The sequence below is a fragment of the Arvicola amphibius genome, chromosome 4 (genome assembly GCF_903992535.2).
Source record: "Arvicola amphibius chromosome 4, mArvAmp1.2, whole genome shotgun sequence".
Lineage (NCBI taxonomy): Eukaryota > Metazoa > Chordata > Mammalia > Rodentia > Cricetidae > Arvicola > Arvicola amphibius.
Genome location: NC_052050.1, coordinates 24,522,579 through 24,590,447, shown reverse-complemented (window position 1 = coordinate 24,590,447; position 67,869 = coordinate 24,522,579). Strand labels below are relative to the sequence as shown.

The following is a 67,869-nucleotide window of genomic DNA, read 5'->3' as shown; positions in this document are numbered from 1 at the left end:
ATGGTTCTGGCGGCATTGGGGCCAGCCCAACTTCAGGAGGAGCTGAGTCCTAAGGGCGGGGTCACTTAGAGGAAAGGCCTTTCTGTGCCCTGACCTAAACTTTCACATTCTTATTCCTTGCTAGCATTCCCAGGCTCGAACTGATTTGTCTCCACCCAGAGGCACGCCCCCCTTTTCCTCCTAGGGGCCCGGAAGAAGCGCTTTGCTAGGAAGAAACTGGGTTAGGGAAAGTAAGCAGGTCTCCTTCTTTACTACGTCTCATCTTTGCCTCCTTTAGGTCCCACCTGAGGTGCCCTTGACCGTCCCTGCCCTCACCCCACCCCGGATCCCGGCAATGCTAACCGCTGTTTGTGGCTCTCTGGGCAGCCAGCACACCGACGCGCCTCACGCATCACCTCCGCGCCTCGACCTGCAGCCTCTCCAGACGTACCAGGGTCACACGAGCCCTGAGGTCGGGGACTACCCCTCCCCGCTGCAGCCTGCAGAGCTGCAGAGCCTCCCGCTGGGCCCGGAGGTAGACTTCTCTCAGGGCTATGAGTTGCCAGGGGCCTCCTCGCGGGTAACCTGCGAGGACCTGGAAAGTGACAGTCCCTTGGCTCCGGGACCCTTTTCCAAGCTCCTGCAGCCGGACATGTCACATCATTACGAATCGTGGTTCCGGCCGACTCACCCAGGCACGGAGGATGGCTCGTGGTGGGACCTACATCCCGGCACTAGCTGGATGGACCTCCCCCATACTCAAGGAGCGCTGACCTCACCTGGCCACCCGGGGGCGCTTCAGCCAGGTTTGGGAGGATACGTCGGAGACCACCAGCTCTGTGCTCCGCCGCCCCATCCGCACCCGCACCACCTCCTCCCGGCCGCAGGTGGGCAGCACCTCCTAGGGCCACCCGACGGGGCTAAGGCCTTGGAAGCGGCGGCGCCAGAGTCCCAAGGGCTGGATTCCAGTCTGGATGCGGCGGCCCGACCCAAAGGCTCCCGGCGGTCTGTGCCCCGCAGCTCTGGGCAGACCGTGTGTCGCTGCCCCAACTGCCTGGAGGCGGAGCGACTCGGGGCTCCGTGCGGGCCCGATGGGGGCAAGAAGAAGCATTTGCACAACTGCCACATCCCAGGCTGCGGGAAAGCCTACGCCAAGACGTCGCATCTGAAGGCGCACCTGCGGTGGCACAGCGGCGACCGTCCCTTCGTGTGCAACTGGCTTTTCTGTGGCAAGCGCTTCACGCGCTCCGACGAGCTGCAGCGCCACCTTCAGACCCACACCGGGACCAAGAAGTTCCCCTGTGCGGTCTGCAGCCGAGTCTTCATGCGCAGCGATCACCTGGCCAAGCACATGAAAACCCACGAGGGCGCCAAAGAGGAGGCTGCGGCGGCGGCCCAGGGCGAGGCCAAGGCGGGCGGCACGGTGGAGCCACCCGGGAGCAAAGGCAAACGGGAGGCCGAAGGCAGCTCGGCGCCCTCCAACTGAGCCCCCGAGGATGTCACATCCCTGCCGATCTTTTTAAGGGGGTGGCCTGAGGAAGAGGGGAAGGTGGTTATTTATTGATGGTGAGGGGACAGGGAGAGGGGCGCTAGGGTTTTTTGTTTTGTTTTGTTTTTTAGTTTCTGGGGCTAGAAGGGAGGCTATTTGAGTGTTTAGGCTGCCAGGAGCTAACGTGCCCCTCGCTTCTTTTCTTTCTCACGATTTCACCCTCCCCTGAGTTGCTGAAGGGTTAGGATGGAGCACTCCTACCGTGTGGAGGGATCGGCTAGTAGAAATGGCACGTCCCGGGAGCTGAAGGGAAGAGAGACTGGCTTGGGGCGTTGGGGGTAGCTGTCTGGACACGTCTTTAGCTCCTGGGAACCCGGACATAAAAGCACCTCGGAGCCGCCCTAAGGCCTAGGTCCCTTTCATCCCCCTGCTAGCCCTTCTCCCTCTAAAATTTCCAGAGAGAGAGCAGAGATGAGGTAGGGGAGCCTGGGGTGGTTCCTCTTAAGGGGCTGTCTATCTAACTTGGAGTCTTGTTCCGATAGAACAAACCCCCTTCAATGAATTCCTTATAAACCCTTCTGATTCAGTCTACCAGAGTCAGGGAAGGCACAGCTTCGTAGCCAGAGCTGTGAGCTGGAGGTCAGAGTTACATGGCGAAAGGGATCCAGCGGGGGAGGTCCTCTTACAAAATTGGAAGAAGTTTGACATGGGGGAGGGGGGCGGGGAATGGAAGAACTAACCGCTTCTTTTTCTAACTCTAATTCAATCCTTAACTCTTAGACCTTTTAAAAAGAACTCAAATTCAGTAGTTCGCATTCTCCATCCAATACCCTAGGTAGTTTTCTAAAGTCAGCCACCAGCACCAACTCCAGAGTTGGCATGGACTCCCCTACCCCACCCCACCCTCAGGTCCCCATCCTTAGCTTTCTCGGTGGGGATGGAAGGGAGGGGGTCCTTTGACTGTTTGGGGTTGTCCTAGCAGAGGGATTACAGTGGAGGACCCTGCCCCTGTCTGGACTCCCCCGTCCCTCTCTTCCCTCTCTTTAGCTTTAGTTTGACCCTTTCATGTCCCCTCCACTATTATAGAGTCCTCCCCTCCCCCTGTGGGAATTCTCCTTCCATATGAAGAGTTCTCCCCTAGAAGGGACTCTAGGAAGCTGTTTCTTTGTCCCTTTCTTAGATGCTAGAGATACATTAGGGTTTTGATCACAGGGTGGGGAGGCTAGATTTCTGCCTGGCAGACCACAGGACCCTGGGGCTGGAGGCACACTCAGGTTTGAGGCCGAGGCCTTGAGTCCCTCCGACCTCTCTCTTGCTTTCTTCTCTCCACCCAGAACCCTCTGCAGGGAATAGTTGTGTGTTGATTTTTAAGTTATAAGCAATGGGTATTTTATTTAATAATTTTAGGGTGTGAGTGTGTATGTGTGTGTTGTCTGTACCTGTATGTATGTATGTGTTTCTCTACTGAGCCTGGGGTCTCCTGAGACCCCATCTTGTAAACCCCGTCCAAGGTCTGGGGCCTAGACCCACAGTATCTCTTCCTCCATTAGGGATGCTGGAGCCCAGTCCAAGGACTGGGAACTGTATGGGAAGTAGGGGCTGGGATCTGGGTAGGAATATGTGTTTGTGTAGAAAGAGCTCCTCCTTAAAAGGGACAGGGTGACTCCCTGTGGGATGTAGGGGCCTGAGGTAGTTTAAGAATAAGGTTCTTTCTGTGTTCTCCTTCTTTTCCTCATCTCCTGCTAACCTAAGCCAGAGGTCCCCTTTCTTACAAAGAGGACTGAGAGCAAGAGGAAAGCTGGCCATGCCTGCAGGTTGCCTGGCTAGGTAGGCACAGAGGGGGAGAAAGAAGGGCACCGTGGGTGTTGGATGCTCTCTCCTCCACCCATCGAAACCAGCCACCCTCTCCCTGTGCTACCAAGACAACCTTTTCCAGTGACCATTCTTAGGGGAACTCCTACATGGGTGTGGGGGGCATGCATGGTCCCCCTTATAGACTCTCTGAACCCTAAGATCTGCAGGCGGGGCTTTGGATAGTTTTTGTCTGCCCTGCTCTTTATCAGCCTAGGTTTCTCAGCTGCCTGCCCTTCTAGGCAGCCCCCCTAGAGGAAAATGTAGGATTTTTTTTTCTTTTACTGCTGTGAACCCACTTGGGGGGTCGGGAGGAGGAGGCAGAAACAGCCTGTGTTTTTTATGCAACAATAAAGTCATCAACCAACCAACCATATTCTTGCTTTGTCTGTCTTCCAGCTCAGCCTCCTTTCTTTTCTTTTTTTTTTAAACTCTGTCCCTCCACAGGAAGGACTGGGCAGGGGGGGTCCTTGGGCAAGCATCACCTCTATTCAATTGGCTGGGTCAGAGCTTGGATCTGATCCTATCCCGAAGGGGCTAAGGAGAGAAAGGCTGCTTCCGGATCCATAGTCTCTGGTACTCATCTGTGGAGAGGAGCACTTTCAGGATGTTTCCGTATTCTGCTTATAACTCGTTCCTCCCCGAGGTCCCGTCCCTTCCCAGTCATAGCTGGCCGCCCGACTCTCCCCACCCCCATGGGAGCATGCGCGTTGGCCGGTCCCTCTGGCTGTGAGTGAGATGGGGTGACTGACAGCGATTTCTTCACCCAGGGTGATCCCTATCAGAGACAAGGCGATGAAAGGCAGCCAGGATATCTGATGGGCATCTGCCCAGCTGGAAAGTATGAGGGAAAAGGTTGCTGCTACTACTACTCAACCCAAGAAACCTGCCGGGGTTACGCAACCGCAGTGTGCACAGGCGCACCCTCACGGGACTCGCTGTCTTCAGGGAGACTAGAGGTGCCCACTCATAGCTGGTGTCCAATTCAGAGTGAAAGCCTCATGATTGCAGAGACCCGGTGTTTGGAATAGGATAGGGGAACCAGCTTTTGTTTTGGCTTCCTGCCTCCGTAAGACAAGGTTGGTCATTGCGCCCTGTCACCTTCCCTACATACCTTTTGTTTATATTTTTTTTCTCCAAATGTATTGTTTTTCCTCATGGGATTCCCAGCCCCTACAACCCGTAACCCAATTTCTCTAGTCAAATCTGGTTCTCAGATTGGCCCATCCTATCACATGTCTAAGAGATCTGGGGGCCTCAGAGTTGAAGGGGACCCTGAAAGAGGACATCAGGATAATTTAGGGGCTGTGGAGAAAGCTGGACTGGTTGGGGGTGGGCACCTGCTTTCTTCTGTTACAGGATTTAACAACTCAGAGCCTTGTTTACCTGTGACCTCCTGCTTGAGGCACTCCTGCGGGGCATCTCTTTTTGTCTTCCTGGTTCTGGGTGAATTAGACCCCAGAAACCTGGTGAGTCCCCTCTTTTTCCCCCATATCTGCCCCCAGGGACAGGAGGGCAGCCGTAGGGCTGGCTGGGCTTGTCTGGGCAGGGCCAGGGCCCTCCCTCCTCCCCTTGCAACTCCTCCAGCTGACCTGCATTCTTAGCAGGGGCCTTTGGTGGGGCTCTGATGCATGCTTGATCCTCTGCAATGCTGCCTGGCTGGCCTGGGCCCCCTGAAGGAACCCAGGGTCACCTATGACCCCCTCAGAAGTGGCACCCTATCGGGGTTGGAGTGGAGAGGCTGAAAGGGAGGGAAATCATCCCGTCTGGATTGAGCCTCTGGACGACCTCTCTGAGTCTTCTTCTAACCAGAGAAGTGGCTAGTGAATGAAGTCAAAAGTAGAAACGTGACAGGAGGCGGCCCTGGAACGCAGCCTGGGGTTGCTTGAAGTCCGCAGCTTCCACCTCCTCCTGCTCTTCCGGCTGCCTCCTTCTTTTTCGGCCCGTCTCGCCCCTCAGCGGACAACTGGGGAAATGCAGAAGAGGAACCCATCTTCTCTGCAGGGCGCCTCGAATGCATGTGGGCAAGTACAGCCTTAAGCAACTTCGCACCCTTCCTCCAAGACGCGCGGAAGCAGCTTTTACACCCCCCCCAATCCTTTACTTCCTGATGGATAATACCAGCAATGTAAATTTAAAAAGAATCTTAGGAGCAAAACCAAAGAACTATTAGAACTAACCAAATAAAAAAGTCACAGAATACAGTCAACAGAATAATAAGAAATATTTCTTTTTCAAAAAAATAATTAATGTGGCTTTTAATCCTAGCACTTGACCAGGCAGATCTCTGAGTTCAAGGCTAGTCTGGTCTCCAAGTTCCAAGACAGCCAGGACAACACAGAGAAACCCTGCCTCGGAAAAAAAAAGCAAATAATAATTTAATGTGTGTGAATGTTTTGCCTGCATATATGAATGTACACCACATGAAGACAGTACCCTTAGAGACTAGAAGAGGGCGCCAAAACCCTGAAACTGGAGCTACAGATAAATGTGGTAGCTGAAGATTAGGAAAAACCTCAGCAGCATCCTCATTTGAATTCCAAAGATGTATTCCTAGAGAGGCGGAATGGGCAACCAAGAGCCATAAGGATCGAGCCGGGTGGTGGTGGCGCACGCCTTTAATCCTAGCACTCAGGAAGCAGAGGCAGGTGGATCTCTGTGGGTTTGAGGCCAGCCTGGTCTACAAAAGCTAGTTCCAGGACAGGCTCCAAAACTACAGAGAAACCTTGTCTCAAGAAGAGAAAGAGAGAGAGAGAGAGAGAGAGAGAGAGAGAGAGAGAGAGAGAGAGAGAGAGAGAGAGAGAGAGAGAGAGAGAGAGAGAGAGAGAGAGAGAGACATAAGGATAGTTTAAGTTAACTGTATTGTTTATTTTATTTTTCTAATAATTTTTTTTTTTTTTTTTTTTTTTTTTGGTTTTTCGAGACAGGGTTTCTCTGTGGCTTTGGAGCCTGTCCTGGAACTAGCTCTTGTAGACCAGGCTGGTCTCGAACTCACAGAGATCCGCCTGCCTCTGCCTCCCGAGTGCTGGGATTAAAGGCGTGCGCCACCACCACCCGGCTTAAAATTTTCTTTTTATTTAGTAATTAAGTATATGGTATGTAGACTTCACGGCAGGTGCCCACTAAAGCCAGAAGAGGGTGTTGGATCCCCTGGAGCTGGAGTGCTCTTAACTAACGAGCTGTCTCTTCAGCTCTTGAGAGATGTTTCTAGTCAGGCAGTGGCGGCTGTTAAGAATAAGAGCAGCTCCGCTGGCACAAGAAATCCAATTAGGTCAAATCAAAACACCCATTGTTTTATTAAGAATGATGCTCTCAGGTGGCCAAACACATGGGGAGACAGGACAGCAAGGAGCCCATGCAGACCCGAAAACCATGTGTTCCTCCTCTAGGGGGGGCCCTTAAAATACCCTGTGGGACTGGTGGGGGTGTCAGGACCTTGCATGCTGGGATTTGGAGTCCAGAGCAAAGCCAACTCCCAGGTCAGGGGCTGGGGCTACACCCCCAATTTAACAGTGGCACACGCCTTTAATCCCAGCATTTAGGAGGCAGAGGCAGGTGGATCTCAGAGTTCCAGGCCAGCCTGGTCTACAGAGTGAGTTTGTGACATCCAGGGCTTGAAAAACCAAAGTGGAGGAGATTTCTATATACTAACGCCAAAATATTCAAAAAGGGAAATCAGAAAACAATGCCTTTTACAATACACACACACAGAGGACATACTAAGGGATCAGAGAAAGGGAATATCTGTACACTGACAAACAAATTTATTTTGACTCAGAGACTCCTGCCCAGGATAAATTCCCTCTGTAACTAAGGAAACCCATGAACTTCTGATCCTCCTGCCACCCAGAACTGCAGGTGTTTCTGCCACACCCAGTTTATGCAATGCCTAGGGTTGAGTCCAGGGCTCTTGCATGCTAGGCGAGTACTCTACCAGCCCCAGTTTCAGCCCCAGATACCGAAAAATTGATGAAAGAGCCGGGCGGTGGTGGTGCATGCCTTTAATCCCAGCACTTGGGAGGCAGAGGCAGGAGGATCTTTGTGAGTTCGAGACCAGCTTGGTCTACAAGAGCTAGTTCCAGGACAGGCTCCAAAGCTACAGAGAAACCCTGTCTCAAAAAACAAACAAACAAATTGATTAAAGTAAGCACACACACCACACACACCTATGTTTATGTATTGCAAGAATTAAGATTGTTGGGGCTGGAGAGATGGCTCAGTGGTTAAGAGCACTGCCTGCTCTTCCAAAGGTCCTGAGTTCAATTCCCAGCAACCACATGGTGGCTCACAACCATCTGTAATGGGGTCTGGTGCCCTCTTCTGGCCTGCAGGCATACACACAGAGAGAATATTGTATACATAATAAATAAATAAATAAATATTAAAAAAGAATTAAGATTGTTGAAATATTACAGACTCCATTTAACCCCTAGAAGTAATTCCTTGAGGTCTTACAAGCATAAATGTATGAGATGCATTTTCTTGTTGGTGGTGTATTTTTCTTCTTTCCTTCCTTCTTTCTTTTTTCCTTTCTTTTTCTTTTTAATTTTTTTTCGAGACAGGGTTCTCTGTAGCTTTGGAGCCTGTCCTTGAACTAGTTCTTGTAGACCAGGCTGGCCTCAAACTCACAGAGATCCTCCTGCCTCTGCCTCCCAAGTGCTGGAATTAAAGGCATGTACCACCACCACCCGGCTGAGGTGCATTTTCTTTGGTGCTGTATACAGAGATGATTCATAGAGGAAAAATGAGCTGAAAACCCAAAATATTTAAGGTCTGAATCCAGCTTCACACCACTGTGTGTCCCTCTTAGCCCAAATTTCTCCTTTGCTATCTCATTTTCACTGCCTGTAGAAGGTAGAAGTATCATGGTTATTTTTGGAATAGAATTTTCTAAATTTCCTTCCAAGTGTTCTGCACTTATGGGGCCGGCCGCACAGAACTTGGGTTTTTGGAGACAGGAAGGTTTTATGTATGTGACATGACACACACAGGACACATGAGGGCAGGGAGATGGCTCAGCCAGGAAGGGTTCAGACAATGAAGCATCTGCCCTGCAAGCACTAGGGCCTGGGTTCCATCCTGGGTGCCACATGTGCTCACAATCCCATTCCTGGGGAGGTGGAGATGGCAGAGCCCTGGGCTTGCCAGCCAGACAGTGTAGCAGAATCAAAGCTTCAGGTTTAATCAGAGGTCCTGCCTCAGAAAATAAGATGGAGAGCAACCGAGGAAAACACCCATGTTGACCTCTAGTGTGCACAAGCATGCACACACATGTGCATGTACACTGCACATGTGGACACACACAATCTCTCAAAGTCGAACAGTAAAATACATTAAAGACAACAGCAACAAGGTGGGCCGCTTCTGAGACAGGACATCTAAAACTGAAAAGAACTGAGTACGTTCTGAACTTGAGTTTGGTTCCCACCACTCATGCCAGGTGGCTCACAACCCCCTGTAATTCCAGTTTCAAGAGAGGGAACACTCTTTTCTGGCTTCCTCAGGCACATGCCTTCCCGTTCACATAATACACACACATAATTACAAAACTAAAAATGCTGTGTGTATGGATGTTTGTCCGTATGTGTGTCTGTGCACATGTGTCTGATGTCCATGCAGGCCAGAAGGCGTCGGATTCCTTGAAAGTGGAATTACAGACAGCTATGAACCACTGTGTGGGTGCTGGAAATCAAACCCAGGGCCTCTGCAAGAGCAGTCAGTGCCCTTAAGTGCTGAGTTATCTCTCTAGCCTCTAAAAATAATTTTTTAAAAAATTGGTAAAATGAATGCTGCAGTAACTTAAGATATTCCTATGCATCCTGTCTTGTCCTGTGCAATTTTACTGGTATTGAATCTTGGGAATTCAAGACAGGATGCAGGCAGCTAAAGTTCCCCCTACATCTTCAGAATCCCCAGCAGCATCGGCTATTTTATGAATACTCTCTTTTCACTCAGCCTTCTTTTCTCCTTCAGCTCCAACTCCTAATAGTGACTGATAAGCCTGAACGGAAGTCCAGGACACCCAGGCAGGATTCGGAAGGCCACTTAGTTCCAAGAAGTAGTGCTAGCTAGCGCGCACCCTCGTGGGAAACGTTGGGATTGCAGGTGTTCTCCTTTGGCCCCTCCTCCGGGGACAAAGGCCTTCAGGTCACCTGGGAACTTGGGTCCAGAGGAGCTGTTTTGACCTGCGGAGGCGGTGGTTCCCGGAACCGAGTCTGAGGGTCTTGAAAGCAGAACCGGTAAGAGGTGGAGGTACTGAAGACTTGGAAGGGGTTGTACGGAAGAGGAGCGCTAATGTGGGCATGCGCAGGAGCGTGGGATTCTTACAGTGCCTTGAAACTACCCTACAGCCTGGAAGGGCTAGGTTTCCAAGGGGGACGGTCCTAATTTGCAGAGTCTGCGTTGTCTGCTGATTCTAAGCCGAGTGCACAGTTAGTAGTTAGTGCACAGCGCGCTCTGAGTGTGCACACAGTGCTGTTGTCCCGGAGCGACTGGCACGGATTCTGTGCCCCAACCGGTGGCCAGGATTGTGGAGAGGTGGCGTTGGAGGGACATAATCATTCCCGCCTCTTCGCAGATGGCCTCGTCGTCGAGCCCTGATGCCCCTTGTTCCTGTGACTGCTTTGTCTCTGTGCCCCCTGCCTCTGCCATTCCAGCTGTGATCTTTGCAAAGAACTCGGACCGCCCCCGAGATGAGGTGCAGGAGGTGGTATTTATACCCGCAGGCAATCACACCCCTGGGAGCCGGCTCCAGGTGGGTTAGGACTTAAAAGGAGCTGGGAGGTTTAGACATTGTTCCAAGACCTTCCTTTTCGTGTACCTGGGACATTGGCAGAAAAGAGTATGGACTTCAAGTCCACCAACCTGAACCTTGAGTCTAGTTAGCCTCTGCTAACTCAGTTTACTCATGTGTGACCTGAGAACAAGACCTTTCTTAACGCCATTATATAAAGTGGTCGACAGAGTGCCAGGGCAATGCAGGTTCTAGATTTTTTTTTTCCTGTGAATTCTTCTCTTCTTTACCTCCAGTGCACCTACATCGAGGTGGAACAGGTGTTGAAGACACATGCTGTGATTCTGAGCCGCCCTTCTTGGCTGTGGGGGGCTGAGATGGGAGCCAATGAACACGGTGTCTGCATTGGCAACGAAGCAGTGTGGACCAAAGAGCCTGTTGGGGAGGGGGAAGCCCTTCTGGGTATGGATCTACTCAGGTACAGACCCATTCTTCATGCCCACCCTCTCCCCTAACACTTGGGTTCATTGGGCTTGCATCTCTGTTGATCTCGTCCTGTGGCCTCTCTAAGAAGCTGTGTGAACCTTTTATATCTATCTATCTATCTGTCTGTCTGTCTGTCTGTCTGTCTGTCTTCCTTCCTTCCTTCCTTCCTTCCTTCCTTCCTTCCTCCTCCTCCTTTCTTCTTATTTGATTTTTCAAGACATTGTTTCTCAGTGTAACAGCCTTCTGTCCTGGCACTTTCTCTGTAGACCAGGCTGACCTTGACCTCAGAGATCCTGCTTTGGTCTCCCAAGTGCAGGATTAAAGGCCTGGGACACCAAGCCTGATAAAGAGCCTCCTTTGGCCCAGAGTGGTTTAATTTTTTTTTCAGTACTATTTTTGTTAACTGAAATCTCTCATAGAGTTCTGGTTTATTGAAACTGATAAAGATGGGGCAGCTCTGACTGAGGAGGAGTTCCGGAGGTTCTTCTTTGGAAACGGTGTTCCAGACCTTTCCGTGGGACTCTCACTGTAAAGCTTGAAAACCCCTGGCATGTGGCTTTTTCTTTTTCTTTTCTTTTTTTTTTTTTTTGAGACTTATTGTGTATCCCTGACTGGCCTAGAATTTACTAGGTAGATCAGGCTGTCCCTGAACGCAGAGAGATCCACCAACCTCTGCTTCCCAAGTGCTGGGGTTAAAGGTGTGTGCTGCCATATATGGCTGATTTTTCATTTTGCTTTTGTATTTTTGTCTGTTTTGAGATAAGGAGTCATGTAGTATGTCCCTGAGTCTGGAGTTGAACTTCTGATCCTCCTGCCTCCACCTCTTTGCTGGGATCACAGGTGGGTGCCGCATGCCATCGTTGCTGCAGGGCTTGCTGTGCCACATGGACTGTTCATCAAACCTCTCCAGATCATCTCTGTCCTCTGACCTCTCCAACAGGCTGGCTTTGGAGCGGAGCAGTACTGCCCAGGAGGCTGTGCATGTGATTGCAGGCTTGCTGGACCGCTATGGGCAGGGGGGCAGCTGCCGGGAGGACCCTGTGCCATTCTGCTATCACAACACCTTCCTACTGGCTGACCGGACAGAGGCGTGGGTGCTGGAGACAGCCGGGAGGCTGTGGGCTGCTCAGCGGATCCAGGGTAGGAGTCTAGGATGGAGGCTGCCTCCGAGAGGGAACCTAGCCTTTCCCAGGTACTGCCCTCTGTTTCTGGAGGCTGCCACTTTTGTCCTCCCTGATAGCCTTGGGCAGTGACACCCTGGCAAACTGGAAATAAGCCCACTTAGGAACTCTTCCTGGCCAAATGCTCCCATGCTTCAGTCAGTCCTTTCCAGAGCCTTCCTGGACCTCCCTGCGTGGTCGGGAGGTCATATGCAAGCAACTGCCACTTTGCCATCTTGTCCATCCCTATGACTTAGCTCTGACTGATTTTTCGGTCTCATCACAGTAGGCCCCTTGAGCGCAGGTTGTGCTTCTTAAAACCGTAATCTAAGCACCTCCCCCAGGATGTGGCATCTAGCCGGTGCTCCGTGTTAGATGAATAAGCTCCTCTTCTTCCACAGGGGGCGCCTGGAACATTTCTAACCAGCTGAGCATTGGCACAGCCATCTCAGCAGAACACCCAGAGCTCCGAAGCCACGCCAAGGCCCAGGGTTGGTGGACTGGACAGGGCACCTTCGACTTTGCAGAGGTCTTCTCCCTGACCCAGCAACCTGTGCGGATGGAAGCTGCTAAGGCCCGCTTCCGGGCTGGGCGTGAGCTGCTGCAGCAACGGCAAGGTCTGTGGGTGGTGGGCAAGGGGCCCACGGCACCCTAGCTGGGAGTCTCTCTCACACGCTCATTTGCAGGGACTATCACGGCAGAGGTGATGATGGACATTCTCAGGAACAAGGAGAGCGGCATCTGCATGGACTCAGGAGGCTTCCGCACCACCGCTAGTATGGTGTCGGTCCTACCCCGGGATCCCACAAAGCCCTGTGTCCATTTCCTCACTGCCACACCAGACCCATCCAGGTGAGGGTGAAGAGGACACACTGGCTAGGGGACAAGGCAGGACATGTGCCCCGCTGCTACTTCGGTCCTTCCACCTGTGTCTCACTAGGTCGGTATTCAAACCTTTCATCTTTGAAGCGGGGGTGGCCCAGGCCCCCCAGGTGCTGTCCCCCACTTTTGGAGCCCAGGACCCTGCTCGGATCCTCCCCCGATTCCAGACGCAGGTGGATCGTCGGCACTCGCTCTATCGCAGACACCAGGCAGCCCTGGGGCTGATGGAGGAGGGGCAGGTAGGAAATACCTTTCAGATAGTCTGGACTCAAAGGGCAGAGTTGGGGGCAGGTGGGATATTTAGCTAGTCTCGGGTTTCTCCTGCATGGAGGAGGGGGTCCACATTCCTCACCTCTGCCTTTCCTGGCAGGATCAGGGAAAACGTCTCCGCCAAAAGCAACAGAGCTTGGAGCTGGAGGGCCTGGAGGCTCTCAGAAAACTACTAACTGGTGAACAGACCCTGCCTCCCCAGGGGCTGAGCGGCCTCTTCCAGGCCTTTGTGGAGAAGGAGCACCAGGCCTATGCTTAAGCGTACAGCCCCTCTTGGCCTGCTGGGTGTAGGAGCTCTGGGGCCAGCTGCCCTGAGCCGTGGGGGTGGTGGTCACAGTCATCCCCTTCACACCACTTGTCCAGGTTCTGGGTGGCTGGAACACCTTTGCTTAATAAATATGTTTTATTTCCTTATTCAGTGAAATGAATCTCGGGTCTATTGGGAAGAGATGAGCCAGGGCACAGGGCAGTTCCCAGCAGACTGGTTGCTGGACCGGTGATGCCAAGCCATAACCTCTAATGATGGGTGTGATGGGACCTAATTCATGTATGTTTGCATGAAGACCCAAGATTATGCCTCATGAGAGCTGGCTGCTATTTGGGGACACTTACCATGACTTACACCATGGGACATGAAAAGCAAGGTTTTAGTCCTTAGCTTGGACTGCATGGTGGCATGTCTTTAATCCAATTACTCAGGAGGCAGAGGCAAGTGGATTTCTGTGAGTTCCAAGCCAGCCAGGATTACACAATGAGGCACTATCTTAAAAACAAAACAAGAAGCCGGGCGGTGGTGGCGCATGCCTTTAATCCCAGCACTCGGGAGGCAGAGGCAGGGGGGGGATCTCTGTGAGTTTGAGGCCAACCTGGTCTACAAGAGCTAGTGCCAGGACAGACCCCAAAGCTACAGAGAAACCCTGTCTCGAAAAACCAAAACCCAAAAAACAAAACACCACAAAGCTTTGTGAGGTGGTCTCCACTTCTTGCCCACTAGAGGCGCAGTGAGCCCACTGGGGACCCAGCCCTTTGGGTCGTTCTTGAAAGGTTAAGCTGCTTTTGGGGATTGTGTTTTTGACTTCTGGTTTTCGTTCCTTTCCTTGACTTACCCCATGTGACATGAAAAACATTCTAAGCCCTAAGATGCTTTATTGGAAGTTGGGGCCCCTGCCACTACTGAAGGAGGGGCCTGGGGAGGAAGGCAAGTACACAGAGGCTGTGCGCTACTTCGTGTTTCTTCTGGGTGTAGTTTTTGTCTTACTGGGGGCTGCAGCCAGAGAGGTCTTGGCTGTGGCTGTGGCTGCTGGAGTTCTCTTCCTCGCCCGGACAGAGCTTTTGTGGCTTCTGGGCACTGGTTTCGTGGTAGTGGTAGAAGAGGTGGCCTCGGTTGAGGAGGCGGCCTTAGGGGCCGACTCTTTCTCAGGCTGCACGGTAACAGCAGGGCTGCCGTCCCCAGCCATGGGCACTGCAGGCAGGAGGGGCAGGTCAGTGAGGACAGGCTGTGTCTCCATCCTGGACAAGTGCTCCGCCAGGACCTCCTGCTGCCTTCGCTCCTGATGCTCCTGCAGTTCCTGCTCCAAGTCCTTGAAGAACCCTGGGGTAGGAAAAGCAGAGCCCTGGGCTAGGCAGGAGGGTCTTGGGCTCAGGGATGTCTTTGGTAAACCTACAGGCATCCCTGGTAGAAAAAGTATCGGGCTGGGGCTGGGAAGAGATGGGACCACACATCCTCTGATTAGATCCTGCCAGTTCCAGACAGAGAAGGCTCACAGACACTCACTCTGTCATGAGTAGCAAGTGGCCCTGTGGCTGATGGAAGGTGAGCAAGTAACCCCAGGGACGGAGCCATGCTGGGAAGAGGTCACCCTACACTGTCCTGACTGGCACTCAGGAACATGAAGGGCCTGGAGTAGAGGCGACCACAGAGCTGGAGAGATCTTGGCAGAGCTAGCTGCCTAGGACAGTGCAGGTGCCATTACCCCTCTCCTAGCACAATGTGAGCCTGGGGAGGCCACAGCCGTGGAAATAATCACCTCGCTCTGCGCAGAACGGGCCATTCAGCTCCGGAAATTCCTCCTCCTCATCTGAGGATTTATCCTCTTCATCGGAGGTCCAACGCTCAATTATAGGCTGCTTGTCCAGGTCCAAGAGCAGTGGCAGGGCTTCTATCACCATCTTCCTGTAAGGCAGAAGGAGCAGAGGTTACCCATGAGGGCATCCATGATGTAGAGCCTGGGATGATACAGTGATGTGTGCTTCAGTGCCCATACCTGGGTGGGTATGACCCTGAGACTAGGGGATGGGCCTGGGGTCAACCCAATGAGCAAAAGGCTTGTGAGGTGCTGTATAGAAAGGGACAGATCAGTGTAGGGGCAGAGGGCCCAGTGGATACATGAGGGAGGCAGGCGGAGAGCTGCTTCCCAGAGCAGTGGGCGGGGCTCACCTAGCACTTCTTTACCCCCACCTTCAGTCCCTCCTCACCTGTAGCCATCCTGGTTGGTGCAGGGGTTTCCACACAGGTTGAGGATGAGAAGGCTCTGGGGGAACTCGTCTGTGTGGTAGAAAGAATGAGTGAGGGGTTCATGCCCACTCTGCCCCCCTCCCCACACCCCCCCTCCCCCAGGGAGAGAAGCAAAATCACAAGGAGCTTGGAGCCAAGAGGAGGAAGGACGCCATTTGGGACCGACTCCGTGAGCCAGGGTGTGCATGGCGCTCCTACCTAGCTTTAGCACCTCTATCAGGTTCTCAGAAAGATCCAGAAACTGGAGGTACTGGAGGTCAAGGAGGTTTTCCACCTGCCTGATTTGGTTTCCTGCCAGAGACAGGAAGCTGCAGGGGAAGAGGGAGGAAGGACTGCTGGAGCGTGGAGGGCACCAGGTACCCGGGCTCCCCTGTGTAGGCAGCTGGCCGGCAAGTGGGAGCACAGAGTGGGGTGAGGAGAGCAGAGCCAGCCGTCTCAGCTGACAGAGAGCCAGGCTTGGAGAGTCCCCAAACAGTTCTAGGGGTGTAGCCGGTTTCTCACCACCCAACTCCTTACTCCTTTGCTTTCTTGGTGCCACATACCGCAGGGAGGTGATGCATGCCAAGTTCTCAATTCGCTGGATCTTATTCTGCAGGATGAAACCAAGGTGGGGAAACCAAGTTTAAGGTCAGCTGAGTGGGGAGTCTTTTTAAGGGGATGAAGCCCTAAGACCATGCCTAGTCTCAGCTGCAGCCACTCTGCTTTGAGAATGACCACTCAGCCTGACCGTGACTAGATGCCATTACCTTGGGAAGGTGATTTCTTTTCTCTGGTCAGTGGCTAATGGGTGAACTTGGAGCTAGTCCAATGAGCAGAACCAAAGGACTAGAGGAGACTCAAGAGAAAGAAATCAAGTGGCCAGTAGAGAAATGGAACAGGCCTCCTTGGTGGCCTGTGAACCCGGAAGAGCAATGACTCTATTGGAGTTGGCTCACAAGGTTTGCATAGAACTTGAAGGGCTTTGGCTCTGTTCATCGTAGGAAAAGCTGAGATCACCCAGCCACCACTGCACAGCCTCCCAAAGATCTGGGGGACATAGGATACAGGAAAATCTTTTATCAAAACAGTAACTGAGCACTTACTTGAACATTTTTTTATTGTTTGAACATTTTAATGATGTTATTTATTTGCATGCACATGTGTGTGTGTGAGAAAGTATGTGGTGTGTGAACACACATACCAAGGATGTGCGTGGAGGTCAGAGAACAGCTGGACAGAGTCAGCTCTCTCCTATATGTGGGTCCTAGGACTGAAATCAGGCCACCAGGCTTGTCAGGCAGCACTTATACCTACTACGCCATCTTGCCAGTCCTATAGTTATTTAATTTTTTCAAGACACAGCCACATTAAGTCGCCTTGGCTGGACTGGAAATCATACACCAGGCTGACCTCTAACTCATAATCTGCCTGCCTCTGCTTCCCAAGTGATGGGACCAAAAGTATGCACTGCTGCACTTGGATCTATATTGTTAAGACAGGGTTTTGTGTAGAGCCAGCTGACTAGAATGGCCTATGTAGCCCAGGCTCACCTCAGTCTTGTGATCCTTCTGCATCGGCCTCTTGGGTACTTGAGGGACTGGCATATGCCACTGTCCCCAGCTGGAATGGTGACTCAAGCATGTTCAGGAGTTCTTGGTGGGGTTGGGGTAGGAAATTTTGGTTTGTTTTGGGTTTTTGTTTGTTTGTTTGTTTGTTTTCAAAACAGGGGTTCACTGTGTAGCCCTGGCTGTCCTGGAACTTGCTTTGTAGACCAGGCTGGCCTCGAACTCACAGAGATCCACCTGCCTCTACCTTCCAAGTGCTGGCATTAACGGGATATGCCACCACCACTGGGTCAGAAATGAGCCTTTCAATTCAGGAGGATTCCTGATTCATTTGGGAATATTCCACTTACCCAACACCAGAAATGCAAAGAGATAAACCGTTCCAGCAGTTTTCAAACATACTAGGGAGAGGACAGGAGGCATGGGAGCAAGACTTTACCAACTGCAGGTAGAGGCTGTGAATATTCCGGAGGCCCTCTAAATTGCTGATAGTGGTAATCCCTTCCCGATCCAGGCGGACAGTCTCTAGTTCATCAAGAGTGTGAAACCTGGAGGAGAGTGAGCAAAACGGTGCACTAGGGTCACACCTGTGCCTCCTAGTGAGCGACGGGAGGGAGGGAGAGGAGAAGACATGTCTCAAGGAAAGGAAGGGACTGAATGGTTTTGATGAGATGCCAAGAACAGCTTCTTGACCCAGATCGTGATATCTAGGTCATGAGACTGGCTGGTCTCAGACACATCGCTCTCTGTTGGTGGAACTGAGAAAGAGAGGAGCAAAAGCTGACGAAGGGCCCTCTGGACAATGGGGGGGGGGGTGACTGCTCACGGTTCCTGGAGATTCGGAACAAGAGAAGCCTTCCTAGGTCAGTTTGGATGGCAGAGGCAGGGTGGGGATAGATGCAGAAATACTCTCATATCTTCTGGAAGAATCTTCCTCACTCCGTTTTGAGTCACCCATGGAGGGAAGTCACTTGTTCCATCCATACGCTCATTATTTTCAAACTTACTGAGTACCCTCCAGACAAATGGTATGGGTCCTTGCCCATCACTATCAGGGAAGCCAGCCAAATAGCTATGGCCAAGTGGATGCCAGAGGTAGGTACAAGAAATGGAAGTGGGATGGGAAGAGGTGGCTCACACCTTTAATCCCAGCACTCGGGAGGCAGAGGCAGGCAGTCTCTGTTAAATCCGAGGCCAGCCTGGTCTACAGAGCGGGTTTCAGGACAGGCTCCAAAGGCTTCTCTGTAGAGAAAACCTGTCTCAAAAAACAAACAAACAAACAAAAAACCCAAAAAACCAACCAACCGACCAAACAAACAAACAAACAAAAGCCAAAATAATGTATTGTATTTTAACTGAGTGGTGGTGGTGCATGCCTTTAATCCCAGCATTTGGAAGGCAGGCGGATCTAAGTGAGTTCGAGGGCAGCCTGGTCTACAGAGTGAGTTCCAGGACAGCCATGACTGTTACACAGAGAAACCCTGTCTTGGAGCGGGGGGCAAAAAAGACAAAAAGAAATGAAAGTGGGCACCAACTCCAGAGTGGAGGAATCAGGGCTTCATGTAGCTCAGGGTGGCCTCAGACTCACTATGTAGCTGAGGAGGATAGTCTTGAACTTCTGATCTTCTTGCCTCTACCTCTTGAGTGCTGAGATTACATGAAAGCCACTATTTTAAAAAAATAATCGCTGTCTTTTAAAAAAATATTTACTTATTAAATATACAGTATTCTGTCTGCATATATCCCTATAGGCCAAAAGAGGGAGTCTTATCTCATTATAGATGGTTGTGAGGGACCACGTAGTCGCTGGGAATTGAACTCAGGACCTCTGAAAGAGCAGCCAGTGCTCTTAACCTCTGAGCCATCTCCCCAGCCCTGAAAGCTGGTTTTATGTGGTGCTTAGCACTCTGTCAAGTGAGCTAATCCCCTCCCCCAGTGGCGAGTCTTCATTTCTGACAAGAAACCAGGTGATGTCAAGCTGCTCTCACTTCTGAGTAACAAGGGGCAAAAACGTGGCGTGAGAAATTGCACACTTAGGTGTGGCTGGAAATATTTCGGTTCGTGCTGTTTGGATTTTATTCTGGATATAGTAGGTTGCAGAGGAAACTTCTACCAGGGAGTAACTAGATTTATAATTTATAACGATCAATTGGGCATTAACAGTGTGGGAAGGCCAGACTGAGAACTAAACGGAGAATTTCTGAGGTTGCGAGAACATTCTCTAAGGCAGCTGAAGATAATGAAAAAAGAACCATCTTAAGGAAGGAAAAATCATAGAGAAACCCTGCCTCGAAAAAAAAAAAAAAAACAAAAAAGAAAAAGAAAGAAGGAAAGAAAGAAAAACCAACTGGGAAGTACTACTGGCTGGAGTACGGCATAACTAAAGAGACAAAAATGAGTCCAAGAATCATGCCGCTCAACAAACTGAACATCTGAGCTTCAGTGTTCAGTTATCCCTTCCCTTCGCCTGCACTCACATCTTTTCTGACAGGTCTTCATCTTCAGGGAAGTTCAAGTTCCTCTTGGTGATAAGGGCTTCGGTGATGGGGACTTCCCCTTCCTCGGTGCTCTGGGCAGCCTTCTTAGCTGTGAAAAGACAGGCAGACACTTGTCTTCATTCTCGGAAAGCCGACCTGACTGTCGCCCAATTGTTCTGCTACCCGCTCACCTTCCTGCTCACTTCCTGGCATGACCTAAAGTAAATAGCGGCTGTTTGAGGCAGGAGATGGCCGAAGAGCAGCAGAGAACCTTAGCTGGCGGGTGGCAAAACCCAGTTTGGAGGGAAGACTGAGGAGACAAGGACAGAGACGTTTGGTTCAGAGTCAATTATTGGGTGTGCGGTGGAAGACGGGGTTAAATCGGAGCGAAGGATCTGGAGTTAGAAGTGTGTGAGGTGACTTCACTGGCCGCAAACTGAAAAGACCTGAGGGATGAAAAGAACGGTTCCTTGAGGTCTCGCGTCGTTGCTAGGAGACGGGACGCCACGTAGGCGTGGGGGCGGGCACTATAGGCCCGAGTCTACGCATGCGGATAGCGGCTTCATCCGGAAGGCTCACCTATTGTTTCCGGCCCTGGGCTTTCCTTGCAGCCCCACAATCCTTAGCTCCTTCCGTCTCCGCGCAGCGCTCGTGGGAACTTCCTGTAGCGATGGCTGCGGCGGTGGCGGGGATACTTCGAGGAGGTCTCCCGCCCCGGGCGGGTAAGGAGAGACCCAGGCCCTGACCGCGGACAGGCGGCGCTCTCTAGCTCCCTCCCTCCTTTCCCTCGACCTTTCCCGTAATCTCTGACTGCTCTCGGTGACCCTGCCACTAGCTGGGTCTCTGATCTGATTGGGTCCAGTTCCCTGTGACATCCCCTCTACCCCCACCCTCACCTGCATACACACTCTGGTAATAACAGCGACGGTGCCACCAACGACAATGCTTATTTCTGCTTTGGGTTTTTCTAGTCCTTCGCTCAGTCCTTGCTGGGATTTTAATATATCGTTTCTTACGGCCAGCCTGAACGCAGCCTCCCCGTCTTCTCTCACAACCCTCGCTTTATAAAGCAGGTTCCTCGTGAAATCCTTTGCTTGTATCCTATTTATTTACACCCCCGCTTAGCTAGTTCACAGTCTAGTTCTGCATTTGCCAAATGCGCCTCTCTCGTCTGTTCAGCCCCGTGGAGGGCAGCGCGGTGTCCATTCATTTTAGCTAGTTAGTGGCATGTGCATGCATTAGGCCTTTAATGAGTGGATTTGACAACCGTACTTTTTTTTTTCTTTTTTTTTTTTTTGGTTTTTTTCGAGACAGGGTTTCTCTGTAGCTTTTTTAGAGCCTGTCCTGGAACTAGCTCTTGTAGACCAGGCTGGCCTCGAACTCACAGAGATCCGCCTGCCTCTGCCTCCCGAGTGCTGGGATTAAAGGCGTGCGCCACCACCGCCCGGCGACAACCGTACTTTTGACCAGGGATTGCGGTTATTGTTTTACACTCATTGCCTCATTTGAATCTTACAGCGAAAGCACCTTGGAAGGAAGACGTTATCTTTACAGATAAGCACACTGAAGTTGGGACCCTTCAGTGCAGGGCAAGAATAACACTAACAATCTGCAGAATAGGGCTTACAGTCAGTCCAGTTCCAACTCATTCTACAGACACTACATTAACTGTACAACCTCTCACCCTGGTAATCCTCCACGGTCTCTGAGAGCCTTCTAGCTCATCCTTTTCCTGCCGTACCTGGAAATTGCAGTGGTGGTCTTTTTTGAGACAGGGTTTCTCCAGGTAACATCTCTGGCTGCCCTGGAACTGGCATTGTAGACCAGGCTGGCCTCGAACTCACAGAGATGCACCTGCCTCTGCCTCCAGAGAGCTAGGATTAAAGGTGTGTGCCAACATCACCAGGTTAAAAAAAAAAAAAAAAAAAACATATAACTTAAAATTCTAACACTGCACATAAGAAGGACTTTGAGAGGGCTGGGTCTGTAATCAACTTGTTAGCATGCTTGCTTAGCATGTCCGGAAGCCCTGCATTTAATCCCCAACACACTTCAACCAGACATAGAGGCAGATACCTGTAGTCCTAAACAGCACTCAGGTGGAGTGGGCAGATCAGGTCATCTTCAGTTACGTAGTGAGTTCAAGGTAGCCTGGGCTCTGTGAGATCCTGTCCGAAAACAAAAATCAGCAACAGTTACAAAGCTGGAGAGATGAGAGTTCTAAGGGATGGAGCCACTGATAAGGTCCCCCGCTGAAAGGAGAAGAGACTTTTTGTGCCGTGTCTAGTTCCGTGTGTCTTTCTTTGTAGGGGTGGGGGTGTTCTTTTCATCCGCTGGAGATGATAAGCCGTATCTTACTGTGTTGCCATCTTCCAGCATGGCTGCCCACCCTCCAGACCGTGCGCCATGGCTCCAAGGCTGTGACCCGCCACCGTCGCGTCATGCATTTTGAGCGGCAGAAGCTAATGGCTATAACTGAGTATATTCCTCCCAAACCTGCCATCCACCCCAGATGCCTGCCACCTCCTCCCAAACCCCCCAAGGAGGTAAGGAGACTTGATGTGTGTTATTTGCTGGAAGGCTGGTAAGTTAGACTCCAAGCCATGCAGATACTCACGCTGTTATTGCCTTTTCCCACTCGGAGCCCTGTGTGTGTGTGTGTGTGTGTGTGTGTGTGTGTGTGTGTGTGTGTGTAGGTCAGAGGGCAACTTTCAGGAGTCAGTTCTCTCTTCCCACTGTGTAGTCTTGTTTCTGCCACGCTGCATAATCCATGCTGCCTGTAAGCGTCTGGTCAGACAAGTTCAAGTTCTGTTTCTGCCCCCGCATCTCGCTGCAGGAATGCTGTGGGTGCAGATACAGGCAACCACATCAGGCTTCTTTTGTTTGTTTGTCTTGGTTTTTCAAGACAGGGTTTCTCAGTGAAACCTTGGCTGCCCTGGAACTCACTTTGTAGACCAGGCTGGCCTCGAACTCACAGAGATCTGCCTGCCTCTGTCTTCTGAATGCTGGGATTAAAGGCGTGCGCCACCACCGCCTGACCTACATCAAGTTTTTTGATGTGAGTTCTGGGGATTGCATTCAGATCGTCAACCTTGCACGGCAGATGCTTTTACTCTGAGTCATCTCACCCATCCCAGATTCTTTATAATAAAATGTGCACTTGATTTCTGCATTGACGTTGGGCTCTGAATTGCCTGGGCTGTCTGCATTTTTTTATCTGTCTCCAAAAACATGCGAAAACTCTTAAACAGATTGGGGGAATTTCATTCCTGCCTTTCATTTTCTTTTTCTTTTCTTCTTTCTTTCTTTCTTTCTTTCTTTCTTTCTTTCTTTCTTTCTTCCTTCCTTCCTTCCTTCCTTCCTTCCTTTCTTTCTTTTTTTTTGAGATGGGGTGTCTTAGAACCAAGCTCTTCTCAAACTCCTGGATGCTGAGATTACAGGTGTGACTGCCACACCCTGCCCTTTCCTGTTTCAAAGGAGCTGAAGCTTCCCTGTGTTTCTAAGGGGCGATAGAAGTGTTTTGTCTTTTGAAAAGGACGGAAGAAGCTGGGTGTGGTGTCCCAAGCCTGTAATCTTTTGCATTTAGGAGGTGGAAACTGGAGGATCGGTTGTCCAGGATTAAAGTAGTCATCAATCTGATTACAGGGGAAGGGCAGTTTAGGTACCCTCTCCACTATTTCTTAGATTCCTAGCTGGGGTCGTCCTTGTGGTTTCCTGGGAGTTTCCCTAGTACCTGGTTTCTTGCTTACCCACAATGGCGCTGTCTTTCGGTATCTCTTTCCTTGCTCTCCCTCTGTGTACTTTACCCAACTCAATCTTCTTGATCCCTCATGTTCTCCTCTCTGCTTCGCTTCTCCCCTCCCTACTCCCCTACCACCACCCCCCCATGCTGCCAATTTACTAAGGAGATCTTGTCTACTTGCCCTTCTCAGGCGGATCCATATATGTCTCTCTGAGGATTCTCCTTGTTTCCTGTCTTCTTTGGGGTCAAGGACTATTATTGGTTGGTTATCCTTTGCTTTATGTCTAATATCCAATTGTGAATGAGTACATACTGTGTTTGTCTTTCTGTGTCCGGGTTACCTCACTTCAGGATGGTTTTTTCTAGTTCCATCCATTTGTCTGCCAATTTCAAGATGTCATTTTTTTTTACTACTGAGTAGTACTCCATTGTACAAATGTACCACATTTTCTTTATCCATTCTTCAGTTGAAGGGCATCTAGGTTGTTTCCAGGTTATGGCTATTACGAATATTGGAGTTCCATATCCCCCAGGGCTGTAATGAGACCTTGTGTTAAGAAAGAAAAAAAGAGCCGGGCGGTGGTGGCGCACGCCTTTAATCCCAGCACTTGGGAGGCAGAGGCAGGCGGATCTCTGTGAGTTCGAGGCCAGCCTGGTCTACAAGAGCTAGTTCCAGGACAGGCTCTAAAAAAGCTGCAGAGAAACCCTGTCTCAACCCCCCCCAAAAAAAAAGAAAGAAAAAAAGGTGGGAGGGGTTGAAGGGCTGGAGAAATGGTTCAGCAATTATGTGTTCTTACAGAGATGGGATCCTCAGCGCCCACATAGCAACTCACAACTCTCCCTGTAATGCCAGTGCCACCAGATCCAGCACCCTCTTCTGGCCGCCCAGGGCACTGCATGCATGGAGTGTAGACCAAATACTCATACACGTAAATTTTAAAAAAGGGAAAATGAAGTTCTGAGGTGTCAGGGTAAAGGCACCCAGTGCCCAGCCTGGGTCCTCAGGATTGGCCTCATTTTATTCAGGCTTGGCGTCGAGTACCTTTACCCACTGATTCATCTTCCAGCCTCCCATCACATACTGAAAATTGGTAAAATGAGCTGGGCAGTAGTGGCATACATGTTTGATTATAGCACTTAGGAAGCAGAGACAGGTGGATCTCTGAGTTTGAGGCCAGCTTGGTCTAAAGGGTGAATTTCAGGACATCCTGGGGTACAGGGAGAAACCTTGTCTCAAAAAACAACTAATAATAATAAAATTGGTAAAATAATTCACCTTAGTACAGTGTGATGTTGATAATTGAAGTAACTGTGTGTGTGTGTGTGTGTGTGTGTGTGTGTGTGTTTGACACTGGGAATTGAACCTGTTTTTTTTTTTACACATGCTAGACAAGTGTTCTGCTACCAGACTCTGTCCTGAGCCTTTATTTTAACTTTTATTTCAAGACCGTCTTACTAAGTATCAAAATATAGCCTTAAACTCACTCTGCAGTTCAAGCTTAACCTTTGATTCTCCTGCCTCAGCCTCCTGAGGAGCTGGAATTCATTTTACAGGCTTGTATTACTATAGCCTATAATTGAAGTAACTCTTGTTAACTATGGTAACAGGCTGCCTGCCAAGGTTTCTGGAGAAGGGCGGGTGCTCTCAGGTTTGCAAACTCCCTCTCTGAAGCCTGCGGTTCTCCAGTGAGAGCAGAAAGTGTATGGTGGGAGGTATAGGACTCCGGCCGGGCTGCCCCACCTGTTCTCCAGTTCTGTGCATCCTGGCACCGCTGCCCACCCCAGTCTGGCGGGGAAGGGGTGGTCCCGAGATCTTCATATCTCCTCACCCCATCCTACCACAGGAGTCGGGTCTCATTCGGCTCCTGCGCCGGGACATAGCAGCAGTGTTTCGAGACCACCGGATGATTGCCGTCTGCCAGAACGTGGCCATGAGTGCAGAGGACAAGCTTCTCCTGCGGCACCAGTTGCGGAAACACAAGATCTTGATAAAAGTCTTCCCTAACCAGGTATTGTCCCACTCAGGCCTGCCTTCCTCCCATGCCTGCTGAGGGGACCTGGGAGCTGCTGTTCCTGCAGGACACTTCCGACCTCTCTTCTAGTAGACAAGCTACCTAGTCTGGTGCCTAAACTGTGGGTAGGGACCGAGGAGACACTGAGGCACAGCCTGGGACTAAGGTATGTGGCTTTTCCCTCTTGCCCCCCATTAGCCATTCCTTCCTGTGATCCCAGGTCCTGAAGCCTTTTCTAGAAGATTCTAAATACCAAAACCTGCTACCCCTTTTTGTTGGGCACAATCTGCTCCTGGTTAGTGAAGAACCCAAGGTCAAGGAAATGGTGCGGATCTTAAAGACTGTTCCTTTTCTGCCGCTGCTCGGTGAGTGGGCAGCCCTGCCAGTTAGAGCTGGGGTGAAGTAGGTGGGTGGCAGAGCCTCTGGTGAATGAGGCCTGAGTCACCATGATTCTTGGGGACTGATGTGTCACTGCCCCACATCATTTCTGTGCTGGAGGAACGGGAGTAAGGGGTGTCTCCCAGTGAGGGGAGGGGGCATCGGGTCCTCTGAGTCTTACCTATCAGGTGGTGGGTACTGGTGAAGGTATCAGTATCTCTTAGACCAGCAGTGTGGCTCAGCAGGTAAGGTCCTGCTGCCAGACCTGAGGATCTGAGCTCAGTTGCCATGACCCACAAAGTGGGAGGAGAGAACCAAGTCCCAGAAGTTGTTTGTGGTATATGCACGCCCCCCCCCACAATAAATAAGTAAAAACATTGAAAAATAATAAGGAAACAAGTATCTCAAATAAAAAGGGCTGAGGACTAGTGCTGTGACCATTGTGTTGGGGTTCAGTCTGTAGAGGAGACTCCTTGTGTCCCCAGAAAATTCAGATTTCCTAGGATCTTATATTTACAGTCACGCTCCTGACACTCCAAGGTTTTCTTTCCCTAGTATTTCATTGCAAAATACACACAGCAAGGGATACACCATCCTCCCGGCGTGTAAGTGCGTAGCTGAGTGGCTAGATACACGGTAGTGTCATGCAGGTGGCACCCCGTCCATCTCCATCACTGTGCATCTGTGCCATTTGGACGGCAGCTCATTTCTGCACTCCAGGAGCCTGTCTCCAAAGAAATTAGGGTGTTTGAGACCAGGTGCTTGTTTTCAGGGAAGGATGAGGGGATTAGTGCCCAACAGCAGAAATGAGGTGAAGCCCAAGTGTGACCCTGATTTTAGGGCCAGCTGGAAAGGGGGAGGGCTACTGGAGAGCAGGTTCTTGGGTTGGGATGTCTCTCAAGAAGAGCACTTTCAGGGAGCCCAACTGACCCTGCGGTCTTCCAGGTGGCTGCATCGATGATATCATCCTCAGCAGGCAGGGACTCGTAGACTATGCCAAGCTGCCTAGCCTGGACCTGCTGCAAAGGGAGCTGGTTGGAGGACTCACTTGCCTTGTGGCCCAGACCTGCTACCTGCTTCAGCACCAGCCTGCCCAGCTGACTTCGCTGCTGGGTCAGTATGTCAAACAGCAACGCGAGGACGAGTCTGCCACGCCAGCCAATGGGAAGCCCCCTCCTCCTGACCCCGCTCCGGAATCATAGCCCGCCTGCTGTACCCAGCCCCGTCCCTGTGGTCTGGTAGAGATCTAAAAGAATTTGAGGTGCGGGTGTGGCATGTGTGACTTGGCTCTCAGTGACCTCCTTGGGGACAGGCCTCTTGAAGATAGAGGAAAGTTCCACTTAGAATGAGGTTGTCCATTGTCTTCAGTGGCACTGGTCACTGTCTTTAGTCACCCGACTAGGGACCTGATAGGGACAGCCTCCTCCAGCTGTCCAGACATGGAGCAGAAGATGGCGATCATCTCACCCAGCCCTCTTGGCCACTGTCCCTTGTCTATGTCTTCCCAGCCACCCTCTTGGTTCCTCCGCATGCCACAACGGACCTTGTGAATGGCACCTGCTGAATCCTCTGCCAAGCACTGTACTAAACAGGTGCCAGCTCCTTACCATTTAGGAAAGGGCAGAGTTTGAAGTCATGGATAAGGCCTTGAACTTGATTCTCTGAAGCCTCAATTTTCCATAGCAGAACTTCATCATAAAGTTACCCAGGAGTGGGCCCTGGGTGGGCTCAGAGCTTAGTGTCCCACCCTGGGGTGTGCTGGTTGTGGAAGGGGTGGGAAAACTTCTTCGTGATACAAATAAAATACGTTTTATGGACTCTTGTCTTTTAAGATTTATATGTAAAACTGTGCCTACGTTTAAATCCATGTGCCATGTGTGTGCCTCGTCCTCACGTTCAGAAAAGGGCATCAGGCCTGGAGCTAGAGTTGCTGGTGACAGTGAACCACGCTGTGGGCGGGAAATCAAACCCGAGTCCTTCAGAAGAGCAACAAGTGCTGACAGCCGAGTCTCCAGCCCTGGACTCTTGATCTTACAGCTATTCTCTGGGTTATCTCAAGGCATCTTTGAATTCTTGCTTTCCTTTCTAAAAACCTCCTCCTGGGGCTGGAGAGATGGCTCAGAGGTTAAGAGCATTGCCTGCTCTTCCAAAGGTCCTGAGTTCAGCAACCACATGGTGGCTCACATCCATCTGTAATGAGGTCTGGTGCCCTCTTCTGGCCTTCAGGCATACACACAGACAGAATATTGTATATATATTATATATATATATATATATATATATATATATATATATATATATATATATATCACCTCCTCCCTAGTCACCTGCCCTTACAGATGTCATGTCTTCATGAAGGCTGTGGCTGCTGGCACAAAAAATCTGGGGGAGCTAGAATTCACTTTTTGTTTGTTTGTTTTTCGAGACATGGTTTCCCTGTGTAACAGTCCTAGCTGTCCTGAAACTAGCTCTTATAGACCAGCCTGGCCTCAAACTCACAGGGATTCATCTGCCTCTGTCTCCCCAGTGCTGGGATTAAAGGCGTGCACCACCACGCCCCGGCCTAGAATTCACTTTTTTAAAAAATTTATTTATTATGTATACAATATTCTGTTTGTGTGTATGTTTACAGGCTAGAAGAAGGCACCAGATGTCATTACAGATGGTTGTAAGCCGCCATGTGGTTGCCGGGAATTGAACTCAGAACCTTTGGAAGAGCAGGCAATGCTCTTAACCACTGAGCCATCTCTCCAGCCCCCTAGAATTCACTTTTAATACGGGCTCTGGGGACTGCCGTAGGAGGCCCTCCCCGGGTCTTGGGGGGCTGTCACAGGAGGCCTTCCCGGCTCTTGGGGGGCTGTTGCAGGAGACCTTCCCTGCGTCTTGGAGAGCGGTACCTCTAACAAGAAAGGTGCTTAGCCTGTGGCCTGCATTGTCCTTGATTGGAACACATCCTGGATGGATAGTGTTGAATGAGGAGTGGCTCCTCAGCACTCCTTCCCAGACCTGGAGAGATGCCACAGCATCTTCAGTCCTGGACAGACACTGGGGTTGGAGATCTGCAGCAGCTATCCTCTGGCCTGGGCCAGGACCAGCTTCTTACCAAGCCCAGCTCTGCAGATGCCCAGGGATGCTCAATCATTTAAAAGGCCCTTGAGGCTCTGAATGTCAGCAGCTTTGCCCAGTGCCACTGAGTGGCTCTGCTTCCAGAGGCCTACCTGGTGCTGCCCACAGCGCTACTCCCTCCTGGAAGGCTATATCCATGCTGAGGTTCTGAAGGGAGTCCAAACACCAGGTATCCCTGAGGTGTGTTAGATCTTAAAGTCTGACAAAGTGGAGCAGACAAGTGACCCACATCATTTCTGAGGCCATAGTAGAGCCTTCACACCCACATCTGCTTGTGGTGCCACCATTTCTTAGGAAGCAAACCTGTCACTCAGAGCACGTCTGTTTGCATGAATTGTAGGTGTTTCTCAGGAGCCAATTCTTGATTACTTCAGCAACTGAGCTTAGTGGTCCAGCAGTGGGTAAAGGTGTCTGAGGGTCAGGGGGAGGGACCCCCAACAACCAGCCTGTGACTGCCCCATCGCTGGTCCCACCCCAGACACTCACTGCACTGGCACTGGCCTCTCCTGAGCCCCACAGCCGACCTGGTAGGGCATCGCTAGCAGTGAATAGCCTCTGGGTTTTCAGCTGTCCCTTGTCCCTCGAGTGGCCTGCTGACTATATCCCGTCCCAGAGTATGCAGGGGTGGTGTGAGTTGGGAGGACGTCTTTCTCCCTTCCCAGTCAACCTGATATCTTTGTTAGTCCTAAATGTGCCCTCTATTTCAGGTGTAAACCGAGAGGCCGGGTGAATCAGGAAATGGCCTTGAATGCTCCCAGGGTCAAGGCCACGCTAGCCTGAATAAATCCTTTACCTCCCATGGCTGGAAGCCAGCATTTTCCAGTCCTCTGATTCATGTGGATCTATGCCCAGTGGGGACTGCGCCCCTCAATTCCAAGTCATTCGGTACCACTCGGTCCTTAGTCCTCCCGGGAGCAGGGGGGCAGAGCTGAGCGGCAGCCCGGAGCTTGGCGGGAGGAGGCGACGGGGGAGGGGCAGGTGGGGAGATCCGGCTGGAGGGGAGGCTCCGACGTCTCCTTCCTTCCTGGTTCCTGCAGCAGCTGCTGCCACTGCTCAGCTCTGTGAAGAGGTAGCTGGCGACTTGGGGACAGTGACTCAGAGGCGGATCAGTGTACGGACCAAGAAGCACTGGCGTCCATGGACCCTGGGGTAAGGGGGCCTTGCTGGCTCCACTTGACATTCCTGGGAGGGCTTCCTCTCCTCTGGGGCTGGAGGGTCTGCTCCTCCAGTGAAGAGGCTGAGAATGGAGGTGGTTAGGGGGATACTCACCTGGCTCATCTCCTTCCTACTGGTAGACACCTCCCACCTCTGCCGGGAGCCAGCAGTGAATGGCCCAGGTCCTAGGGGCCCTGACAAGGGCATAGAAACACCCAAACACCGGAAGAGTTTGGAAACTTCAAATGGTCGAATGCAGGAGTTTCCCCTTGGGTCAGCCTCTTACAGTCTGGGTCCTTCTGCTGTGACCTCCTGGCCACACTTACACTGCCTCTTCCCTGTCCCTTCTGGCCTTAACTCCTCAGGTGCTTGCTAGCTGCATAAGCTCTGAGCTGCTTCCCCAGACACAGGACAACATCACCCCTCCAGTCCCCTCCCCCTTCACACACACACACACACACACACACACACACAGCCTCATGCATTATTGATCTCCCGGCGGAGCCAGGACGGCCAGAACCAGTGCCAAGGGCGCCTGTGGGCACTGCCGCGGGACCTGGACAGACCTGGTCATGTTCCTGGTCACCTCTTCTCCCACCCACAGTGTCTCAGCCAGCCAGGGTCCTGCACCTGCTGGGTGGGAGGTGCTTCTCGGGAGCACAGAGGACTAACGTGGTAGATGGAGGAGCAGGGAAAAAAACCAAGGTGGTTGGTTATCCTCGGGGCACATTTGGCACGAGGAGGCATAGGAGAACAGGACTGCCTCAGACCTCAGAAAATGGGAGCAAAAGCACTGGCAGCTAAGGGGCCATTTCATTGATGTTTGAAGGGTGGTCTGCAGGGCAGTTGTGGCAGAGGAGTGGCCAAGTCGTAGAAGCAGGCAAAGAGATCCCAGAGGAAAAGGCAGCTGAACTGAGGCGCTTTTGCCTGCCTACTCTCTGATTCCTTCTGTCTCTTCTTGGACCTTCTTCTTTCTTTCCTCCCCAGCCCCAAGGAACCAACATTTCCTGGATTCCTGGGGTGTATGTCCAGGGTGGAGCCATATGCTGAGTGCTAACTTACCCCCCTGGCAGTGGCCACAGTGGGGGTTGAGTTGGGTGCTGCTGGCGAGGCCCATGGTGGTGTCAAGGCATTTTGGGGGTGTGGGGTTGGCATGCGAGTGGGGGATGTGGATCTTAGGGCAGGAGGGACCAGCGGTGGGGAACATGATAGCAGGGTCGTACTCATGGGTCTCTCTTTTGCTTCAAGGGATCTCCCAGGACAAGGTGACACCCTTCCCTTGCCACCCTGCCCTGCCCTCCTCACCAGGGAGTACCCTCTCCTTCCTCATGGACTTCCAGGAAAGAGACACTCCCTCCCTGACTGAGAGCACTCAATCGTCAAAACCCAGCAGTATCCAGCAGGTCTGAGTAGAAAGCAGTGGTGGCTGGGGCTACCCTGGGTCCCTGGGGGATGGGCTGAGGTGGCAGGCTCACCAGTTGCCGCCCCCCATCTACCCTGGATTTCAGGCCTCCGAGCTGTGGGAGGTGGTAGAAGATCCTCGGGGCAGACTGGGAGCAGAGGACATCATGCCTGAGAGACAGGAAGGACACCTGCTGAAGAAGAGGAAGTGGCCTCTTAAGGGCTGGCACAAGGTATGGTGTCAGGGCAAGGGAGGAGCTACATGTGGGAACTGCTGGCCAGCCCAGGCATTCATGCATGCTGCAGGAGAAGACAACTGTGTGTGTTTACTTTCTCCCTACCCCGCGCTCTTGGCTGCCTGGTCCTGCCCCTTCCATACAGAGGTACTTTGTGCTTGAGGATGGGATCCTCCACTATGCCACAACGCGACAAGACGTAAGTCAGGTTCCAGGCTGGGGGTGTGGGGGTAGCCTGTCCCAGATGTTCTGAGCAGGTGGCTGGAGCCTTGAGTTAGCCGGAGCAGAGTCTGAATCTCACTCAGTTCTACTTTCCAACAGCCTCCGCCAAGTTACTTTGTGCATCCTTAGCCTCCACGTCTGCAGAGTCAACGATTTAAACACGCGCGTGTGCGCACGTGCACACACACACGCACACACATCCACACATCCACACATGCATGCGCACACACACACATGCACACGTGCGCACACACACAAGACACACATGCACACGTGTGCGTGCGCACACACACATACACACACACTTTGAAAGTATATCTGTGGGGCTGAAGAGATGGCTCAGAGGTTAAGAGCACTGGCTGCTCTTCCAGAGGACCTGAGTTCAATTCCCAGCAACTGCATGGTGGCTCACAGCCATCTATGATGAGATCTGGTGCCCTCTTCTGTCCAGTAGGCATACATGGAGGCAGAATGTTGTATACATAATAAAGAAATAAATCTTTTTAAAAAGGAAGTATATTTGTACTAAACACATGCCGGTTTTCTTCTCGCTGTGATTCCCTAAACACTAGAATCACCATTCCCACAGCATTGACATGGTGTTAGGAATGACTAACGGGTGCAGCCATGGTATGTAGTTTATATGTAGAAACTGTACCTTTTGCCGTTGGATATTAGCATGTGTGCATTTTGGTTTTCTTTGTGGCTCCTAGAGCCCAAAATATCCTGAGACCCTGAGACAACTGCTTCCCTGGCCCTCAGCCTCCTTCCTTGCTGACACGGGGTAGGGGGCCCACTCAGCCATCCGTGCCGTTATCTGGATGATTCCCATTGCAAACCAAGTGCCCAGGGGCTTTGTCACCCCTGTCCTCGTCTTGTGCTGGGAACAAGAAACAGGGTGGAGTCTCAGGTTACTTCCAAAGGGCCTTCTGTTTCCCACCACATAGAGCTCCAGGGTGTCAATATTTTTTTCCTTACTTGATGACTTCTCAGACCTGCACAAAGCTGGGCACAGCATAGTGTTCTATGTACATGAGGTGATGAACGAGCTCTTTCATATATGACTTGCGGTGCTTGGCCTGTGAGTCTTGAGTGGCCTCAAGGAGATGGCAACTCTGTACTTCTGGGAACCTCAAGCCAGTCCCCTGTCTTCCACCACCCTCCACTCCAGATCGCCAAGGGGAAGCTCCACGGCTCCATTGATGTCCGGCTGTCTGTCATGTCCATCAACAAAAAGGCCCAGCGCATTGACCTTGACACAGAAGACAACATCTACCACCTAAAGGTGACATCCCTGGGGACAAAGTGTTCTGGGCACTAGCCTGCCAGAGCTGCCGGGGCACAAACACAGACGCTAAGGGTTCTTCTCTGAGTTTGACAAGAAGAACGTCTCAATTGTGTGAAACAGGCAGGAGTGGGCCCACTCCCATGGTTGGCTGCTATATGAATGGATACAAACCTCGGAGCTCTGATGCTTGGGGCGTTGTACTCTGTCTGCGACAGGGTTTTGTATAAACTGGGTGCTCTAGGGAAATTCCCTGCTTACCTGGAAATCAGAGACCTGATGTTTTGCTCCTGGAAAGCAACCCCTCCCTTCTTATCTCTCTCCATCATTTCTGCAGATCAAATCCCAGGACCTGTTCCAAAGCTGGGTGGCCCAGCTCCGAGCCCATCGCTTGGCCCAGCGCCTGGACATGCCCGGTGCCACTCATCGGAAGGTAAGATGAGCCCTGGCGTGAGGGCGGCTGATGTGAAGATTTAAGGATGGAGGCTGTGGGGAACTGAGACCCAGAGAGCTGGGCACCGTCTTTCCTGACCCTTGGCTTACCCCCACAGGTTCCTGGTACCCAGATGCTAACAGCAGGTAGTGCCTCCGCCTTACCTGGGGTTGGCCCTCGAGAGAAAGTATCATCCTGGCTGAGGGACAGTGATGGGCTAGACCGCTGCTCTCATGGTGAGCGTCCCTGACCCCAGGGCCTCTGTGGGTAGGGCCCATGTTCTCAGGTCTGGGAAGTAGCAACACAAAGGGAAAATGTTATCTCCATCACTTCTTTGGAGAGACCCCCTCTTCTGGAGAAGACACACTCTGCCTCCAAGATGATCAAATCTTCTTAGTACCCCTAGGAACCCCAATTTGCAGAAGATAGTAGGCACATGCCCTAAGCTCACTTGAAGAGTCCTGCCTGAGGCCAAAGCAGTAACATTTCTGAATAGCAACAGGGAAAGACTGTGCCCTAGAATTGAATTCCTGCAGCAGGAGACCGAGTTAGTGACCCAGAGAGGGTAGTGTGTATAAATAAGGAGAGACAGATAGTAAGGACACGCAGCCTGGGCACAGGCAGAAGAGGTGGGGGTAGTCTGCAGATAGGGTGGGGTAGACTACTGGCCTCCCAGACAATCAGAAGTGCTGTGCCACAGGGCTGGAAATGCTTTAAGCTCCTGAAGAGAGGAAACAGTATCAGACTCCCCTGCCTGCCAGTTGTATTTCTGAATAGAAAAAAAATGGATAGGACAGACTGGAAACCTCGGTACTTTTAAGAGAGCAATGTCGCCTCCTTCCTTCTCCCCCAGCACTCTCAGAATGCCAGGGTAAGCTCCAGGAATTACACAGACTCCTTCAGAGCCTGGAGTCCCTACACCGAATCCCCTCCGCCCCTGTGATCCCCACACACCAGGTAAGGGTCAAGGGAGGAGGCAGAGCCTGCTTGGGCCCCTCATCCCTGTCACTCTGGGGGGCCCCATCCCTGTTTCAGCAGCTTGTAGGCTGTTTCTTTTCTGTCTGGGTCACTGCCAGCATGCCACGCCCATGTGCCTGGTGATCTGTGCTCTCCTCCATGGCTTTTTCCAACCCTGTGAGTGAAATTACTCTTCAACTTGCCAGGCTTCGGTGACAACCGAGAGACCCAAGAAGGGGAAACGGACTAGTCGTATGTGGTGCACACAGGGCTTTGCCAAAGATGACACCATTGGACGGGTGAGATGGGGGTGCAAGCCTCAAGTTGAAGGGATGTGATGCCCTGAACATCAGGAAGCTGTCCCTTCACCCCTCACGTTCACCGACAGGTTGGTCGTCTCCATGGCTCTGTTCCCAACCTGTCTCGGTACCTGGAGTCTCGGGACTCTTCCGGCCACCGTGGGCTGCCACCTCCAGACTATGCCCACCTGCAGCGCAGTTTCTGGGCCCTGGCCCAAAAGGGTAAGTACAGGCTGGGTGGTAGCCCCAAGTGGGTCAAGAGGTCAGGAGAAGAAGGGTCTGACGTCTGGCCTGCCCCGGCAGTGCACAACTCCCTTAGCAGCGTCCTGGTTGCCCTCACCACAGAACGGGATCGGCTGAGGGACCTGCATCAGGGCTCAGAGCTGTCACGGATGGCGGTGAGCTCAGGGACATGGCAGCTGACTGGAGGGAGGGCCTGAGACTGAGATGGGACTGCAGGTCCCCTCGGCAAATCTGTGCCAGGGCTCATGGGTTGGCAGAGGCTGTCCTGAGTGGGTGAGGGTGGCAGGTGGGGAGGATTTCGCTTTCCCACCCTGGTTGTTCACCCTCTGCCTCAGGTCTCTGAGACCCCAGATGGTCAGAGGCGCCTCCACTCAGTCTCCATCTCCTCAGACACCACGGCAGACTCCTTCAGTTCCCTCAACCCGGAGGAGGTGAGGATCGAGGATGGACAGTGGGTGCTGGCTCTCTCCCAGGGGTGAGGGCCAGGGGCAGAGCACAGGATTGATTTTTGTCTGGAAGAAGGTGGGGTGGGGTGGAAGGGGCTCCAGCTTGCCTTGTTCTCACACAGCATCACGGTTCTCTTGACGGGTCCTCCAGGCAGCTTGTATCTCCTCACGTCTTGTTTGGTTTGCAGTACTGAGCCTTGAACCTAGGGCCCTGAGCCTGCCAGGCAAGCAGTCTGCTTCTGAGCCACATGCCCAGCCCCTGAGAACTTTGACTTCAGAGCCTATGAGGCATTGGTTCTTACCTTCTACCGGGCCAGTCCAGCCTTTTGACATTGCAACATGGCATTGTCTTGTACAAAATTCACACTCCAGAACCACATAATGAAGTTGACAATAATGGCAACAAAATTGCCAACAATTTTTTAACGATGTGTTAAGTAAGCTTATGATTTTGCGTTGGACAGCATTCATAGCTGTTCTCAGCTGCGTTCTGTCGGGTAGAGCTCACAGACCACGGGTTGGACTGTCTGCATCATACCAGCTAAAACCCAAAGAATCCAGTCGATGGGCTCGTGGTCCCATAGTTGTACCCAGGCTGAATTAGAGTCCGAATGTGGTGCCACTGCATGCCAGCTGTGTGTTCTGGTCTCAGTCCTCTAAGCTTCAAGCTGGGGACACAGCTGCACCTGTTCGTGGGGTGGGGGTCCAGACTGAGTGGGCCAGCGCAGGACAAGGGTTTGAAGCCAGGCTTTGTTGGTGCCACCTCTCCCAAGTCCAAGTTGTTCCCTCTCCCTTCACCCTTCTCCTCCCCTCTGCTACTTCTCCTGCTTTGCAGGAATTGAGTCTGGTGCGAGGGTGGGGGCTTCCCTCTCCTGGAACTCTCACTCCGATGGCCTCTGAGGTCTCAGATCCATCTGTCTTCCACAGCAAGAAGCTCTGTACATGAAAGGCCGAGAGCTGACCCCCCAGCTCTCCCAAAGCAGTGTGTTGTCCCTCGCTGACTCCCACACGGAGTTCTTCGATGCCTGCGAGGTTCTCCTTTCCGCCAGCTCTTCTGAGAATGAGGTGAGAGAAGGGGAAGCTGGCAGCAGGAGTGGGAGGGAGGTGGGGAAGATGGGCTTGGGGTCCCGAGATTCCTGTGTCCTTTCTCACCACCTTGGCAGATATCTCTGAGAGCATACCCCATACCTATTGCGCAGCTCTTAGAAACCTCTTCTCCCAGTTTGCCACGCCTTACCTTACTGCGGTCTTTGAAGTCATTTTCCCGTGATCCCACGTCAGCTTTCACGCTCCTTTGCACCCGTGTCCCCAGACTCTGAATCTCAGTCCCCCTCAACTTCCCTTTTCTCTATGTCTTGCCAAGTTCCCAAGCTCTGTTTTTTATTTTTGTTTTTTTTTTTTTTTTTGTGTGTGTGTGTGTTTTGTTTTGTTTTCTTTTCCCTGAGACAGGGTTTCTCTCTGTAGCCCTGGCTGTTCTGGAACTCACTCTGTAGACCAGGCTGGCCTTGAACTCACAGAGATCCACCTACCTCTGCCTCCTGAGTGCACGGATTAAAGGTGTGTACCACTACCACCCGGTGCAAGCTCTTTTCTACCAGTCAAGTACAGGATAATATCTTAGGGCCTAAAGTCCTCCTCGCCCAGTCTTTTCTCTTTCCATAGAAGAGTTAACTGACGTATTCTTGCCAGGTCCTGGGCACTGTCATTTAGTCTGCCCTACCCATACACTCTCCCTGTTCAGGGTTCTGAGGAGGAGGAGTCATGCGCTAGTGAGATCACCACCAGCCTGTCTGAGGAAGTACTGGATCTCAGGGGAGCCGACCGCTGTCAGAAAGGTACCAACTGGATGAGTAGGCAGGGTGAACTCGAGTGTGTGTGTGGAGAAGCTGTTGGCTCATGGTCCGGGTGCCATGTAGAGGCAGCCATTTGTGTCTGGTGGCCTTTTGTCTTTGGGTACTGATTCCAGAATTGACCTTGGAACCATGAGTTGGGGGATATTTTGGGCGCTGTTTTGGGAGGTTGACCAGGCTTCGGAATGGTGCTGGCCTTCATTCCAGCAGTCTGGGATGGCTCAGTAGGCTGTGACGGGGGACAGACGGTTCTGCATGGGCTTTCAGCAGAATAGACCTGGGCCCATCACTTTACTTTCCAGAGCCCATTTCCTTCTCTCTCTCTCTCTCTCTCTCTCTCTCTCTCTCTCTCTCTCTCTCTCTCTCTCTTTCTTCTCTTTTTTGAATTTTAATTTAATTTATTTTTGAAATTTATTATTATTATTATTATTATTATTATTATTATTTGGTTTTTTGAGACAGTGTTTCTTTGTATAGCACTAGCTGTCCTAAAACTCAATCTGTAGACCAGGCTGGCCTCGAACTCAGAACTCTGCCTCTGCCTCTTGAGTGATGGGATTAAAGGCGTCGCCACCACTGCCCATCTTATTTCTTCTTCTAGAAAAGGGGCTGGGGACAGGGGGTGTAGCTTGGCTTCTAGAGTCTTTGCCTTATCTGTACAAAGCCCTGGGTTCCATCCCCAGAACCAAGAGTGGTGGCACAGGCCTGAATCCCAGCACTCAGGAGGTGGAGGCGGGAGGGTCAGATCAAGATTATCCTCAGCTACACAGTGAGCGCAGACCCTGTCTCTGTACAAAACTGCGAAGAGGGCAGTGGATGCTCCACATTCCAGCTTCTGTTTTATTTATCAGGGGACAGAGGCAAGGTTGAGGCTTAGGCCCAGCTTCTGAGCACTTTTGCATGGCAGTGGCACTGTCCTGTCTGGGTGGTTCTTAGCTCTGCAGTCCATCCAGGGGCTCCCAAGCAGGCAGATCCAGCATTGCCCTAGGAGGCAGTCCTGTGCAGTGGGCCTGGCTGATCTGGAGCACTAGTGTCCCAGAGGAGACTAAAATGACTGCCTTGGCCCACGGGCATGTGCTCCAGGGCCTGCTGTAGGGCCCCCTCGCCGCCGCTGCCTGCCAGCTGCCAGTGGGCCTGGAACAGATGTGAGCCTGTGGAACATTCTCCGCAACAACATCGGCAAAGACCTGTCCAAGGTGTCGATGCCTGTGCAGCTCAACGAGCCGCTCAACACACTGCAGAGGCTCTGCGAGGAGCTAGAGTATAGCGACCTCCTGGACCAGGCCAGCCGCATGACCGACCCCTGCGAGCGCATGGTACCCACCCAGGGTCACCCATTCCCCCCTGGGGTTCTGTCTGTCTTCCCAGGGTGGGTCCCTGGTGCTGAAGCAGCATCAAAACCCCAGACTCTGCTTGCAATGGGCTGCTGTCTCCTTCCTGGGGTGTCCTTGAGTATGTGGCACCCTCCTTGGCCTTCCCACAGGTGTACATTGCCGCCTTTGCTGTCTCTGCCTACTCCTCCACGTACCACCGGGCAGGATGCAAGCCCTTTAACCCCGTCCTGGGAGAGACCTACGAGTGTGAACGGCCTGACCGGGGTTTCCGTTTTATCAGCGAGCAGGTATGGGCCCTGAGGTGGGAGGGCTGTTCTCACCGCTGGGGCAGGGGAAGGCCTGGGCTTTGGGGACCAGAAGGTGGGCTGGCGGGGCCAACGGATAGAGGAGAATAGAAAGCAGTGGCCCTTTGCCAGGCTCGTGCCAGGGGGGAGATCTCTGCTCTGTATATGGGAGGCAGAGTGAAGCAATTCGAGAGGGTTAGTGAGAGCCACAGCCAAGGTGTGCTGGGGAGGGGGCAACACTGCCAGCTAGGTCTTGAAGGGTGGGTTAGGGAAAGCCTGGGTAAAGATCTGGAACGTTGGTTTGGTTCATGTGTGTAGGCTAAGGCGGATCACGTGCAGCAAAGCCAGAGACGGGACTGAACAGGCTAAATAAGTCCTGTGCTTTGTAGGCAAAAGTGAGGTGCATTCTGGGGTTTTATCTGCTCCTGAATCCGAAATCATTGAGAGGCACGGGGAACTCGAAACAGAGAAGTGGCATGCTCACAATGGCACTCTGGAGAGAGCACTCAGGCCCCGGTGTGCAACAGTTGGCAGAGGCCATTATCGGGCCATTAAAGTCATCAGCCTGAGAGCTGAGGGCAACCTGCACTTAGCCTGTGGTTCCCTGAAACTGAGAGCTGTGTGTGCGTCACCACCGGCCCAACTCAGCAGGCGGAGGGGTGGAGGGGAACATTGGGAGTGACCCTGTGCCGGGCACCAGGCCGGCGTAGGCTGGGGTGGAGAAGCTGCCAGCCTTGCGTGGGCAGCAGACTGGAACAAGTGTGGAGGGACCTCTTAGAGTGCTGGGCAATGAGATTGGTGAGTTGAGGGGGGTCATGCGTGGTCCTGTCTCTCTAGTTGAGGAGATTCAGTGCATAGGTGCAGATGCCAGCTAGCGAGAGAGAAGGCAGAAGGGAAGAAAGGACCTCATAGCAGGTTGCCCCCTGCGTGGGACTTCCTCGGGGAAACGTCCCGTTGGCTTTGAGGCTTATGGACCAGGGACTGGAAAGAGGTAACAAATCAGTGGGTTCCCAACTTAGTAGGTAGGAAAGATCAGGATCCCCTGTGGGGTTGTCACCAGGAGGGGAGATGGTCCATGGGACCTGGGGTGTCAATGACTTCATGACTGAGGGACAGGAAGGGCAGGGTAAAGATGAGACTATGCAGAATGCACAGGTGTATCCAGCTTGCAGCCCATTGGCTGAGTCCACCTCAGGACAGCTGCGAATGCAGCCCGAAACAGCTGTAGATGACAGCATCATATTGCCACATCAAAAGATGGACAAGGTTGGGTGTGGTGACACATGCCTTTACTTCCGGTACTGGGGAAGTTAAGGCAGGAGGAACTCTGTGAATTTGTGTCCAGTCTGGTTTACATAGTGAGTTCTAGGACAGCTAGGACTATAAAGAGAGACCCCGTCTCAAAAAAAGAAAAGAAAGAAAGAAAGGAAGGAAGGAAGAAAGGAAGGAGGAGGAGGAGGAGGAGGAAGGAAGGAAGGAAGGAAGGAAAGAAGGAAGGAAGGAAGGAGGAGGAGGAAGGAAGGAAGGAGGAGGAAGGAGGGAGGGAGGAAGGAAGGAAGAAAGGAAGGAAGGAAGGAGGAGGAAGAAGGAAGGAAATTTAAAAAGTTAGAAACCCTGGGGGGCTGGAGAGATGGCACAGTGGTTAAGAGCATTGCCTGCTCTTCCAAAGGTCCTGAGTTCAATTCCCAGCAACCACATGGTGGCTCACAACCATCTGTAATGAGGTCTGGTGCCCTCTTCTGACCTGCAGGCATACACACAGAAAGAATATTGTATATATAATATAAATAAATAAATATTAAAAAAAAAAGAAACCCTGACAACAGTGAAAGTTAAAAATAAAAGCAAGAGCTGGGCAGCGGTGGGAAGGCTTTAATCTCAGCACTCGGGAGAGACAGGCTCCGAGTTCCCAGCCAGCCCGAACAAGTTCCAGAACAGCCAGAGCTACACAGAAAAACCTTGTCTCGATGAACCAAAAAAAGCTAGGAAAAGGGCCAGTGTGGTGGCTCAGCGTGTAAGAGCAGTGGCCACTAAGTCTAATGACCCGAGTTCAAGTCCAGTGATTTACATGGTGGCAAGAGAAGCAATTCCTGCCAACTGTCCTCTGACCTCCACCCGCATGCTCCCATGCACATACACACATAAACACACATATGTAGATAAGTGTGCACATATATTACATTGTATGTGTGGAGGTGTTTTGCCTCTCTGTGCAGTACTGGCATACGTGGTGCCATAAAGGATAAAAGAGGACATCAGGTGTCCTGGAACTGGAGTAACAGATGTGTGTAAGCTCCCGTATGGGTACTGGAAATTGGACTTGGATTTATTTATTTGCATAGTAAGACCCTTGGGAAAGCAGCAAAGGCTCTTAACTGTGCAATCTCTCCAGCACCACCCCCATTTAATCTTTTTAAATGTATGTATATATGTGTGTGTGAATGAGCACATGAATGTATGTATATATATATATGTGTGTGTGTGTGTGTGTGTGAGAGAGAGAGAGAGAGAGAGAGAGAGAGAGAGAGAGAGAGAGAGAGAGAGAGAGAGAGAGAGCATATGAATTTAGTGCCCTAGGCAGCCAGAAGATGTTTGATTTCTCTGGAGCTGTAGCTACAGTATGTTTTGAGGAGTTGCCCAGTATGCTCTTAACTGTTGATCCCTCTTTCTACCTCTGAGTGTGTGTGTGTGTGTGTGTGTGTGTGTGTGTGTGTGTGTTTTAAACTAGGGACTGGAGAGATGGCTCAGGGGTTAAGAGCACTCTGTGTTTGTGTGTGTGTTTGTGTGTGTGTGTGTGCGTTTGTTTTAAACTAGGCACTGGAGAGATGGCTCAGGGGTTAAGAGCACTCTGTGTTTGTGTGTGTGTTTGTGTGTGTGTGTGTGCGTTTGTTTTAAACTAGGCACTGGAGAGATGGCTCAGGGGTTAAGAGAACTCACTGTTCTTGTAGAGAACCCCAAGTTCTGTTTCTACCACCACAGTGTGGCTCACAACCAACTATAACTCCAGTTCCAGGAGATATCATGCCCTCTTCTGGTCTTTGCAAGCACATGGTACATAGACATACATACAGGCAAACATACATCCACGTAAATTTTTGTTTGTTTGTTTTTTGAGATAGGATTTCTCTGTGTAACCCTTACTGTCCTGGAACTTTCCCTGAACACTAGACTGGCCTCGAACTCTCAGAGATCCTTCTGCCTCTTGCCTCTCAGTGATGAGATTAATGGTAAATGGCACCACTGCCCACCCCAGCTAAATTTTTAAGAAAAAAAAATAATTTAAGGGACTGGACAGATTGGCTCAGGGGTTAAGAGCATTGCCTACTCTTCCAGAGGTTCTGAGTTCAATTCCCAGCCAACCACATGGTGGCTCACAACCATCTATAATGAGATATGATGTCCTCTTCTGGCCTGCAAGCATGCCTGCGTGCAGAACACTGTATGTGTAATAAATAAATCTTAAAAAATTAATTTAAAACTAGAAGAAATGAAGACTATTTTCAAGAAATGTTATCACAAGGGAAAGCAGAGGAAAGGGTGGGCACCAGAGGGAGGAGAAAAGGGTGGGCACCAGAGGGAATATGAAAGGCTGAGACAACCCATTCTTTTATTTAGTTTTTGTTGGTATTGTTTGCTTTGTTTTTTGAGACAGGGTCTTACTTACTATGTAACCCTGGCTGGCCTTGAACTTGCTATGTAGACCTGTGTCTGCCTCCTGAGATCAGGGATTAAGGAGGGTACAAATTTTACACAGCAGAATAATGTGTGCAATAGAATCCTCCCATTCTGACCTAGGGAGGGGACTTCTGCTACCCTGCCAGAAATGATGGACACAGATACCAGCAGAGACATGCCTGTCTAGAAGGGGGAGGCTTAAAATGCAGTCATGGCGTGTGTACTCGTTGGTGGCTCCTCTCACTCAGCATAAAGCCTTATTCATATTGTTGAGTGTGCCAATAGTGTATTCCTTTTATTAACGAATATCCCTTTGTGTGAACACACAGCAGTTTGCTTGTTTCCTTTTTGATTGACGTTTGAATTGTTTCCTGTTGGGGGTATTATGAGTAAAAGCGCTATGAATATTTGTGTGGGAAAATAAAGGAAAGGCTTGCTGCTTCAGATGGGAGACACAGGAAACCCATTTGTTCGTAGAGAAGGGGTCATGTGGAAGGAAGGACTGAAGGGAAGCGGTGTGAGAGGGCTGTGGAGCCATGGAGGAAGAGCTGCTGCACAGGGCAGGGGAGCCAGCCTGGACGGCTCGGAGGGGAGCAGGTAGCAGGGATGAGGCCAGAGTGGAAGGAGCTGCCTTTTCCCGCATGGGTTGGAGGCCCTGTTGGGTATATTGCAGGGAATGTCTGTGCCAAAGCAGGGCTGTTTGAGGGCTCCATCAGCAGAGTTGGCGAGGGAGGCCAGCAAGGCCAATGAGCAAGGAGAACACAGGGCCCAGTGGGAGATGAAAACGGACTTGAATGGTGCCTGGGGTGGCAGGAGCAAATGACTTAGAATTAACCAATTCAAGCCGGGCAGTGGTGGCGCAGACCATTAATCCCAGCACTCGGGAGGCAAAGGCAGGCGGATCTCTGTGAGTTTGAGGTCAGCCTGTTCTATAGAGCAAGTCCAGGACAGCCAAGACTACACAGGGAAACCATGTCTCAAAGATCAAACAAACAAGAATTAACTGATTCTCCTGAAACTAGGTAGGAATCAGAGAATCAGGGTGGGGGCCAGGTTAAGGAGACCCCAAGCTCCTTGGGGCAGCGTTAAGGACTTTTTTTTGCTTGTCAAGGTCTCCCATCATCCCCCGATCTCCGCATGTCACGCAGAATCGGAAAACTTCATCTTCTGGCAAGGTGAGTGGTGCAGGGTCGGATGGGCATGAAGGTTATGGGTGGCAGGGTACGGGGGTGGCTGGAACAATCTGGATCACTCTGGCCTTATGTCTGCTGCTCCCTCTCCCCCTCCCCCCCAGACATGAAGTGGAAGAACAAGTTCTGGGGCAAATCCCTGGAGATCGTGCCTGTGGGGACTGTTAACGTCAGCCTGCCCAGGTGAGTACTATAAATTCCAGGGGCTGGGCCTGCCCACGGGCCTTCTCCTGGCTGCAAGTGGGGCCTGGTCTAGCCTGGAGCTGCTGGAGGTGACAGCAGGCAGCGGCATCTGTACATTTTACACCTGCGTCTGCAGCGGTTACTGTGAAGAAGGCGAGAAGCCTGAGAGCCGGGGTGCGGGCTTAACGAGGTCATCTGACTAAGTGTCTTTCACAACTCTTTGGTCATGACTCACTTTAAGAAATGCACTTGAGACTTCAAATCTATGGAAACGAGGCATCCCCACCCCTACCCCCCAACACACACACACACACACACAGAAATCTAAATGGATGCTGGAATGAATGGATCACAAATCATGCTTGAAAACCCTCATCTCAGCCAGGTGTTGTGGTGCGTGCCTTTAATCCCTGCACTTGGGGAGCAGAGCCAGCCCTGCCTCCAAAATGAGTTCCAGGACAGTCAGGGCTACACAGAGAAACCCTGTCTCGAAAACCAGAGAGAGAGAGATAGACAGAATCACAGACAGATAGCAGAAGCTAAAGGGGAAGGAGGCCTCTCACCAAGAGTGACAGGGGCCCGGTTTGGTGGTGCACACTGAAGCAAGTAGGTATCTGTGGGTTCAAGGCAGCCCGGGCTATGCAGCAAGTCCCGAGGCCAGCCAAGGCTACACAGTGAGACCCTATCTCAAAAATCCCAGAACGAAAGAGTGGCAGGGACCCTTCTGTAGTCTTATTTCCGTGACTCGTGTACTCAGGAACTTTGTTATGGAATCCAGACGTGTTCACTGGAGTGTTCTGTGATGGCGACCTCCTGTAGCTGGTCCCCGACCTCGGGACTCCTCCTTCCGGCCCTTGTGACTTGATACAGGAAGAAGGGAGCATCCCCATTAACAGCCCACCTGTTTCCCTGGGCTGGTTGACCGCTGCCCTTATGTGTCCTGTCTCTCTCAGGTTTGGGGACCACTTTGAGTGGAACAAGGTGACGTCCTGTATCCACAACATCCTCAGTGGCCAGCGCTGGATCGAGCACTATGGAGAGGTGCTTATCCGAAACACACAGGATAGCTCCTGCCATTGCAAGATCACCTTCTGCAAGGTAGGCGCACCCGCGCACCCACCCCACCTCTCCACCCGGAGAGGCCTCTCCTCTGGGGAAGGGGGAGAGCCTCACTCACTCCCACCTTCTCCACCCTAGGCCAAGTACTGGAGCTCCAACATCCATGAGGTGCAAGGCGCCGTCCTTAGCCGCAGTGGGCGCGTCCTCCACCGCCTCTTCGGGAAATGGCATGAGGGGCTGTACCGCGGCCTCCCACCGGGTGGACAGTGCATTTGGAAACCCAGTAAGTGGGGTGTCCGGGAGGACTGAAGAGGGTGAGGGTGGCTGTGAAACAGTCCACCTGCCCCAGCCCCTTGCCTCCCCCAGATTCAATGCCCCCAGACCATGAGCGAAACTTCGGCTTCACTCAGTTTGCCTTGGAGCTGAATGAGCTGACCGCAGAGCTGAAACGGACCCTGCCTTCCACTGACACACGGCTCCGGCCTGACCAGAGGTCGGTGCCTGGCTGACCTCCCTAGGAACTCCTTAAAATGAGAAAGGGGCAGGGACTTCAGCTCTGGGAACCCCTGAGGCTAGCCAGTTCACTGCCTGATTTCTGATCATCAGGTACCTGGAGGAGGGGAACATACAGGCGGCGGAGGCCCAGAAGAGGAGGATAGAGCAGCTCCAGCGAGACCGGAGGAGAGTGATGGAAGAGAACAACATAGTGCACCAGGCACGCTTTTTCAGGTGCCTCATCCCCTGCCTGCCTGCTCTGGGTTCCTCTGCAGCCCAGCTCCTCATTACCGCCTTCTGCTTAGAGGAGTTTGTGGGAGGCAGCACTGGGAACTAGCCTGTGTTCTGCCATCCTCTACCCACACCTACTGGTGCTTTCCCCCCAGGCGGCAGACAGACAGCAGCGGCAAGGAGTGGTGGGTGACCAACCATACATACTGGAGGCTGCGTGCTGAGCCAGGCTATGGGAACCTGGATGGGGCCGTGCTCTGGTAGCCCTGGCCTCGGGGCAGGAGACTCTGGGCCCTCACTCCTGCCCCTCTTCCTACCACGGACATATGGGTGAGGTCAGGTTCGCTCTCACTGCCCTTGAGGGCAGAGGGGCAGCCAAGCCTCGAGCCCTTTTCCCCCTCTGCTGGCCAGAGGGGCTGTATCTCAGTGCTCTCCCATCCCACCATTGGGGTGGAAGTAGAATCTGGGCTTCCCAGTCTTGTTACCCCAGCAGCTGGCATGTCAGACCCTTCTCGCTCAGCCAACCTCCTCTTCTGGGCGTGTTTTGGGGAGATGCCAAGTTCCCCAGATTTGCTCCCCATTTCAGTGCCTTCCTAGGACACAGGGGGCCCCCTTGATGCTACCCAGACTTTCTATGCCCAGGGCGCTGGCCGTGCTGCGAGGTTGGAGTGGGTGGAGGAGAGGAGATGCCCTTTCCCCATCTGTCGTCTTTGTAGCCTCTTCGCTCTGCCCCACCCCATCCTTGTCCTGCATCCCCTTCTCCCAAACTGCAAGGCACCTGCTGCTTCCAGCTCCTCCACCCCAGGGCCACCAGTGGTCCCTACAGGCTCGGCTTAGCAGATGCCCCAAGAGGTGGATGAGCCTTCTCCAAGAGGTGTGGAGCAGGCTGAGTTGCCTGGCCTCAGACTCACCCAGGAGGGAGTGAGCCAGTGTGAGTGTAAGTTTGTGTAGGAGTGTGTGTGTGTGTGTGTGTGTGTGTGTGTGTATGCGCACGCTGTGTCCTGCTTGCCGGCGAGCAGGATTCCTAATGTAGCCAGGACACCCCCGCTGCTGGTGTCTGTCACTGCTGCTGCTCATTTTCTCAGTTTGCCTGAGTCAGGTGAATTGCTATAACATTCCAAGCTTCAATAAATATTGTCCTAGACTTTGGCCTGTGACCGCTCATTGAAAACTATAGGCTCTAGAGCTCTGGGGGAAGACTCGTGTTGACTCATGTTGCTCCAAAAGGTCTGTTTCCAGAGGAGTAGGGATGTAGCTTGGTGGGGAGTGCTTGCCTGGCATGCAGAAGGCCAGTCCTGGGTTCACTCCTCAGCACTGGCTAAGAAATGGGGGAAGACGAGAAAGTTAACTTACTTGGGCTAGCAAGACGCTTTGCCTTGCAAATCTGCCAACCTGAGTCAGATCCCTGGAGCTCGTGTGAAGGTAAGAGAGCTGATTTAAAGTTGTCTGCTATCATACATGTGCCATAGCATACACACACACACACACACACACACACACTATTCCTAGTTCCTGGAACTGGTCTTATTCTGAAGCAGGGACTTGGCAGATTCAACTGGTTCCTTGTGAGAACAACAAAAGTTGGGCACAGGGAAGAGGAAAGAGCTTTGTGGCAAATGGGCTATCCAGGAGTGCGCCCCGTGGGAGGTGGGCGCACCGACTCTGGGCCTCCACAGCCAGGCATGTCCAGAGTGAGGTAAGGCAGCAGAGCAGAGCGTGCTCTGAACCCCTGAGGAGACATCCTGCTGACACACTGGCTGTCAGACCTCTGGCCTCAGCAGCTGTGGGCTTTTGCTTACCTGGTTGTTGTATGTGCACGTTCCTGTGTGGGGGTGTATCTATGTGGGTGTGGGGCGTGCATGTGTGTGTTTTCACGTGAAGATCAGAGGACAACCTCAAGTGTCCTTCCTCAGGCACCTTCCATCTTTTCCTTTGAGACAGAGACTTCCTAGGACACGCTAAGGGGATGTCACTAAGAAGGATATGGGCTAGCTGGCCAGAGACGTCTGTGACACTCCCTGTATCTCCCATCCCCCTTGTCAAGGAGATGACAGCATGAATTTTCATAGGGGTTCTGGAAACCCGAACTCGGGTTCTTGGCATTTGTGAGGCAATCAGCCTAATTACTGAGCTCTCTCTGTGTCTGTCTGTCTGTCTGTCTGTCTGTCTGTCTCTTTATCTCTCTCTGTGGGTTTGGGTGTCTCCAGCTTGCTCTTTTGAGACAGTGTTTACACTGTACCCAGGCTCCCTGGAACATCCTATGTAGTCCAGGCTGGCCTGAAACATTTAGAGTTCAGCAAGCCTTTTGTCTCAGTCCCTTGAGCATTGATGTTACCTGAGCCACCACACCCAGCTTCAGGGTGATATTTCAAAAATAGTTTACTAGGCCGGGCGGTGGTGGCGCATGCCTTTAATCCCAGCTCTCGGGAGGTGGAGGCAGGTGGATCTCTGTGAGTTCGAGGCCAGCCTGGTCTACAGAGCTAGTTCCAGGACAGGCTCCAAAGCTACAGAGAAACCCTGTCTCAAAAAATAAAAAAAAAAGCTTACTGTTTTTAAAATGCCCCCATTGCCTCCTGGTGCCCAGAAGCAGGCATTTGGCCGAAGTAGAGGGTCCACGTTCAGACCCTTCCTTCTCTCACGGGCTTCCTTGGTGTCTCAGAGGGGAATGCTGAAAAAGCAACTTGGGCTCTCATTTGATTTTTCCTCTCCTCTACCCCAACTCCACTGTAACAACAGCCCCCAAATCTCTGCTCTATGTTGGTAAGCATCCCAAAAGGATCCTGGGGTCAAGCTCTGGAGACCCTAAAGTGTGGCAGCTGATCCCAGGTTTCTCCTCCAGTCTCAGAAAGAGTGGGCTCCGCATTTCCACGAGTTTTCCTTGGAGCTGTTTAAAGAGATGTTGCCAAGGCTGGCCTGGAACTCACTGTGGAGCCTAGGCTAGCCTTGAACTCACAGCTGCCCTCCTGCCTCAGCTTACCAAACACTGGCATCACAAGCAGAGCCGTTATGCCTGGCTTTGACCATGGTGGCCCTTATTTGCTCGGTTCTGTTTTGCTGTTGTCAGATTAGACAGTCTCGCTATATGGCCTGGCCTTGAACTTGTGATCTTCCTGCCTCACATCTCCAGTTTATTTATGGAGACTATTAACATGAGCACACTTGATCTCGCACCACATGCCAGGAATAACTTCAGCCCATCCCCCAAGCTGGCTGAAGCCTACATACATCAGGACCTTTTTATAACAGTGCACACACCCTCCCCCTGCAGCAGACACCAGCAGGACCAGTCTGCGTTCATCCTCCCCCACACCGTCAAAGAGCTGGAGTTTGAGATAGACCCAGTTCCAATGTTAAAGCCCCCACAGACACAGCGACCAGGCGCTCTGTGACTTCTGCTCTCCCCATTTTGTGTCCACTCTCAGCCTAGTGCAGCTGCCAGCTGGGCAGGTGCAGGTAGGGGCAGGGCAAGGAGGTGAGAGACTATGGTCACTTTTGCTGGTTCCACAAGGCCATTCCCTCCTGAAAGTCTCTTTTCTTTCTTTTCCAATCGCCTTTGGAGACTCGCTGTGTACCTTGGACTGAACTTCGGCTTTGGTCCCCTGGCTGGATGCTGCCTTACACTGCTGCCTCGGGATTTACCTATAGTGGGACTTCCTCGCCCTCTTCTTTGAGACATGGCTTTATTAGATAGCCCAGGCTGGCCTCATTCCCGCCCTCCCAAGTGCTAGGATAATAGGTGTATGTAAATACACAGCTCCCGTCCAGCCAGGGTCTGCTGGGTTTGTGCTGACAGAAGCTCAGGCTAACGAAGGAAACTTGATGGCTTGACTCTTGGAAAGCATCTGTGGACAGTGTCAAGGGCCTAGGGCAGCCATTCCCATGGAGGGTGATGGTTCTTTACTCCAACAGGGAGGGATGGTGAACTCCACTCTCAGGCCCCTGTCAGTCTGGTCCACTGCTGGGCCTCAGGGCAGACCTAGAGATCTGACTGGCTGGAAGACAGGGCCAGCTGGGGCAAAGAGAAGTAATGTGCACTTCATGATCTAAACTCTTGACTCAGCTTGAAGTAAAGCCGTGAGTGAAGCCAGATCCCTTCCATGGATAGACAAAGAGGAAGGAAGGATGGGGCCTGGTCACAGGGGAAGTGCCTGGGCAATCCTAGGAAAGAGGGAGGAAGGTGGGGGGGGAGCGGTTTCAGCCTTCACCCCAGCCACACAGCTCTAGCTGGAGATGTTTATCATTTTAGATTTAGTTATTGAAAAGATGCTGGAGGCACCTAAATTGCATTTAGGAAAAAAAAATGCCAAAAATATCCTAAGTGGAAGGGATGTTTTGCATAGGCAATTTCAAGTCAGTGCCACCAAAGCCTTTTGGTGCCAGGGCAGGATCTGGTGCATACTGGATTCTTAGTAGGAGAGGTACCTCAAACTGAAGACTCTGTCTCCAGGAAGAAAGGTGGGTGGAAGGGTATGGGTGGAAGAATAAACTGGAAGGGCTGGGACAGTGAAGGAAGGAGAAACAACCAAGAGGATAGCGTGTGCGTGTATACACACACATGCACACACACACACACACACACACACACACACACACCCCACACGATGCAATTCTCCAAGAATCCTCAAGAGGGCGCCTGGCACTCTAGAAATGGGCAATTCTGCCACACACCCTCAAAGCACTCCCAGCTGAGACCAGCACTGCTAAGTGACAGAAACTACATATAGCCCATATCCCTAAGAATGCCCAGCCAGACCACTTCAGCCCGGGGAACAGCTCAGAGCACTCAAGTTCTTGAAGGCAGGGGTGACCCCAACCACATCTGGAAGCGGCAGGAGGGTAGTTAGGGCTTCTCACTGCCAAGAAACAGGGCTCTGGCATGGCTGAGCCAGGACCCTCCACCCATGGAGCCCTCAGAAGAGGACATCTCTCCTGAGCCACAGAACCCATCACATACTGGGATTGAGAACCTAAATTTAACCTTATACCTTAATTTTGAACTTGCTTTTGGTCAGGCAGATAGAGCAGGACACACTTCCACTCCAAGTTAACTTGTAGGTCCCAGACTCATGGCCCAGCAAGCCCAACAGGCTGTGCTTGGCCCCTCATCCCAAAACACCAATGAAAGGGTGAACTTGGGGAAAAAAGAGAGAGAGAAAGATTTAACACTGAGAAAGGGAACAGACAAAGCGATTCAGCGACCCCCACACTCAACTTCACAAACTGACTGAGTTTTGGGTTAAAGCAGGAGAATTGGGGCATGAGCAAGATGTGTGTTCAGCTAAAGCTTCCTGGCCAAGGTGGCCTAGCTGGCCAGTTTCTGCTGTGTTTGTTTGTTTTTGGCTTTGGTATTTTTTTGAGACAGGGTTTCTCTATGTAACAGCCCTGGCTGTCCTGAAACCACACTGTAGACCAGGCTGGTCTTGAACTCACAAAGAACCACCTGCCTCTGCCTCTGGAGTACCACCACCACCCAGCTTCTGCTGTGTTTTTACAACCTGGTGAAGTCCTCACCGCCTGAGGGGACAATCTGATTTTCCAGAGCTAATTACTCTGAGTCCAGGTGCAGTGTCCCTGGGGTATATATAATTGTTCTTCCTGAGGACCTCATGGGGTGGTAGTCTTTCCTCCAGGGCTCTACTGTTGCCAGAACCCCAGCTGCACTTCAGGTTTGGGAGGTGGTTAGAGACTTTTTGGCGCCTTTTGGGGTCTGGAACTAGAGAGTGTAAGATGCCTGGCCATCCTTATCTTTGTGCCTACAGCCTTAAGGAAGAATGAGATTAGGTGCCACCTGTTTCTAGGGAACAGTTCCTGAGAGATAAAGAGGTCCTGAGGTGACCAGGTGAGCCTGAGTAAAGGTGAGGAGCAGACTCCAGGCTCCCTTCCTTCCCCTAGCTGTCTGTGGACCCAAAGGAAGAGTCAGAAGTGGACCCCCGCACCACCAGCCTTCAGCCATCACACTCTGAGTTGGATGTAACCGGAGTCTGTGTGCCAGGGGTATGCAAGTGTGTAAGCGCTGGGTGGAGACACCCCCTCATAGGGGCAGCCAGTGCTTTGCCCTCTGTGGCAGCCTGGTGCAAGGAAGGAGGATCAGAGGCTCAGCGGGGGAACTGCACCTCTCTGACTATGGTCTTTGTCTCTGGCTCAGTGCCTGTGTGTGCAGCATTGACCCCCAAGCCTCCGGAGGTTACCGGTCTCTGGACATACAGGGATGTCCAGATGTAGGATGGAATCCACGTGCATTAGCTAAGTTACCTGCTGGAAGGGACACTTCCTGAGATCCCAGAGGAAAGGCACCACAGGTCTGGGCTAGGACCAAGGGAGAGACGCTCCAGTAGGCCCTGGGCCCTGACCTATTCCCTTGCAGAGAGTAGGGGCACCCCAATCCCATGGGGATTGCCTCCAACCCTCAGAGGGAGTGGGGACTGGGGACTGAGAATGGCCATCTGGCAGAATGTGTCTCTCTCCTGAGGAAGCTTGTCATGTGGGAAGTTGAGTTCTTTTCTTTTCTCCTTCTCCTTCTCCTTTTTTTTTTTTTTTTTTTTTGAGACAAGGTCTCACTATGTAACCTTGGCTGACTTCAAACTACAGAAGTCCATCTGCCTCCAGAGTGCTGGGATTAAAGCATCTACCTCCAGAGTTCTGGGCTTAAAGGTGGGTACCACCGTGCCCAGCATCCTTTCTCCTTTTGAGACAAGACTGGACGGACTTCACTATTTAGTGTGTGAGGATGGCCTTGAACTTGTGATCCTCTTGTCTCAACCACCTCCTAAATGCTGGGATTATAGGTGTGTGCCACTCTGCTGCCTTTCTCCATCTCTCCTCCCTGTTCTCTCTTAGTGCTAGAGCTCAGACCCAGGGCCTGCTGTGTTGGGAAAGCCTGCCACCACTGAGCTATCCATCTCCCCAGCCTCCTCTTTTGTTTGCCTTGCCTTACTGACTGACTGGAGCTTCCAGCATTTGAAGATGACTAAAAACACCATCTTTTTTTGAAACAGGGTCTTGCTATGTAGCCCGCCCCCTCCCCAACCTTGAGCTCACTATCTTCCTGCCTCCCCAGTACTGGGATAACAGGAGGTTTTTTTTTTTTTTTTTTTTTTTTTTTAGAAGATTTGAAATAAAAGCTACCTATCATATTTGTCACTGAATGGCCAAAAGCATAAAAACATTTTATCCCAAACAAGCAAGAGATGTTTGTTAATACCTCCATTTTCTGAGGGCATTTCGCTGTACTGTTTATTCTGAAATAGGTAGATGGGAACTTTATGCCGTAGGACTGGGAGTGGGTTTCTAGTTCTCCAACGGACATCGAGTTAAGAGCTGATGGTGGAACTTAGGGAGTGGAATGCTTACCTAGCACAGGCAAAGCCCCGGGTTCACTCCTCAGCACCGAATCAATCAGGAGTGGTGGCACAGGCTGGCAATCTCAGCGTTCGAGAAGTAGAGGCAGGGTGATCAAAAGCTCAAGGTCAACTCCAGCAGTGGGTCTGAGGACATCCTGCGCTACAAGAGACCCTGTCTTGGACAACAAAATAGCAACAAAAACAACAAAAGCTGCCAAATTAACTGAATTCACTGGCTCACGGCCTCCTGTAGCCCACCAGTTCCTTGGGCTAAGAGGATGACAATATTTCTCCCATCTAAAATGACCTAGAGTGAAGAGATGGCTCAACCGTTGAGAGCAGTGGCTGCTCTTCCAGAGGACCTGGGTTCAATTCCCAGCACCCACATGGCAGCTCCCAACCATCTATAACTCCAGTTCCAGGGGATCCAACACCTTTGTACAGACACACATGCAGGCAAAACAACAATGCACATAAATACGAAAAATTTTAATGACATCTATTACAGAATTTCTATAGACATATTTTCTCGGGGTTAGAACGTTCTTGGGGCTGATAGCTGCTTAGAAGCTAAGAGCAGTTAGAGTTCCATTCTTAGCAGCCACACCAGACAGCTCACAGCCAGCTGTACTCTGGCTCCAGGGATCCAGCATCCTCCCCCCAGCTTCTATGGACACCTGTATGCATGTGCACATAAGCACACACATATACATATAAATAAAAATAAAACAAATACTTTAAAAAATTATATATATATATATATATATATATATATATATATATATATTCCACCAAGATGTTGTTCCCTTCCCCATTGTCTTTGTCCCCTTTTGTAGTGCTGGATATCAAACCTGTCATGTCTATCAGCATCATGGCCTATTGCGTTGCAGTAAGACTAGGTAGGCTCTTCCTCTCCTATTAAGGCTGGACAGGACAACCCAGTACGAGGAAAGGATCCCCAAAGCAGGCAACAGAGTGAGAGACAGCCCCTGCGCCCTCTGCCATGAGTTCCGCAAGAAGACCAAGCTACACAACTACGACATTACACGCAGAGGACCTAGTTTTGCTTCACAGAAGTTCTCTGGTTGGTGGGTCAGTCTCCGTGAGCCCCTCTGAGCCCAGGTTAGTCGATTCTGTGGGTTTTCCTTTTTGTTTGTTTTTTGTTTTTTCGAGACAGGGTTTTTCTGTGTAACAGCCCTCGCTGTCCTGGAACTAGCTCTTGTAGACCAGGCTGGCCTCGATTCTGTGGGTTTTCTTGTGGTGTCCTCCATCTCTCTGGCTCCCATAATCCTTTCTCTTCCTCTTCCGCAGGATGCTCTGAGCTCCAGCTAATGTTTGACTGTGGGTCTCTACATCTGTTTTCATCAGTTGCTGGGTGAAGCCTCTCTGATGACATCTGGGCTAGGCAACAATCTGTCAGGATAGCAGACTATCATTAGGAATTAGAACTCATTTCATTGACATTTTTTCCCTTTTTTTTTTCTTTTTTTTTTTTGGTTTTTCGAGACAGGGTTTCTCTGCAGCTTTTTTAGAGCCTGTCCTGGACCCTTTTTTTTTTTTTTTTTTTTTTTTTTTTTTTTGCCAGTTTTCCAGTCATGTTTGGTTCATCCTAGGTCTCTGTCTGGCCTCTGGGTCCTGGTCCTCTGGGCAGTGTCAAGGGTGGGTGCCCTCTCATCGTATGGGTCTCAAGCTAGACCGGTTGGCCACTCCCATAATTTCTGCACCACCTTTGTCCCAGTGTGTCTTGTAGGCGGGAAAAGTGTTGTTTCTTAAAATCACAAATTAACATTGAATTGAAAACTAGTCTCTGCATCTGTGGAGCTGATCGTGATTTTACTCTGTTGGTCTGTTATTAGGAAGAAGAATTTTTGTAGCATTTTACCATTTCAATACTGTTTTTCCAAATTTACACTCTGCTTCCTTCTTTGACCCATGAATGATTCAGAGGTGTTCTCATTTTCATATATATGGTGATTAATGTTTGTCTTCATTATTACATTTTTAATATAATTGGATCGTGGTCAGAAAGAAAGACGAGTGGGATTCCTGCTCTTTGAAGTCGGCTGGCACCTTCTTCTCTGGCCTTCTGTGTAATTGACTTACCTCCCCATCAAGCTCAGCCCAGTGTGTGACTCTCAGGATGCTGCGTCTTGGGAGATGAAGTTCGTGTGGCAGGTTAGAAGATGAGTTGCCGCCCCCCCCCCCCCCTTGATGGTCCGGCCTCAGGGCATAGCTAGAGTCATAGCCCTTGGCTGGCCAGAACCATGGACAGCGGACATGTCCCTCAACTCCGCAGTTCCTGCTCAGGTGTTATCTTTGTTCCAGTCCCAGCATCTTTGCCAGTGACTTGGGACTTCCCAGGGATGGCCTGAGTAAAAGCCCAGACTCCTCTTGTCTCTTTTCCTGGTGGCCCTCCTTCTTTGTTTTTCCACAAATAGGTTCTAGGTTCTCTGTTGGGGCTTCGGACCCCAACAGTTCTTGGGCCCAGAATTCTCCAGAGCACGTGGGAAGCAGATAGTTGGTGTTTAGAGGTGGATGTGACACCTTCTGGAAACAGCAGAGGTAGCAGGAGTCTCTCCCTGCTGGACACCGATGTTCCTGAACAATCAGATCACGTGGGCTGTCTACCAGCCTCCACTTCCTAAGGGCAAATGGAGTGTGTACCGTAAGGAGCTTTGAAAGCATAGCTTTGGGCCAGGAGGTCTACAAGGCAAGTTCCAAGGCAAGGACTGTTACACAAAGAAACCCTGTCTCAAAACCACACCACCCCCCAGAAAGAAAGCAAGCATAGTTTTGCTTACGTTTTGCTGTGTCCTGGTAGGGACTGGGGCTTGAACCTATGGCCTTGTTCTGGGGTTAAAAGCATGCACCACTATGCCTGGCAGGGTCTTAACACACGTGGATTCTCCTGCCTCAGCTTCTGGGTGCCAGAATTAGAATGGTGCATAGGTACAACTGGTTTGTCTGTATGTCTGTCTGTGTTTAGATAGGGTCTTACTATTTAGCCCAAGCTGGCTGAAACTCCCCATATAACCCCAGCTGGCTTGACTTGTGACAATCCTCCTGCCTCAGTATCAAATTTGGGGTTTATAGGTGTGCACAATCCTGGATGAAGTTTTCTGTATTTTTTTTTATTTATGGGGGATCAGAACTTCAAAGTCATCCCAGCTACATAGTAAGTTTGAAGCCACCCTGGGATACATGGCACCCTGTATCTAACTAACTAACTAACTAACTAACTAACTAACTAACTAACTGACGGCTTGATGGTTAAGAGCACTTGCTATTTTTTCAGAGGACCTGAGTTCTGTCTCTTGTACCCATATCAGGTGGCTCACAACATTTGTGGCTCCAGGGGGTTGGCACCTTCTGGCCTCTGATGGCACCTGCACCTACTTGCACATGCCTACATATGCACCTTTGTGTGCACACTCGTGCGCACCCACACCCCCTCCCAAATATTTGAGTGGAAAAAAAACATACAAACCCAAGTCTATATAACCTGCTAACAGACGAATATTTATTTATTGATTGGTGCTAACTGGTTCCTTGCTTGGTCGAGTTAGTGAAGTTTTTTCAAGCCTCACATTTCTTTTCTGTAACAGGGATCATATTGATCTGGAAAAAGAAGTGTAAGGAGCAGGGAACGGGTTCCTGGAGGATCACAGGTCGCAGGGCATCGCTTCTGAGACAATGACGAACCAACCCCTCAAGCTCTGATTACACTCTAACTCCAGGGACCTAAGATGTGATAGCCGACCACTAATTTAGGAGTTGCACTGACGTCTGAGGCTGCTTGCCTTGACTGAGGGGGACCCCCTCCCTGGGGTTTCTGCTAGCCCTGTGCCAGACTTCCTGTTACACACGGTCATCTCTCTTTAGCAAAAAGAAGATGCCAAGAGTTGAATTTTAGTGGTATCTGTACTTTGGTCTGTTGTGGGCTTCCTATCTGGGGTGACTAGACAGGTGTATCGTGTCTCCCCCAAAAAGTTTTGTCCCACAGCGACACTCCCATGTGTACCCCAGAGTGTGCACAGAAGGTGATGTCTATTGGGGGCTGCAGACCCTTGGCCCCTTGATTTTCTTTGCCTGCCTCAGACCATTTGCCTGCTGTAGTGAACTGAGCAAAACAACTTGTTTACCTGTGCCTGCAGGTGCTCTGAGCACGAGACCTTGATGGCGGGAGAGTGGTTTCTGGTGGGCCTGGGACTGAAAGATCCCAAGAGCGGGGCCAAGGCCAGAGCCCTACATAAGCTGCCCCTGAGCACAATAAAGTTGGCATTCTTGTATCAAGGATGACCCATGTCCCTGTCTGTCTGTGTGCGTGTGGTTTTAAGTCTCCAGCCTAGTTCCCGGCTCACGTACTGACCTGTAGTGCGGGCGTTACAGATGTAGAAGCAAGTGGCCATTTCTGCTCCTTGACCTCCCACTTTGTTGGCAGGGGCCTTCCTGTTTTTCCAGAACTTCCTCTCTGAGGTGAATGGGGCAAGACTCTCCATAGCCCTGGGCTCTGTAACTGCAGAAGGGAATCAATCAGGCACAATGGAGAGTATCTTTTCTGGGGACAGTGACCACCATCTCTCGGGATCCCATCATTGTCAGGGGCGATGATGGACTCTAGCTCACTGTCTGTCTTATCTGTTCCTGCCCCTGCCAAACTCTTGGTCATTTTTTGGAACGAGGTGTAGTTCTCACCTGCAGCCTTCAGGGCCCTTAGCTCTCTCTCTCTCTCTCTCTCTCTCTCTCTCTCCTGTTGATTTACCCTGCACCACCCTCCCTAGTTTAGTGTGGAGGACACCCATTCTCAGGGAGGCCATGAGAGTAGTGGGGCCTGGGCTCTCTTCCCTCGGCCCTTCTGTCCTCCACATTTGCTGGTCTGTGGAAGGATCAGGAGAGCAGCAGTGGGTTTGCCCCTTCCTGGATGCATGCTTCAGGAGAGGCGATCCTGGGCTTGTTCTGCGGGAGCTGGATTTGTGTGACCTTCCTTCCCTGTCTTCCACCAACTCTCCTACTCAGTAGGGGGCCCCTTGTCAGGTGCGTTTTCTGCTCCATCAGTCTCTAGGCCTGACTGCTGCACCCCACTTTTGCCCTAAGCCTATCCGGAGCAGGTCAAGGTTTTTATCTCCCCCACCCCTACCCCTCTCACAGCCCTCTCTGGAAGGCCCAGTGCTACACGCAGGAGACCATTCCCAGACTGTAGTCAGGTCAGGCATTCGGGGAAGCAGGAGCCACGTCTATGATGCCAAGGATCCGAATTATGACCACCCCCCCAGGTAAGGCCAGCGGAGACCCCGACTCTCTGCGTGGGAGAGGGATGATGAGAAACCAGCAGGTCCAGATGTGGAAACAGCCGATGTCCTTCTCTCCAGTATACAGACAGCCCTGCTGGACACTCAGAAAAACTGGGTCAGCTGCGGGGAAGAGTGTACTCCAGGGTACGCACAGGCTGAGTCCGGAGGTGTCTCTAGAGGAGTTGATCATCACGCAGAAGAACGTTCAGCCATGGTCAGGCACTTGGGACCCGGACTGGTCCAGCTTTGGTGAAGACGCCCATGTAGAGCAAAGGAGATGGTGTTCCGTGGGTTCCATCATGCCGTGGGAGTGGTGGGAGAAAGTAGAGTGCCCTCTTGTGGAAACATGAGGAATTTCACCATATTCTTTCCACCCCCCCCCCCCCAAGTAGTTCCATAGCCATTTATACTCCACTTCCACGCCGTTGACAAACCCATAGTGGAGTCCTTTTATTAAAAGGTCTACTTATTGAGCTTCAGCATGCAACGCCCTACTGTTATACAGACAAGAAATTACAAAGCAGTTGCTGTGTGCTGTATAAGTCTTGCATGTATTCCTCATAACCACCCCGGGAGGTAAGTGCTACTTTCAATCTGATTTTACAGATTGTGTCAGTGAAGTGCATCAGAGACAGAAAACGAGCTGCCTAAGGCCACACAGCTACTGTAGAGTCCAGATGCTCTGTGGTGAGCCCTCCTCCGCCCTGCCTGCCACTGAAGGAAGCCTCATGCGGGCAGAATCATGCCATGTTTGCATGCATGCAGCACAGTCTCCTCGGGCCTCTTCTCTGGCTGCTCTGACACTCATCCTGCACCCCCGGCCCCTAGGACTTATCACATGGATGAAAGCACAGAAGCCCTCCAATGGCCTTCCTTCTCATATAGTCTCTAGATCGCTTCTTGTGGGAAACCAGAGAAGATGGGGCCTGATGTTTGAGACCCTCAGGGGTGTCCAGAGCTCAGTAAAGGAATAGGGACATGTCACTAAGGACCCAGGAGCCAATGTGCCCAGTGATCACACTCCATTCCTCAAGAGTGTCCTGGCAAGTGTCACAAGGCTCGCCTCTTTTCTGAAACCTGAAACCTCGGAGTGTGAGGGGCCAGGAGGAGGAAATGAAGCCTCTTCCGGAGAGCAGAGCGCTCCCTCTCATCACGTGCTTGCTGACAGGGTGCTGTGGGTGTACGGAGCCCCCGCTGCAAAGGTGGCTACGGAGCAGAGCTCGGCCTCATGGGACCCTGCCAGAAGAGGAAGGAGAATGAGTCAATGTGGCTGTGATTCAGCGCGGCTGTCTTCGGAGCAATGATAACGGCAGAAGAGATGGCTGGGCTCCTCCGGAGTGGGCGAGAAGGCTTTGTAAGGAGATGGGATCAGTCAGAGTGGGTGGGGATGAGCCCTTGGAGAGAAGGACGATGCAGGTGAGGTATATGCAGAGACCTGCAGACTGAACATAGGGAGATTCGGAGACGGTGTATCGCAGGCTGCTTGGGATCCGTGGTAACTGTAGGGTTCGGACGAGAACCTTACTGCAAGCAGAAGATGGAATCCCTTCTAAGCATGCAGAAACGCTTCCCCACACCCCAAGGGAACAGGACAGGAGAAGGCCCGGGAGATGGCCCACCTAGTTTCTGAGCATCTTTGTTAAGCTTTTATGGAGTTCCCTCTCAGTCGGGGGTCTTGTAGCTTTAAGTGGCAGGGACCCAGTGGGCCCAACACACATCGAAAGGGAATGGGTTAGTTCCCATACCTGGGAGACGCTGTGAGAGTCCAACTGATGGTCTAGAAAGCACAGTTGCTGAGGATGTGGGCGGCTGTAATTAACCCAGCTGGTCACGTACCCAATTTTGTAGAGGAAACATTAGCAGGAGACCACTCAGCAGCTCTTTAAGACCATGTGGGATAGCTGGGTATGCCTGTAATCCCAGCACACAGAAGGCCGAGGCGGGAGGGTCGTGTACTGGAGGCTAAATCGGTGGAGAATGAGATCTTGCCTTGAAAAGAAATAAAAACAGGCAAATAAAAAACCCCGCATGGAGTGTGAGGGGTCACTAGAGAAAACAGGACATAATTATTGGGACGACTTAGAAATGAACTGGCCAGCGAGCATTGGAAGTTGCCTCAGATGGCGTCCAGTCCAGAGAAGGCCGGAGTGTTGAAAGGGTCAGTGATGGTGGGGTACAGGGGCCGGACAGGCACATGGAAACCCCAAGAGAAAGCCACCCAATCTAGGAGCCCAAAAGAAACCTGAATAGACTTTGTCCGAAATGTTGCCCTTCCACTGAGTTATGGGAAATTAGGGGGGATTTAGCTAAAGAAAGAGATGGAGTTTAGAGACAGAAGCTGTAGGCGTCTGGTTTGGGAAAGGGGGGAAAGGGTTGTATGGTTCTCTGAGAGGACTGCAGGGAGATGGGGAGAGGGAACTGTAGAATCCAGCAGGGCGTGGGAAAAGTGAGGGCTGGGAGGTGGCTGGGAGTCCTTCAGGTTGAGACACCAGCAGGACTAGATTATGTTGGATCTTGAGGTTCAGGAAGAGACATAAGTCATGGAGATGGATTGGATGCACCCCGGTGATGGGAGCTAACAATGCGGGAGGAGGCTGGCGCATGTGGGGCAGAACTGCAGCCCAGCCATGGTTTGCTGAGCAGGCGAGAGAGAGGACGGCACAGGTGAATGGTGACTCGCGCTGCCTGTGATTCTCACTGGAAAGCTTCTAAGCAAAGCGAAAGACTTCCTGCCACGGAATGAGAATCGATGGTGGGCGGCACATGTTTCAGCTGCAGCATCGATGCAAGAAGTCAGAACAGAAGGTGCAGAGGGTGCGTCCAGATAACCGTTCGCAAAGTCCATGTTCTGGTTCTTCAAGCAAAAGACTTTGAATTGGTAGTTGGGTGCAATGGCCACCAGGAAGCAAGCTCACCTTCCGCTTCTTTGCACCTACACTTGTCATGTGACTCGGTCCCCACTGTCCCTCCCTTCTTTGCACTCCATTGCATTTGTTTTGGTTGTTTGGTTGTTCTTTTTGTTTTCTGTCTTTTGAGACAGGGTTTCTCTGTGTAGCCCTGACTGTCCTAGATATAGCTCTGTAAACCAGGCTGGCCTTGACTCACAGAGATTCGCCTGCCTCTGCCTCCTGAGTGCTGGGATTAAAGGCACATGCCACCAATGCCCAGCACAGATAGACTAGAAAGCCTATCTATCATCCTGGATTACGAGAACAGCGTGTTTTGTCTTTGCTTAAGCATCATGCATGCATGCTTAATTCTCAAGGAGGTCAGAGGAGGATACTACATCCTGTGAAACTGGAGCTACTGAGAACTGTGAACCACCAGTGGGTGCTAGAAATAGAACCCGGGTCCTCCGCAGACGCAGCAGGTGCTCTTAATCACTGAGATTCTCTCCAGTCCCTATTTTTAAGATTTGTTTTAAATTACATGTATGTGTATAGTGTGAGTCTGTGCACATGAGTGCAGGTGCCTGCAGAGACCACCCGTGATGGAGCCCTGGGAGCCGGGGTTCCATCCAACGTGGATGGGTTCCATCGCGCATGGGTGCTGGGAACTGAACTTGGGTCCTCTTCAAGAACCATTCTCGCTCTTTTTTTTTTTTTTTTTTTTTTGGTTTTTCGAGACAGGGTTTCTCTGTGGCTTTGGAGCCTGTCCTGGAACTAGCTCTTATAGCCCAGGCTGGTCTCGAACTCACAGAGATCCACCTGCCTCTGCCTCCCGAGTGCTGGGATTAAAGGCGTGCGCCACCACCGCCCGGCCCATTCTCGCTCTTTACTGCTGAGCCATCTCTCCAGCCTACCACCATCCCTAACTCCTTTTATGCTTGTCTGCTTTTTTTTTTGTTTTTGAGATAGGTGTTAAGATTCTGCACCAGAGAGACCTTGGCGGGTTGGTGGAAGCCACGGTGGGTGAAGGACAGACAGAGCTCTCATGTGGGGAGTTTTATTGGGGAAAGGGAAGGAAGTGGGGGAAAGGAAGCGAGAGGGGAGAGAGAGAAAGGGAGTGCAGAGTGGCCTCTTGGGGAAACAGAGAGAAAGAGAGGGAGGGTGGAAGAGGAAGAGAAAGAAGAGAAAGGGGTAGGCAGAGTTCCACCTTTTAAAGGGATGGGGTACTGCCTGCCAAGTGGGCAGGGGCAATGGATGCACTCTGCCAGGTCCCCAAGGAATGGGGCCAGGTGTGCCTGGATGCTACCAACAATGTCTTACTGTGTAGCTCTGGCTGCTTGCTTGGAGTCTGCAATGTAGACCAAACTGGCCTCGAACTCATAGAGATCTTCCTTATGCTTCCTGAATGCTGGGATTACAGACGTACACCACCACACCCAGCCCATTTCTAACTGAAGAGCCACCTTCCAGGCTATGGGTGGACATGGTGGGGGCAGCCTGGGAACAGAAGGTTTTACTTCATAAGCATCTGTGATTTGGTTTCGTGTAAATGAATATTAATCGTTAGTCCATTTTCTGTTATTATGCCAATATTTAAGACTAAGTAACTTACAAAGGGAAGTTTAACTTATGGTTCTGGAAGCTGGGACATCCAAGGAGAAATCAGCACCATCTGGTCAGAGCACCATTACAGGACCGTGTTGGTTTGAAAGAAAATAACCCGAAAGACACTATTATGGTGCCACCTTGTTGGAGGAAGTGTGTCACTGTGGAGGCAGGCTTTGAGGTCTCATATATGCTCAAGGCACCACCCAATGTTTTAGTTCACTTCCTGTTACCTTTTGATCAAGATGTAGCTAGTACTGCATCTCCCTTCATGCCATCCTGCTCCCCACCATGACAATGGACTAAGCCTCTGAGACTGTAAGCTGTCAATTAAATGTTTTCCTTTATAAGAGCTGCTGGGTGTGGCAGGCTTTCTTTTGGGCCACACTAAGCAACTCCTAAATTATGACATGGAGATCTATTATTAGTTATAAAAGCTTGGCCTTATATGTGTCCCACTAGCTCTTAGAATTTAAACTAACCTGTTTCTCTTCATCTTGGGGCTTTTTACCTTTCTTTCATTCTGTATGTCCTACTTCCCGTTTGTCTGGCTGTCTGACTGGCTGGCCCTGGGCCTCTCTTTTTCTTCCGCATTCTCTCCATTCACCTCTCTCAAGCCTAGATTCCTCCTCCTACTCATTCTCTCTGTCTGCCAGCCCCGCCTATCCCTCTACTGCCTAGCTATTGGCCATTCAGCTTTTTATTAGACCAGTTGGGTGCCTCAGGCAGGCAAAGCAACACAGCTTTACATTGTTAAATCAATGCAGCATAAACAAGTGTAACACACCTTTACATAGTTTAAGTAACATTCTGCAACATAAACAAGTGTAACACACCTTTACATAGTTAAGGTAACATTCTGCAGCATAAACAAGTGTAACACACCTTTACATAGTTAAGGTAACATTCTGCAGCATAAACAAGTGTAACACACCTTTACATAGTTAAAGTAACATTCTGCAGCATAAACAAGTGTAACACACCTTTACATAGTTAAGGTAACATTCTGCAGCATAAACAAGTGTAACACACCTTTACATAGTTAAGGTAACATTCTGCAGCATAAACAAGTGTAACACACCTTTACATAGTTAAGGTAACATTCTGCAGCATAAACAAGTGTAACACACCTTTACATAGTTAAAGTAACATTCTGCAGCATAAACAAGTGTAACACACCTTTACATAGTTAAAGTAACATTCTGCAGCATAAACAAGTGTAACACACCTTTACATAGTTAAAGTAACATTCTGCAGCATAAACAAGTGTAACACACCTTTACATAGTTAAGGTAACATTCTGCAGCATAAACAAGTGTAACACACCTTTACATAGTTAAGGTAACATTCTGCAGCATAAACAAGTGTAACACACCTTTACATAGTTAAAGTAACATTCTGCAGCATAAACAAGTGTAACACACCTTTACATAGTTAAAGTAACATTCTGCAGCATAAACAAGTGTAACACACCTTTACATAGTTAAAGTAACATTCTGCAGCATAAACAAGTGTAACACACCTTTACATTGTTAAGTAATCTTCCACAACAACTGTGTCTCTTCACAGCAGGAAACCCTAAGACAGTGACAGAATGTGAAAGGGTGAGAGAGTAAATACAAAACAGAAAGCAAAAGGAACTGGGCTTGTTTTCTGAGGACCTGTTCCTACTGTGAGGAAGACATTCGTCCTTCTTAACTGCTGCTAAAAGACCTCTCTTCCACCACGCTTGCAGTGACCTTCTGCAAAGGTGACAGCTACATGCAAACCATAACATATGTGTATGTGTGTTCGTATGTGCATGTCTGTGAACAGGTGCATGTATGTGTGTGTATCTGTAGAGGCATAAAGGACAGCCTGGGGCTTTGTTCCTCCTCAGGCACTGCCCACACTGGAGCTCCTGCTGGCCTGGGGCTCCACCTGAGTAAGTTAGGCTGGCTGGTCCACTTCCCCAGTCCTGGGAGTGTGAGCACAAGCCACCCCACCATGCTCAACTTTTCCAATGAGTTCTGGGGGGTCAAGCTCGGGTCTTTTTGTGTTCCCATGGTAAGAACATCAACTAAGCCATTTCCCCAGTCCACACATGCACACACACACACACACGCGCGCGCGCGCACACACACACACCCTCACACATGTGTATGTATGTATGCCAGGTGTGGTGATGCACACCTTTAACTCAGTACTCCTGAGGCAGAGGCAGGCAGAGCTCTGTGAGTTCCAAACTGGCCTGGTCTACACAGTGAGTTCCAGGTCAGCCAGGGATACACAGCAAGACCCTGTCGCAAGAGAAGTAATAAATACAAATAAGATAAAATGTGTGTATATGATATGTGTGTATGTGTAAGTGTATGTATGTATGTGTGAGTGTGGTCACATACGTACCATGGTGCAAGTGTGAAGGTCAGAGGACAACTTTCAAGAGTCAGTATCACTATGTGAATCCCAGGGATCAATCTCAACTCATCAGATTTGGCTGCAAATGCCTTTATTTGTTAGGCCATCTTGCCAGCCCTAATAGATGTGTGTGTGTGTGTGTGTATACACACATATGTACACACCTCGTTCCTTGCACATGGTATCCCCAGGAAATCAAAGAGCAGAGAGCCAAGTGGGATATATTTCAACCAGTGTCATCAGAGAAATCCCAAGCCTGGAAAAGAGGGGCCTCACATACATATATGTTGTTTGTCTGTCTGCTTGTTTGAGACAGTATTTCTGTACAGCCCTGGCTGTTCTGGAACTTTCTCTGTAGATCAGGATAGCCTAAAACTCAGAGATATGCCTGCCTCTGCCTTAGGGGTGCTGGAATTAAAGGTGTGTGCCACCCTGTCTGACCCCAACATATTTTTATTTATTTTTTTGTTTTGTTTTTCGAGACAGGGTTTCCCTGTAGTTTCTAGAACCTATCCTGGAACTAGCTCTTGTAGACCAGACTGGCCTCGAACTCAGAGATCCGCCTGCCTCTGCCTCCCGAGTGCTGGGATTAAAGGCGTGCGCCACCACTGCCCAGCCCCAACATATTTTTAATAAATAGTTTTTGGGTTGTTTTTAATTTTATGTGTAGGGGTGTTTTGCTTGGATGTTCCACCTGCATGCAGTGCTTGAAGAGTCCCAAAGAGGACTTCAGACATCCTGATGGTTGTGAGCCTCTGCCGGGAGCATGTTCTGGCGATGAAGCCCAGGTAACTCTGGAAGAGCAGCCAGTGTCGCCTTTTTCTTTCTTTATTTTTCTTCTCTCATACGATATATTCTGACTGCAGACTCCTCTCCTTCCACTCCCCCAACTCCATCCCCCATACTTCCCCTTTCCCTCAGATCCATTCCTCCTCTGCTTCCCTTCAGAAAGGAGCAGGCCTCCTAAGGATATCGCCCAAATACAGCATAACAAGATGCAATAAGACTAGGCACAAGCCGGGTAGTCATGGTGATCGCGTGCACCTTTCATCTCAGGACTCAGGAGGCAGAAGCAGGCGGATCTCTGAGTTCGAGGCCAGCCTGGTCTACAGAGCTAGCTCCAGGATAGCTAGGGCTGTTACACAGAGAAACCCTGTCTCAAAAAACAAACAAATAACAAAGGCACAAATCTTATGTCAAAGCTGGATGAGGCAAGCCAGTAGAAAGAAAAGGGTCCCAAGAGAGACAAAATAGAGACACCTCCACTCCCACAGACACCCCAAGCTAAACAACCACAGCACATATGCAGAGGACCTAGCTCGGACCCATGCAGGGTCTGAGGTTGCTGCTTCAGTCTCTGTGAGCCCCTCTGAGCCCTGCTTAGTTGATTCTGTGGGCTGTGTTCTCCTGGTGTCCTCTGACGTGGGATTCCCCTCTGTATGTTATGAATATATTTTATTACCATTGGTTACTAAAGAAGCTGCTTCAGCCTTCGCTACCAGTGCTGAGTCAGGAAGACCTTTCTTTCTTTTCTTTTCTTTTCTTTTCTTTTTTTTTTTTTTTTTGGTTTTTCAAGACAGGGTTTCTCTGCAGCTTTTTTAGAGCCTGTCCTGGACCTAACTCTTGTAGACCAGGCTGGCCTCGAACTCACAGAGATCTGCCTGCCTCTGCCTCCCGAGTGCTGGGATTAAAGGCGTGCGCCACCACCACCCGGCTAGGAAGACCTCTCTTAAAGGATGCCCCAATGTTACAGAAAAACTTTGGGTGACTGTCCAGGCAGTGAGATGTCTCTGTCAATTCTAGAGTTTTAGAAGCTGCTTCCAGTGCACTTCCTGTTAGCTTAGGTAATCCTTCTGGGTGTTTAATAGAGTTAAAAAATAGATAGTTATAGTTTTACTTAGTTATGATAAAAGATAAAGTAGATATAAATGTTGTAACTGCAATTCTTGCTTGATACATATTTTGTTATATGTAATTTTACTATGTTAAAGTTAAAACTTTCCTTTTTATTTAGAAAGAAAAGGGGAGCTTATGTGGGATTCCCCTTTGTATGCTATGAATATGTTTTATTACCATTGTTATTAAAGAAGCTTTTTTGGCCAATAGCTTAGTAGAGTAAAGCCAGGCAGGAAATCTGAACAGAGATATAGAGAGAAAGTAGGCAGAGTCAGAGAGACTCCATGTAGCAGCTGCCAAAGGAGAAAGACGCCAGCCACCAGTCAGAACCTTACTGGTAGGTCACAACCTTGTGGTGATTCACAGATTAATAGAAATGGGTTAATTTAAGATATAAGAGTTAGCTAGAAATATACATAAGTTATTGGCCAGTGTTGTAATTATAATAGTTTCTGTGTGACTATTCATGTCTGGACAGCCGGATCTTTGTGAGTTCGAGGCCAGCCTGGTCTACACGAGCTAGTTCCAGGACAGGCTCCAAAGCTACAGAGAAACCCTGTCTCAAAAAACAAAAACAAAAACAAAACCCAAAAGAACAAAAAACAAAAAAAGATCTAGAAATGACAAGGCCACCCTTTTTCATGGGTCGGGAGTAATGTCCACAGAGGTAAAGTGTGGTCTCTGTCTCCACCCTACTCCCACTCCTGGGTAGTGGATATAGCCGTGGCAAGAGCTAGGCAGCCCATAAAAGGGAGCGAGTCCATCACATCTTCATCCTCTTACTCACAGAGATGTGCCTTGCTTATCACGACAGGGAGAGCATGTCTTCA

The 67,869-nt window shown here is 50.9% G+C and overlaps 5 protein-coding genes across 7 annotated transcripts; 4 read left to right on the top strand and 1 right to left on the bottom strand.

The window, feature by feature from the left end:
- Nucleotides 1-334: 334 nt before the first annotated feature.
- Nucleotides 335-1,465, top strand: Sp6 (Sp6 transcription factor). Its single transcript, XM_038324568.1, has one exon. It carries the CDS (start codon nt 335-337, stop codon nt 1,463-1,465), a length of 1,131 nt encoding a protein of 376 aa, XP_038180496.1.
- A 7,987-nt stretch (nt 1,466-9,452) lies between these two features.
- Nucleotides 9,453-13,264, top strand: Scrn2 (secernin 2). Its single transcript, XM_038327244.2, has 8 exons — nt 9,453-9,558; nt 9,897-10,073; nt 10,349-10,530; nt 11,479-11,678; nt 12,100-12,315; nt 12,385-12,550; nt 12,639-12,819; nt 12,951-13,264. The coding sequence occupies exons 2-8, from the start codon at nt 9,897-9,899 to the stop codon at nt 13,107-13,109; spliced, it is 1,281 nt and encodes a 426-aa protein (XP_038183172.1). The 5' UTR covers nt 9,453-9,558; the 3' UTR covers nt 13,110-13,264.
- Nucleotides 13,265-13,976: 712 nt separating this feature from the next.
- On the bottom strand, nt 13,977-19,873 carry Lrrc46 (leucine rich repeat containing 46). Of its 2 annotated transcripts, XM_038327924.1 has the most exons (8): nt 19,578-19,873; nt 19,387-19,495; nt 17,349-17,457; nt 15,908-15,954; nt 15,564-15,673; nt 15,326-15,395; nt 14,878-15,023; nt 13,977-14,441 (listed from the first exon to the last, which is right to left on the bottom strand). In XM_038327924.1, the coding sequence occupies exons 1-8, from the start codon at nt 19,597-19,599 to the stop codon at nt 14,071-14,073; spliced, it is 984 nt and encodes a 327-aa protein (XP_038183852.1). In that variant the 5' UTR covers nt 19,600-19,873; the 3' UTR covers nt 13,977-14,070. The 2 variants fall into 2 exon arrangements, with proteins under 2 accessions (XP_038183852.1, XP_038183853.1); XM_038327925.1 differs by lacking the exons at nt 17,349-17,457; nt 19,387-19,495; nt 19,578-19,873 and adding an exon at nt 16,895-17,015.
- Nucleotides 19,874-19,986: 113 nt separating this feature from the next.
- On the top strand, nt 19,987-27,335 carry Mrpl10 (mitochondrial ribosomal protein L10). The gene is made up of 5 exons (XM_038326223.1): nt 19,987-20,108; nt 21,763-21,932; nt 24,973-25,137; nt 25,361-25,505; nt 26,464-27,335. Exons 1-5 carry the CDS (start codon nt 20,057-20,059, stop codon nt 26,718-26,720), a joined length of 789 nt encoding a protein of 262 aa, XP_038182151.1. The 5' UTR covers nt 19,987-20,056; the 3' UTR covers nt 26,721-27,335.
- A 2,296-nt stretch (nt 27,336-29,631) lies between these two features.
- Osbpl7 (oxysterol binding protein like 7) lies at nt 29,632-46,771 on the top strand. Of its 2 annotated transcripts, XM_038326222.1 has the most exons (23): nt 29,632-29,793; nt 31,048-31,202; nt 31,308-31,433; nt 31,582-31,635; nt 32,830-32,943; nt 33,281-33,376; nt 33,495-33,612; nt 34,230-34,333; nt 34,540-34,632; nt 34,722-34,854; nt 34,936-35,030; nt 35,211-35,306; nt 36,249-36,386; nt 37,063-37,156; nt 38,255-38,487; nt 38,655-38,792; nt 43,576-43,639; nt 43,759-43,837; nt 44,791-44,935; nt 45,035-45,179; nt 45,263-45,389; nt 45,503-45,625; nt 45,778-46,771. In XM_038326222.1, exons 2-23 carry the CDS (start codon nt 31,128-31,130, stop codon nt 45,884-45,886), a joined length of 2,499 nt encoding a protein of 832 aa, XP_038182150.1. In that variant the 5' UTR covers nt 29,632-29,793; nt 31,048-31,127; the 3' UTR covers nt 45,887-46,771. The 2 variants fall into 2 exon arrangements, 1 of the variants encoding a protein (XP_038182150.1); XR_005285032.1 differs by lacking the exon at nt 45,778-46,771 and having other exon boundaries at nt 45,307-45,389.
- The last annotated feature ends 21,098 nt before the right edge of the window (nt 46,772-67,869 follow it).

Excerpts from the sequence above, each read along its gene's own strand:
- Sp6 (XM_038324568.1), top strand. The coding sequence starts at position 335 with ATGCTAACCGCTGTTTGTGGCTCTCTGGGCAGCCAGCACACCGACGCG.
- Scrn2 (XM_038327244.2), top strand. The coding sequence starts at position 9,897 with ATGGCCTCGTCGTCGAGCCCTGATGCCCCTTGTTCCTGTGACTGCTTT. Across the intron at positions 11,679-12,099 it reads GGCTGCTCAGCGGATCCAGG|GGGGCGCCTGGAACATTTCT; the intron begins GTAGGAGTCTAG and ends CTTCTTCCACAG. Across the intron at positions 12,551-12,638 it reads GCCACACCAGACCCATCCAG|GTCGGTATTCAAACCTTTCA; the intron begins GTGAGGGTGAAG and ends GTGTCTCACTAG.
- Lrrc46 (XM_038327924.1), bottom strand. The coding sequence starts at position 19,599 with ATGCCAGGAAGTGAGCAGGAAG. Across the intron at positions 15,955-17,348 it reads ACAGCCTCTACCTGCAGTTG|AATAAGATCCAGCGAATTGA; the intron begins GTAAAGTCTTGC and ends TTCATCCTGCAG. Across the intron at positions 15,396-15,563 it reads GATAGAGGTGCTAAAGCTAG|ACGAGTTCCCCCAGAGCCTT; the intron begins GTAGGAGCGCCA and ends TCTACCACACAG.
- Mrpl10 (XM_038326223.1), top strand. The coding sequence starts at position 20,057 with ATGGCTGCGGCGGTGGCGGGGATACTTCGAGGAGGTCTCCCGCCCCGG. Across the intron at positions 21,933-24,972 it reads CTCCCAAACCCCCCAAGGAG|GAGTCGGGTCTCATTCGGCT; the intron begins GTAAGGAGACTT and ends ATCCTACCACAG. Across the intron at positions 25,138-25,360 it reads TAAAAGTCTTCCCTAACCAG|GTCCTGAAGCCTTTTCTAGA; the intron begins GTATTGTCCCAC and ends CTGTGATCCCAG.
- Osbpl7 (XM_038326222.1), top strand. The coding sequence starts at position 31,128 with ATGGACTTCCAGGAAAGAGACACTCCCTCCCTGACTGAGAGCACTCAA. Across the intron at positions 34,334-34,539 it reads CTGTGATCCCCACACACCAG|GCTTCGGTGACAACCGAGAG; the intron begins GTAAGGGTCAAG and ends TCAACTTGCCAG. Across the intron at positions 38,793-43,575 it reads TCCGTTTTATCAGCGAGCAG|GTCTCCCATCATCCCCCGAT; the intron begins GTATGGGCCCTG and ends TTGCTTGTCAAG.